Source organism: Lupinus angustifolius, chromosome LG16 (assembly GCF_001865875.1).
Source record: "Lupinus angustifolius cultivar Tanjil chromosome LG16, LupAngTanjil_v1.0, whole genome shotgun sequence".
In the NCBI taxonomy this organism is placed as follows: Eukaryota; Viridiplantae; Streptophyta; class Magnoliopsida; order Fabales; family Fabaceae; genus Lupinus; species Lupinus angustifolius.
In genome coordinates this window covers 5,148,091-5,219,916 of record NC_032024.1, presented here as the reverse complement: position 1 = coordinate 5,219,916, position 71,826 = coordinate 5,148,091, and the positions used below count along the sequence as shown (strand labels likewise).

At 32.9% G+C, this 71,826-nt stretch overlaps 6 protein-coding genes across 10 annotated transcripts; 4 read left to right on the top strand and 2 right to left on the bottom strand.

Annotated features, from left to right (window-relative positions):
- LOC109329872 (CSC1-like protein ERD4) lies at window positions 21,279-26,944 on the top strand. Of its 2 annotated transcripts, none has more exons than XM_019563744.1 (6): window positions 21,279-21,957; window positions 22,765-22,913; window positions 23,949-24,218; window positions 24,478-25,322; window positions 25,692-25,947; window positions 26,349-26,944. In XM_019563744.1, exons 1-6 carry the CDS (start codon window positions 21,687-21,689, stop codon window positions 26,742-26,744), a joined length of 2,187 nt encoding a protein of 728 aa, XP_019419289.1. In that variant the 5' UTR covers window positions 21,279-21,686; the 3' UTR covers window positions 26,745-26,944. The 2 variants fall into 2 exon arrangements, with proteins under 2 accessions (XP_019419289.1, XP_019419288.1); XM_019563743.1 differs by having other exon boundaries at window positions 21,280-21,957; window positions 22,765-22,907; window positions 23,943-24,218.
- LOC109330000 (F-box/kelch-repeat protein At3g23880-like) lies at window positions 28,227-33,484 on the top strand. 3 transcript variants are annotated; one of them, XR_002105608.1, is made up of 4 exons: window positions 28,345-29,444; window positions 29,711-30,545; window positions 32,779-32,829; window positions 33,369-33,484. XR_002105608.1 is itself a non-coding variant. In XM_019563942.1 (3 exons), the coding sequence occupies exons 1-2, from the start codon at window positions 29,387-29,389 to the stop codon at window positions 30,541-30,543; spliced, it is 891 nt and encodes a 296-aa protein (XP_019419487.1). In that variant the 5' UTR covers window positions 28,345-29,386; the 3' UTR covers window positions 30,544-30,545; window positions 33,369-33,484. The 3 variants fall into 3 exon arrangements, 1 of the variants encoding a protein (XP_019419487.1); XR_002105609.1 differs by lacking the exons at window positions 28,345-29,444; window positions 29,711-30,545 and adding an exon at window positions 28,227-28,338; XM_019563942.1 differs by lacking the exon at window positions 32,779-32,829.
- Window positions 35,080-41,350, top strand: LOC109329998 (protein BREAST CANCER SUSCEPTIBILITY 1 homolog). The gene is made up of 13 exons (XM_019563938.1): window positions 35,080-35,234; window positions 35,310-35,363; window positions 35,462-35,532; window positions 36,125-36,238; window positions 36,578-37,041; window positions 37,371-37,478; window positions 37,579-38,547; window positions 38,618-38,718; window positions 39,105-39,291; window positions 39,386-39,592; window positions 39,685-39,850; window positions 40,026-40,144; window positions 40,790-41,350. Exons 1-13 carry the CDS (start codon window positions 35,170-35,172, stop codon window positions 41,138-41,140), a joined length of 2,976 nt encoding a protein of 991 aa, XP_019419483.1. The 5' UTR covers window positions 35,080-35,169; the 3' UTR covers window positions 41,141-41,350.
- On the bottom strand, window positions 41,729-43,832 carry LOC109329999 (chromosome partition protein Smc-like). 2 transcript variants are annotated; one of them, XM_019563941.1, is made up of 3 exons: window positions 43,419-43,832; window positions 42,083-42,907; window positions 41,729-42,029 (listed from the first exon to the last, which is right to left on the bottom strand). In XM_019563941.1, exons 1-2 carry the CDS (start codon window positions 43,504-43,506, stop codon window positions 42,099-42,101), a joined length of 897 nt encoding a protein of 298 aa, XP_019419486.1. In that variant the 5' UTR covers window positions 43,507-43,832; the 3' UTR covers window positions 41,729-42,029; window positions 42,083-42,098. The 2 variants fall into 2 exon arrangements, with proteins under 2 accessions (XP_019419486.1, XP_019419485.1); XM_019563940.1 differs by having other exon boundaries at window positions 41,729-42,907; window positions 43,419-43,831.
- Window positions 48,421-51,818, top strand: LOC109330052 (cytochrome b561, DM13 and DOMON domain-containing protein At5g54830-like). The gene has a single exon (XM_019564039.1). It carries the CDS (start codon window positions 48,648-48,650, stop codon window positions 51,363-51,365), a length of 2,718 nt encoding a protein of 905 aa, XP_019419584.1. The 5' UTR covers window positions 48,421-48,647; the 3' UTR covers window positions 51,366-51,818.
- Window positions 60,364-62,250, bottom strand: LOC109328815 (protein kinase PINOID). The gene is made up of 2 exons (XM_019562412.1): window positions 61,550-62,250; window positions 60,364-61,158 (listed from the first exon to the last, which is right to left on the bottom strand). Exons 1-2 carry the CDS (start codon window positions 62,149-62,151, stop codon window positions 60,372-60,374), a joined length of 1,389 nt encoding a protein of 462 aa, XP_019417957.1. The 5' UTR covers window positions 62,152-62,250; the 3' UTR covers window positions 60,364-60,371.

The following is a 71,826-nucleotide window of genomic DNA, read 5'->3' as shown; positions in this document are numbered from 1 at the left end:
AATGATTAAAATTCAAACTTTTGTAAATTAAGAAGAAGTAGAAATTACATAACCTTTTTCAAAAGAAAATGTTTAGGAGCATGAGCTATCCATCCAAGGATTGGATGCTTTTGAGTTCCAAATGAGAGTACAAATTTGATTTTTGCATCTCATTTGCCTTCTCCTTTTCTCCTCTTGAATTCTAACTAAAAATTACAAAAACTTACTTGAAAATGAAAATTCTAAACTAAGAAATGAAGAAAGAATTCCTAGATGAGAGAATTCTGGCTTTCAAGTGTTTTTAGAGGATTTTATGAAGAAATTGTGTATTAAAAAATCCTTTGCTCGAAGGAATTGGCCTCATATTTATAGGCATCATGCCAGACCGCTGAGCTGCTGAGCTGGACCACTTAGCAGCTGACCAAACCCTTCAACATGGGTTTGGTCCCTTGACCAAGTAGCTTAGTCACCTTTGTGTATGACTCACCAAAGCTAGTTGTGGGCTATGAGACCTAGCTATTGTGAGCTACTTCTGAAAAGCCTATGGTGGGCTACTTGAGGTGAGGTCATGGATGACTTCATGGTTTGCTTGATGGTTAAGTCAAGTCTCGTACGCACCGCCTAACGCACCTGCTTCATCGCTGAGCTGCTTGTTCAACAGCTTCTGATCGTGTTGACTGAGACGTGGCTTGGTGCTTGCTGATCTGTCCAGGAGTCTGGTTCTCCGCTGAGCAACTTGGTTGGACCGCTGAGCAGCTTGTTCAGCAGCTTGGTCTTGTGCCAAGCTCGTGTCTGACCGTGTCAAACATATTTCTAACAATGCTAGGCCTAGTCTGGTGCTAGGCTGAGCGGCTAAGCAGGTCCGTTCAGCTGCCTGGTTGAACAGTTTGGTCCAGGTCATGCAGGTGGTCAGATCAGCTCAGCAGGGCTTGTTCCATGCTCAGCTGCCTGGTTGAGCACCTTGATTTTCTTGACTTTTGTTACTTTTTGACCATGAATCTTTTCTCTTATTTTCTTCATTTTATTTCCTACAAAATACATAAAAAGGCAATACAAACACAAATATACCAAATTGTGATATTTTATACAAAAAGTATTGTTTTAAGTTGGTTTTTCTCAATTATGCTTAAGATAAGTGCCATAAAAATGTATGATTTTTAGGTATGTTTGGCACTTATCAGTCATGTTACTATCCCGTTACCCAGATGCCGAAAATTCAAAACTCAAATTAATCATATCCTTTGTTGTGTCACTTTCTCATTGTATTTATTCAATTTTTTCAAAAACCTAATAATTCCAAATTCATGCAAGAGTCATTCAATTTTTTCGTTATATATATTGGTTTCTCTTTCCTCAGATGATTATTCTAATGTTGTCTTATCTTCAAGTGATGAATTATATCATCATTAACTTATTTTTCATCAATAATTATTATGATGGTTATTATACTAATGGTTTCTCTTTTCACCTATGATCATTCTAGTGGTGCATTTTCTCTCAATGATGAATTATCACTAGTCAATTCTTTTCTCATTAGTGACGATCCTTTTGTGGTGATTATATTTCCTAATTTTGCAGCGATGATCATTCTTTTCACCAACAATCATATAATTAGTTGTTTGTTTTCATTTTGAAGGAATTATTTGTAACATACTTAAAGTTTATTAAGTTTTAGCAGGTTGTCCTAAAAGAAAATGAGGCAAACCCGGATAGTCGCATAATACTTGACAAGTCACTAGGACTGCCTATCTACCCTATAACCCATCCAAAGCGTGTAACCAAAGCCCAAATGAGCCAGGTTCAAAATCAACTAGATTGTCTCATGCAACGGTTCAACGAATTTGAGCAATCAATGAAGACGAAGAAAGCTGAGTGACAACGACTAACTAGTAATGCTGGCACTATTCCTTCAACCATCAATGAGAGTTGCACACCTGCACCTTACAACATTCCTATTCTGATTCCCACTCATGAGGTAATTTAGTTAACTTATTTTAATTTAGTCGTTAACTAATTATATATGTTTTAACTTACGTACAAGGAATCAGTTCTTGTAAACTTTTCCTGGATACCCCAACTAGTCGAGTAGTGGGTGTTGGGAAAGTGCACAAGTCGGCAGATGATATGCTGCATAATGCACGTATCCCATGCCATCATGTGAAGGTCTTGATTGACATTGCAATCGATGATAATGCATTGCTGCCAATTCCTCTCGAAGATGATATCTTCACAGTTGGAGGGGCTATATGCACTTTTGTGGCTAGGCCAGTAGACCTTGTTGAAGTAATTCCTCATATGTATGATTTTTCACCTTATGCTCACTCATATTTTATATATATTGATCTATAATTGATATGTTTTTATTGAATATTTCAGGAAAATTTGTAATGCCCCGAAAATCATTTCATAATTATTATATTTAATCTCTTGGAAAAATAGGTAAAACATATGTCAAGACCTGGCCCCAACCGGGATTCTCATCTACTGACTCATCGCCAAGAGGGACGGAAGGAGCAGGGATGAATACTTCATCGGGGCCTAGGGGATACACCTCGGACCCTTCGATGGATTGGGCAGCATATGATGGAGTGGAGGACGAGGACGATGACTTAGTAGAGTTAATTTGCATAGAGGATTCAGTGGAGGTTATAGAGATCTCTTCAGACTCAAAGATCGAGGAAGGCCCGAGTGAGGTTTCCAGTGCACCACCGGTCTAGGAGCTCCTTTCTTTCTTTTGATAGGGAACTTGTGTAGGATACTTTTGTAATGCCAATGCCCCCGACATTATTTTATTTTTATTTGTATTTTTAGTCTTTGTTATGGGCGAAGAATAAACTCTGCCTTGTATTTTGTAAACCATGATGTATGTATTACAAATTAAAGAATTGATTAATGAGAAGTATTCATAAAAGAATTGTGTTTCGTTCGATTACATTTTAAGTATTAAAAAATTATTTCCGCAAAGGTTTGAATATATGACGACTTGAAAGAGAATAGATAAAATGGAAAAAAAAAATGTTTTGTAAGTTATATGTTACGTAAAAGAAAAAAAATATTTTTACCCATTTTTCCAAGAGATTAAATATAGTAATTATGAAATGATTTTCAGGGTGTTACATTAAGTGGTATCAGAGCAGTTCAATCCTATCCGGACTGGGCATGGCCTTACATGCTTTCTTGTGTGACTTTCTGTGATAGTTTGATTATGATTTTTGTTTGAAGACATGAATTTTGTGTACTTACGATTAGAGGAAAAACATATATAAATATGATGTTGTCAAATTTAAGATGGCTGGATGTGGAACTACAAATCTAGATTTCATGGCTGGGATGACGGCGGCGATTCAGAATGTGAATGCTAACTTGCATCAACTGAATCAGCAGCAGCAACAACAAAAACACCAAGGACCCGCTATGTACAAGGATTTGGATGAGATTTTTCGTCGCAACCCGCTTAAGTTTGAAGGAGGATTTGTACCAGATGCTGCTACCAACTGGATCCAAGAGTTTGAGAGGATTTTTCGGACACTGATGTGCATCGAGGAGCAGAAGGTCACCTATGCGACCTACATAATATCGAAGGAAGCTGAGAACTGGTGGGAGTTCACTCAATGCTAGATGGAACATGAACATCAAGTTGTCAAGTGGACAACTTTCAAGGATATGTTTCTACAGAAGTATTTTCTGGCGGACATGAAGACGAAGAAAGAAATGGAATTACTACGTCTACAGCAGAGGAACATGTTAGTTGGGGAGTATGCTGTAGTGTTTGAAGATTTGGCGAGGTATGCCCCACATTATAATCAAGTGGAAAATGAAAGGTCTAAGTGTGCCAAGTTTGAAGAGGGACTTAGACAAGATTTGAAGATGATGTTTGTTCATCAACAGATACTAGATTTTCCAACTCTAGTCGACAAATGCAGAATCTGTGAGAAGAGTGTGAAGGCAAGGAATGTCGCACTCAAGAGTGTCATGCCTCAAGGAAATTCCTACGGACCTCAGAGGATTTTTGGACCGAATCATGGCAGAAGGAAGCCTTTCCACCACAACAAGAAACCTTATGGATTTCCATCTGGAAAGCAACAAAAGTCACTCCGACCACACAACAATTACAACAACCACGACAACAACAATAACAATCAGGGTTCTCAAGCTGGGAACTCCAACAACAACTCACCACATTGGTGCTCGAAGTGCAAAGGAAAACATTTCGGTGTCAACTACCCTACTTGCTATCACTGCAACCAACCTGGAAACATCAAGTCGGTGTGCCCTAAGCTGAAGAAGGAAGGAGTGAATATTGTTCGGGCGGCCAGACCTCAGGCCAAGGGAATAATGTTCACCATGAATGGAGCTGAGATCAAAGAGGATGAAGATCTCATTCAAGGTACATGTCTTGTTAATGAGATTTCATTATCTGTACTGTTTGATTCGGTTACGACTCATTCATTTATATCCCATGATGTTGTTAACCGATTACAATTGCCTATAGTTTCCTTACCTTATGTTCACAATGTCCCATAGTATTAGATAACAAAACTTTTCTAGTAGACCCGATATATCTACCCTTATCCCAATTAGATATCATCTTAGGAATGGACTGGCTATCCAATAACCATGTTCTCTTGAATTATTTCAACAAAATGGTAATCTTTAGAAACCCTAAAGACCCGATAGAACCTCGTTATGAAACCAAAAGCACAACTGCCAATCAAATGGAGAAGTTCCTGAAGGGTGGAGCCCAAGTGTACATGTTGTTAGCGTTGTTGGAGAAGAAAGAATGAGGAGAAATTCAAAGTATATCAGTGGTTAATTTCTCTGAAGTTTTTCCGAACGATATTCATGGTTTACCCCAGTAAGGGAGATAGATTTCGCCATCCATCTAGTTCTTGGAACTGGACCAATCTCTATAGCTCCCTATAGGATGGCACTGTTAGAGTTAACGGAATTGAAGAAACAAGTGGAGGACCTACTACAGAAAAAATTTGTCAGACCGAGTGTTTCTCTGTGGGGTGCTCCTGTTTTGTTTGTGATGACTTAATGGACCAGCTGAGAGGATCTACAGTGTTTTCAAAGATCGACCTTCGATCTAGGTATCATCAAATACGTGTAAAGTCGAAAGACATTCCGAAGACAACTTTTCGGACGTGTTATGGCCATTACGAATACCTTGTAATGCCATTTGGTGTGACCAACGCTCCTACAGTGTTCATGGATTACATGAACATGATTTTTCATCCATACCTCGACACGTTTGTGGTCATGTTTATCGATGATATCCTGATTTATTCAAAGAATCAAGACGAACATGCTGAACATCTGCAAGTGGTGTTGCAAATTTTGAAGGACAATCAACTCTATGCTAAACTGTCAAAGTGTGAGTTTTGGTTAGAGTCGATGAATTTTCTCGGTCATGTGATATCGACAGGAGGAATCTCCCGTAGATCTTGCGAAAGTGGAGACAATAATGGATTTTCTTGGATTAGCGGGGTATTATCGAAGGATTTTCGAAGTTGGCCTTGCCGCTAATTGCGCTAACAAGGAAAGACAAACCCTTTGTCTGGACGATGAAGTGTGAAACAAACTTTCAAGAATTGAAGAGAAGGTTGACCATAGCGCCTGTGATGGTTTTACCAGACCCAAACGAAAACTTCAACGTGTATTGTGATGCATCAAAGTAAGGTTTAGGTTGCGTGTTGATGCAACAAAGGAAAGTAGTGGCTTATGCATCAAGACAGTTGAAAACACATGAGCAGAACTACCCAACGCACGATTTGGAACTAGCTGTGTTCGTGTTTGCTCTCAAGATATGAAGACATCATATGTATGGCATGATATTCGAAGTTTTCAGTGACCATAAAAGCTTGAAGTATCTATTCGACCAGAAGGAACTGAACATGAGGCAAAGACAATGGATGGAATTCCTCAAGGACTGCGATTTTGATCTTCAATACCACCCTGAAAAAGATAACATGGTGGTTGATGCCTTGAGTAGAAAGTCTCTGCATATGGCAACCATGATGGTCAGAGAAATGGGATTGATAGAGGATTTCAGGGATTTAAGTCTCGCGGTTCAAGTAAGACCTAAAAGTTTGACTTTAGGTATGCTTACCATAACGAATGAGTTTCTGGAACAACTGAAGGGTTTGCAAGGTTCATATCCAGAACTACAAGAGAATAGAGTCTTGTTGGCTGAAGGAAAAGCTCCGGAATTTCAGGAAGGAACTGACGAAGTACTCCAATGCAAGAATCGAGTCTACATGCCAAGAGATCTCGATTTAAGAATGGAAATCTTGGACGGAGCTCATAAAAGATCGCTAGGTATTCATCCTGGAGCTACCAAGATGTATCAGGACCTGAAGAAGATATTTTGGTGGTCCGATATGAAGAAGGATGTAGCAGAGATGTCTCACGCTGCTTGGTGTGCCAAAAAGCGAAAATTGAGCACAAGTGGCCTGGTGGAGAACTTCAACCCTTGAATATCTCAGTTTGGGAATGGGATAGCATTTCAATGGACTTCGTGAGCGATTTTCCACGAACTCAGAAGGGATACGACGTTGTTTGGGTAATAGTGGATCATTTGACGAAGATATCCCACTTTCTACCAATCAACATAAAGTACTCTTTGGAGAAACTGGCAGAGTTATACATCAAGGAGATTTTCTGATTGCATTGTATTCCTACAAATGTCATCTCGGATAGAGACCCGTGCTTCACCTTGAAGTTCTGGAATGGTTTGCAAACAACTTTGGGTACCAAGTTGAGTATGAGTTCAGCCTACCATCCGCAGACTGATGGTCAATCAGAAAGGACCATTCAATCATTGGAAGATCTTCTCAGAGCTTGCGTGTTGGAGCTTCCGGGAAGTTGGGCTGACTACCTGCATTTGATTGAGTTCACCTACAACAATAGTTTTCATTCTAGTATCGGAATGGCGCTATATGAAGCTCGCTATGGCAGAAAGTGTAGAACACTTCTATGTTGGTTTGAGGCTGGAGAGAATCTAGTGTTAGGACCTGATGTGGTTCAACAGACGATAGAGAAAATTAGAATGATAAGGGAAAACATGAAGACTTCACAGAGTAGACAAAAGAGTTATTATGACCGGAGAAGAACCCCTCCGAGCTTTGAAGAAGGAGATCGTGTGTTTATAAGGGTGGTTCCAACAATTGGCATTGGAAGAGTGCTTAAATCTCGTAAGCTTACCCCTAGGTTCATAGGGTTATACCAAATCATTAGAAAAGTCGGATCGGTAGCTTACCAAATAGCATTGCCCCCTTTATTGTCAAACCTACGTAATATCTACCATGTGTCCCAACTTAGAAAATACATTAGTGACCCGTCGCATGTCATTTAACCCAACTCAATTCAGATAAAGGATAATCTCACTTTCGAGACTTTTTCATTGAGAATTGTCGATCGGAGTGTGAAACTCAGCGAGGCAAGGGAATCGCCTTAGTTAAGGTGATTTGGAGTCAGACGAATGAAGAAGATGCTACTTGGGAGGTCAAAAGTGGCATGAAGGAATCATTTCCCCATCTATTTTCTTAGAAGGTATATTTAAATTTTTAGGACGAAAATCTTATAAGTTGGGAGGATTGTAACACCGTGTTTTTCCGAGCACGTTTAATTAAGTAATTAGTTGTTAATGAATTAATTATAGAAATTATCAGTATTGTTTTAGGCTAAACATCAGTTGAGTTTTAGGCTAAACATCAGTTGAGTTTTAGCATTGCATTATAATATTCTTGCTTGCCCTATTTTTTCCAAGATTTTTGGAGAATAAAAGTTTCAGAGACGATTTCGGATCGTGTTATCGAGTTTTCACCCAGTTTTTGAGTTCAATAACTCAGAATCGAATTCCGATTTTTTCGTTGGCTTCAAACTATTATTTCTAGTAAAAATAGACACCAAGTTTGTCCGTAACTCATCTCTAGGTATTTTTCCCCTCGAAATTCAAGTTTCGACGTTTCGGGCAAAAAACCTAAATCGCTAGATCGTATATTTCCGGACAAAGTTACCCGGTAGTACTTGGGAACAACTTCAATTGAGAATTCATGTCGCATCAATCAATTCGGAGTATTAATCACATCATGGGTCAATGGCTTGTCAAACTAGCAAAGTCAAAGCTTTCATAATCCCCTAAATCACTCACTAAATCTCCTCACTCCACCACCATTAGACACATCCCCTAAGCTAGCTTCAAGCTAGATTTCCTCTCATTAATTTTCAGATTTGAGAGAGGGAGAGACTCTCCTATAAATACTTCACTCCATCCTCTCATTTTTACACTAATTCTCCTAAAGAAAGTTAAGGTATTTTTTCTCTTCTCCAATTTTCTCCACATAGACCATGAGAAAATCATGATCTCTTAGTATGTTATTCATGGAGTTTAGTTTATGTTTGTTTTATTTAAATATTTTGGAATTCATGACTAAAGGGGATGATAATGAAATCATATGAACCTTTGTGTAGTTTTTGACTTATGTAAAACTTAAAATTTCTTCCTTGTTCTTAGATGGAAAAACTATATCTTTGGACAAGGTTAGATGAGTTTATTTGCTTTATTGGAAATTATTGTTAGTATTTGAATGTATTTAAAAGTGATGAATTAAATATCAAAGGAACATTTATTGTGTTTAAGAAAAGTTTATGTCTATTCTTGAAAAATGTTTATGAGTTTTTGATGAATTTGTTCCATTTTTAAAAGGTATCATGTGTAAAAGGTTGTTTAGCATATGTCATTCTTTGATTTCCAAGTTAAAGTAATGATTTGGGATAAAATATGATTTATTAAACTCTTGACTTCACAAACTTAAAATGTTTTGAAGTTTTGGATAGTAAAGTAGTAAAAGTGTTAACTTATGATTTATAGTTCATGACTATGAACTCAACACCTATTAACCCTTGAGGTTATCCTAAATTTGGAGGTGTTGAGATGACCATGAAATTAGTTATGTTTATTTAGTAGCATACTTTAAATGAGGAGATTGACCTAAAAAGTCTTGACTTTAGAAACCTAAAGGGTTATGAAGTCTTAGATAGAAAAATGATTTAAAAGTGTTGATTTTGGTTAAATTAGCTTACTTTAAAGTGATAAAATTGACTTAAAAAGTCTTGATTTAAACTTATTGATTTTGTTTAAGTTGGCTTACTTTAAAATGGTAAGTCTAGCTTCAAATCTTACTTAAAAAGGTTAATGTTAATAAAAATGTTTTACTTGTAAAAGGTAAGTTTTATGAATAGTTATCATTACTAGAAAAATGTAATGAAGTGGAAATACATGTCTAAAAAAGTTCTATCTAAGGAAAGACTTTGTATTAAAGTTTGTCTTTCTGACCCACCTCGCTTTCTTGGCGACTAACCTAGTGTATATCCACAGATTATGACATAATTTTGTTATAAGTTTTGTTAAAACTTTACTTTAGAAAGTGTCGTTGTGTTGTAAGACTTTCAATGATAAATGATGATTCAAGAAATAGGTAACCTTGAATCAGATGGATGAAAATGATTAAGTTCATTTTAGATCGGAAGTTTTATTTTCACGTAAAATGTTATTTCGTAAGAATAATAATTATCAAAATGACCTAATTAACGCTATTTTGATTTTGGCATGACAAAAAGTTCGAGAAGAGACCCAACGAATTAAGCTCTCCTGGAATCGATGAAACAATTTGCACGACACACTCAAGTGAGGGAGAAAAATCATGACATAGTGGTGTCCGAATATGCTTCAGGACCTCCAAACTCCTTCACAAGTTTGAAGTTGTCTTAGGTATTAAGAAAACTTGTACTTAATCAATTATATGTTTTGTTTGGATTAAGTACAACAATATTTCTTATGCCGAATTATGTTAGGTTATGTTTATGTATGAAGATGCCATGATTATTCCTGTTTATTTAATATTGCTCGAATAATTGTTCTAAGAATTATATGTATGAGATAATTGTTAAATTCAAGGCTTAAAAACAAGTGTTATAAATGAGAAAACTTTTCATTGAGAAAAGAAATTTAACTAAGTTTTAGGTTTTTCTCGCTTGAACGATACAGCTCTCGCTTGAGCCAAAAGTGTCTAGAGAAAACAAGTTTTCTCGCTCTGGTGGGACAACTCTCGCCTGCGCTGAAATATGTACAAAGAAAAATGGTTGTTTTCTTGCTTAAGCGAGACAGCTCTCGCTTGAGCCACATGTGCCTTATAAAAATGGTGATTCCCCCGCTTGATCAAGACAACTCTCGCTTGAGCGAGAAGGCTCCATATAGACAAGACTTCTTAAGTCGTCTGAATGATAACTATCACATGTGTGAGAGTCTAATGGGATTTTTTCCATCAAGAATTTATTCACTTCCAATCCTATTCAATAAAACCTAAAACACCTTTATTGGAGATAATGTTCTTTCAATAAATAAATGTTGTAAAGATGAATGATTATATGAAACTCTTGAAACGATACAAGGAAGAGTTGCCATATCTAAAGTGATGTATGTAAAGAATTGCATGGTTAAGGACGAGGCCCTCAAGTGTTATATTATGCCCACGCAGCGAGATCGTCTGACCATAAGAGGCTTGTCTTGAGAGCCGTCCAGGGTGATTCGGCGATGGTTCATAGTGGTGCTGAGAATTATTATATGCCCATGCATCGAGATCGTCTGACCGTAAGAGGCTTGGCTTGAGAGTCGTCCAGGGTGATTCAATGATGGTTCGTAGTGGTGTTGAGGATTATTCTCTGTGGTTTAAATGTTAAGATCGGGTCCCACTAGAAGCATTCCCGATGGGAGATGTCTTAGGATGGGATTATAAAAGATGGATTAAAAGATTTAATTTTCTAACTTCGGTTAGTGTGCATATTCATTGTGAATAATGAAGTAGTGGAGAGGAAATTTACGGGAGACGAACGAGCCCCGAGATGTTGAGAGGGACTGCGATGATGGTGATTCGACAACAAAGTCTTAAGGCAGAGTCTAGGTGAGATGAGTCCCGTGTATTCATGGATGAGGTATTCTATTGGATCAGATAGTGCTCACAATACAAACTAGACAACCTCTAACAACCCCTCTTTGTAACCAGGATCGATGAGAGGGATGCTCAGAAAGTGTTTGATACGACACTGTCCTGAAATTGACAATTTCGTTGGAACAGATTGATGATATGTATATCCTTGAGAGAAATAAGTTTTGGTGCGTTCAAATCGGCTTGTTATAGGACCTATACTCTCAATTATTTCTGAATAGTTATTGGGAGGATAATGATGTAAGGATGGTGGACATATGCATAGCATGCATTCATGATATTTATTGATATTGATTCTAAAATCATTAGTTTTATACTTCATTCATCATTAATACATGCATGTATGATCATATGATATATTTGTACTTGTTCTTTGTCTTGGTGTGATATTCTGTGTAATTCCACGATGTTAATGGTAATTTTTCCATATATATTTTACTCTCACTCTTTCTTTATGGTGTACTCGTATACACCCATGTTTAGATGGACAGGTCGATGATGATCAGGGGCTACCACTTTACCATGTCCTAGGAGGGGGCATGGAGCGTTGAAGGAAACAGATACACCTACATTGGACCCTATGACTTGGAATTGGATCTCGTATGATGGCTTTGTGTTGCATCTCCCTGCACATTACGCAGTTCAGGAGGCATCGTTCACCCTACTAGAGCGAAGGTCCGTACTTGTTGGTCCATCCGCACCAGATGAGGCACGAGGCAGATCAGAGGTTGTCAGGACTTGGCCCCAACCGGGATTCTCATCTACTAACTCAACGCCAAGAGGGACAGAAGGAGGAGGCATGACTACTTCATCGGGGCCTAGGGGTACACCCCAGACCCTTCGATGGATTGGGTAGCAGATGAGGGAGTGGAGGACGAGGATGGTGATTGTGTAGAGTTAATTTGCATAGAGGATTCGGTGGAGGTTATAGAGATCTCTTCAGACTCGGAGATCGAGGAAGACCCGAGTGAGGTTTCCAGTGCACCACTGGTCTAGGAGCTCCTTTCTTTCTTTTAATAGGAAACATGTGTAAGGTACTTTTGTAATTTCAATGCCCCCAACATTATTTTATTTTTATTTGTATTTTTAGTCTTTGTTAGGGGCGAAGAATAGACTTCACCTTGTATTTTATAAACCATGACATACATATTACAAATTCAAGAATTGATTAATGAGAAGTATTTAGAAAAGAATTGTGTGTCGTTCAATTACATTTTAAGTATTAAGAAATTATTTCTGCAAATGTTTGAAAATGTGACGTCTTGAAAGAGAATAGATAAAATGGAAAAAAATGATTTGTAAGTTATATGTTACATAAAAGGAAAAAAAATATACATTTTTCCAAGAGATTAAATATAGTAATTATGAAATGATTTTCGAGGCGTTATGACATGTACATTCCACCCTTAGTAGCACCCAAAAGTCTAAGCCATCTTCGAGGGATGTGAGCTCAAAGCCATCTACTAGGGATGTGAGCTCCAAGAAGACTACCAACTACTGTATTCAGTTGTTGGAGCATGTACAGAAATTGGGAGATGATATGATAATCATATCAATTCCCAAGGAAGTCTTCGGGGATGACATTGATGAATTAATAGCCATCAGTGAAGTTCGGGATGTATATAAATGTGATTGTATAGGTGCAACTATTGTATGTATATATATGAGGTAAATTATGTTTTCTTAACTTCTCACTTTTGCATGACGGTGTGTTATAATTAACTAACATTTGTGTTATATGTAATAGGTACTTGTATGAAAATTTTATTAAGGTAAATAAGGAAAATGTAATGTTCATATCCCCGCACCTTACCAATTTGGTGTCGGTTGACAAAAATGAGATTGGGAAAAAACAGAACGAATTACAGATAATCTCCTCCATCATAAAGAAGATGCAGATTTATTTCTTGCACCTTTTAATACATACCGGATGAGTATTTTTTAATTGTCTTTTATATTTCTTTCTTTAGTATATTTGTTGTGTTTAACATTTTCAAACCATGTACATATGTTTTGCTATGCATCATTGAGTTTTGGTTGTCATCAATCGGGTCAATGAAGAAATATAGTACTTTGACTCATTGGCACAAAGTGATATGAACAACTACCCCACTATGAAATAGATGTTTTCTAGGTAAGTGGACTACTCATTTAAACTTTAAGTTACACTTTCACTTTCATTTTTTGTTTAGTAATTAAGTACATTTTCTATTACTTAGTGCGGTGAGAGTTTACAAAAGCTATAATTGTGCTAGAAATAAGATATGAAGTCCCAAAATCAAGTGGACTCGTATAAAGGTATTGACACAAATCATCTCAAACAATTATATGTGTAATGACCAACTAATGTTATACTTATATGTTTACTTCATTTTAATTGTAGACCACTTGCCAAGAAAACGAGGTAGATTGCGACTATTACGTGCTAAAATTCATGAATGAGATCATCCAGTAATGGCCAACTAATGCAATCCAAATTGATGGCAAATCATATACAGATGACGAAGTCAACCAGATTAGAGAACAATGGTCAAACTTTGTACTTATTTCTGTTAACAAATCATAGCTAAATGTATAGTAGATTAGTTTTGCACAAATTGTAGCTTAGGAAATTCAGTGTAATGTATATGATTTGGTCTATGTAATTAATGTAATTCAATTAATGTAGCAAAGATTGTAGCTTGGGGAATTCAATTCAATGTAAACATTACAATATAATTAATGTTCAATATATAAATTTAGTTGTATTCATATATTCATTTTGTTGTCATGTTCTGTTTCTGTATGCATTCAGGTTATTTTATGTTATATGCGTAACTGTGTAGAATTAGGAATAATGGTCTTCGACAATATTTTTATTTATTTATTGGGTTGTCGTTATAACTATACAACAACGTTTTTTTAACAATAGGTTGTTGAATACATTGCATTCAACAGCGCATTAACCAAACAACATTGTTGATAACGTTGAATTTAATAGCGCATTCACCAAAAACGATGTTGAATACATATCCCTCATTTATTCTATTTTAGCTATACAGCATCGCATTCGGTAAGAAGCGCTGTCGATATGATCAACAAAATTATTTTCTCTACTTAACACAGTGCTTATCGATTAATTGTTTGAATGTTATTTATTGTCAATATTAATTGTTCTATATATTTAATTAATTGTCATTAATCGAATGTCATAATGTAATTACTAATTTGAATTTCATTACAAAAAATGAATTAGTAAAAAAATTATTATATCTTCCACATCGTTTCCTTAAGATTGCGTTGTGGAACACTTACCTTCTTTATATTTGAATGAGAAGAATCATTCACTCATTCAACACCGAAAATCATTCACTCATTTTATACGAAAATCATTCAACACCGATTTCGAAAATTCTTCACCCGTTTAACCTCAAAATCATCATTCACGCATTCAACACCGAATTGAAAGTGAGTTTTTCATATAGGTATTTGCCTTTTTAATTATATATATTTAGCTTGTATTGAATTATAAATATTTTCCTTATAAATGAGTGGAAGTGATTTCACTCATTTAGCTTGTATTGAGTTTGGGTTTCCGAGTTCCGACTTATTTAGTTTACATTATGAGTTAGGGTTCCCTAATTTTAATTACATAATAATGCATTTGCTCTACTTGGTGAGCTTAACTCCAAGCTTTAGGGACGTATGCTCGTTATATTTTTTTCTTAATCGAAAATGGATCGAAAATAGATGAGTGACAATCGATTGACAAATGAGTATGAAGAATGAGTGAAATTATTTGTTAGGTTTGCAATTTAGAATGCTGAAAACCCTAATAGAATTGTATGTTCTTGCTTAAGATGTTGTTACTCAAACCGAATTACTCCAAATGAGTTAAAAGGTCATTTAGTGTGTCATGGTATTGATCAAAGTTACACATGTTGGACAAGACATGGTGAGACGAGAGACGTTATGGATTGTATATGAAAGACAACTACACAAATGTATATGAAGACGGTCGTTTTGAGGAAATGACAAACGCTGTCGAAGAGGATCTTCGGGATTGTCCTAAGACGTTTCAGCAGTTGATAAGTGATGCTGAGAAACCATTATATGATGGTTGTAATAAATTTACAAAATTGCCAGCGGTGTCAAGGTTGTATAAGTTGAAATCTATTAATGGATGGACTGATAAGAGTTTCACTGACTTGCTTGCACTTCTGAAGGATATGTTGTCGGAAGATAATGTGCTCCCTTCTCGAACCTATTATGCAAAACAAATGTTACGCTTCATAGGCATGGACTACACTAGAATACATGCTTGTGAAGATGATTGCATCTTATTTTTTAATGAGTATGCTTCATTAAAGTTTTGTCGAAAATGCAATGCATCACGATATAAGAAGGAAGACTTAATTCCCAAAAGGTTGTGGTATTTTCCCATCAAAGCAAGATTCAAACGTATGTTTAGCAATGCCAAAGATGCAAAGAAGTTGACATGAAATGATGAAGAAATGATTAAAGATGACAAGTTTCGGCATCCTGCAAATGGAGAAAAATTGATCACGGTTATCCTAGTTTTGGTCAAGAATTAAGAAATCTACGCCTTGCATTGTCAACGGATAGAATTAACCCAGTGTTCAGTTCCCATAGTACATGGCCAGTGATGTTGGTGATATACAACCTATCTCATTCTCTATGTATGAAGCGCAAATATGTGATGTTATCTATGTTAATTTCTAGACCTAAACAACCAGGAAATAACGTAGACATATATTTGGCTCCATTAATTGAAGACTTGAAACAAATGTGGGAGACAAACATAAATGTATATGATGCGTATAGGGAAGAAAGCTTCAACTTGAGGGCTTTGTTGTTCGGCACAATCAGTGGTTTCCCTGCATATGGTAATTTGTCTGGATATAGTACAAAAGGACATTTTGCATGTCATGTATGTGAAGATAATACTCATTCAGTGAGATTGGAACACTATAATAAGAATGTCTTCATTAGCCATTGTAGATTTTTGCCTTCGGATCATCACTATCTACGATTGAGAAAAGCATTTGATGGAAACAATGAAGAAGATTGTGCTCCTTTGCCGTTGACAGGTGACCAATTATTTCAAAGGCTAAAGGGTTTGAATACTAACTTTGGTAAACCTTTTGCAAAAGAAATTGTCAGAAAGTAAGTAAAAGGAAAAGGGGAGTGAATTATTTAGTTCATTGAGCTCTTTCAATTTTTACTTATCTCTTTCAATTATTTTCCTTCATCATCTGCAGCAATTCCTAAAGATCATTGATTTCTCTCATTCGATTTTCATGGGAAAAGGACCAAGATTTTAAAAGGAAATCAATGAACTGTTCTACAAGATTTGTGTTGAGGAGTCGAAGAAACAATTGTGGACAAGATTATTTCCTCTTCTACAAAATCATTTAGTTCATTATATTCGCATATACCAAATCATTTAGTCATTATAATGTATTTTCCCTCTCTGAATTAATAATAAAACAATTATTTTGGATGTTAATTTCTGTTTTTTATTAATTATTTGGATGGTTATTCTCTTTAAATATTTTTGCACTATTCCTTATTAATAAACACAATAAACAAATTATCAATACTTAATAAATACAAATTAACAAAATGTAATTTTTAATATTTTATCCACTTTTGTATTAATAAACACAATTATATTGTAAAGATAAATTATTTTGACTTTGTGTGAGCTTGAAATGTATTTCCCACCTTTTTTTGACATAATGGTTCATCTAAGCATTCATCTTGTTCGAGGGACACAACTATGTGGTCCTTCCTATATGAGATGGATGTACCTCTTTGAGCGTTATATAAAGACATTAAAAGGGTATGTGAAGAATCGATCAAGAACAGATGATTGTATTATCGAGCGATATGTTGTTGCAGAAGCTCTTGATTTTTGTACTGGATACCTTACTTATTGTGATTTCATGGATATTCCAAAGCCTCGATATGCAAAAAAAAAAACATTTGGTGAAGGTATTACTGGGAATGAAATATTGACTATAACAAGAACCGAATTGGAGCAAGCGCACTTATATGTTTTACATAATGCCGACAAGGTTGAGCCATATGTTGAAACACACAAGGAGATGCTAAGGAAATGTTACTGAAGTAAGAATGAAAATTGGATTTCCAAAGAGCATAATCGGTGTTTCATTAAGTGGCTAAAAAATCACATTGATGAGGAGTTGAATATAAATGCACATTCAGTTTCCGAAAGATTGAAATGGTTAGCCAATGGTCCAAGCCTTCATGTCTTATCCTACACTGGTTACCTAATTAATGGGTTCACATTTTATATGAAAAACAAGATGATCAAAGTAAAATACAAAATAGTGGTGTGACTCTTGTTGCTCGAACTTTACACATGTCAAGTGCAAAAGATACAAACCCAATATATGCAAATAACGCATATGGGAATTGGATTACACAATGTTTGGGATGTCAGTTTTTTATTGTATGTGGGTTGATAACAACAATGGCTTCCGAGTTGATGAGTTAGGGTTCATGCAAGTGGATCTTAATATGGCAGAATATAAAGATGAGTCATTTATTCTAGCATCACAAGTTCAACAAGTATTCTATGTTAGTGACCCACCTGATACGAAATGGTCTATTGTTCTTTTAACTAACAAAATAATTGTCAATAATATAGATGACCAAGAATATGATGATATTGATGAAAATGATCCTTTTTTGGGACATATCAGTCACGTGAGAGCGAACCAACTACGGATGATGATTTATATACAAGAAATGATCACGATGAAGGGCATTGGGTAAATCAATATGCTCCTCCAAACAAGGATGGCTCTACAAGACAAAAACAATCAAAGAAAAAGAAAAAGTAGATACAAGTACTCTTTGTATAATTATAGCTTAATTTTGATTGTTTGTAATTTGTATAATATTGCTTAATTTCTTTGTAATTTGTGTAATTTTTTTATTTGTAATTATGTACTATGTGAAAACATAAATGACATGATATTCATTGTTTGTATTTTGTATTGTATTAATGTTTAATAAAACAAACTTCTGACCTATATTAATGTGTTTGTGTTATTCAGAATGTATAAATGTCTGTGATGTTGAGAATGTCTGTTCTGCTAATAAATGTATATGCATGTATTAATTTATATAAATCAACAACGAATTCTAGAGGAAGCCCTGGTATACGTTGTTGTAAATGATAACTACAACATCGCTTTTTATAGAAAGCGATGTTGTACATTATTAATACAATTGCGCTATGTGTGTGATGCGCTGTTGTATTAAGGTGTTGTTTGAGAAAAATTATGAATAATACAACAACGTTTTTTTGTTATTGCGCTGTTAAATATATAAAATTCAACAACACAACAGTAAACGTTGTTAATAAGACCTATCAAATGTGTTCTTTATGTAAGAATATATGATAGCGCTTTGTGGATTACGTGTTGTTGTATTGATCAATATATGACAACGCTTTTTGTGTGTTGCGTTGTGGTATATAATCAATACAACAGCGTTTGTGATGTGCTGTTAATGAAGATCATATACTACTGCGATAAAAAAGAAAGCGTTGTTATACATCTAAAATAAGCATTGTTGAACGACAACTCTGACATAATACTGATTTATAATGATATGACACCACCAACAGTCGAGTCACAAATTAAATGCAAAGCAAGAATGTAGGGTGACTAACAATTTAATAATGAAAGGTAACCTATGTTTGGAGAGGCATTCATGAAGCATCACTGGCTATAACGTATGAATATTAAAGTTTAGGGACCAATTTAATGAGCATGTGGAGAAGACACCATATATTGCTCATTTGAAAATGTTTCTTTTGTAGATTAATGGATTGATATATATTAATCATTTTTGTAGCCGAAAAGAGCCTCTCCATACAGTGGCCTCTAAAGATAATTTAAATGTTGTAGGTCTAAATGTTGTGAGAATTGGAAGAATCAAAATGAATTGGTTTCAAACAATAGATGATACGAGGCATTGGTGTAATGATGTAAGTTCTTATTGGATCCTTAAGGTCGAATGTTTAATTTTTAGGAGCAACACTGGTTAGGAGGGACAATCACAAACCCTAAAAGTGATTATTTCTTTAGCTAAAAAGATGAGATAATACTATTAGTAATATAAAAAAAACAATAGAAGATAGTGGCCTGATTTCTAAAAAACACTAGTCTAGTTGGTCAATTTTTCTCCATCTCTTACACTAGTGTATCCAATCCTTATATATATATTCGCTGTATTTTTAGGACTTTAGCTAAGGGTGGGAATAGTTTTGTCCTATATAATATTTAATAATTTGGACCTGGTCTATTTAATTGTTTAAAATAAAAATAATTTGGACTTTAGACGATTTAAATTCTCTTGTATTAGACTAATTATATTTTTGACACCCCTCATTTATTAAAAAATAACATGTCCTAAGTCAACTAATGCCTAACCATTTAATCAACATGTTGTTATATTTAATTATAAAATTAATATATATGAATGATGAAAAAATATATGTACTAACGATATATGAATTTTAAATGGTATTACTATATCATTTATTATTCATATTGATTTGTCTATTTACTAAATAAATGATATAGTAATATATAAATATTTTATAATGAATGAAACCTTCACTATTGTGTTGTAGTGGGAATAATGTATATATCTACCATGTGAATGAAATAGTTGGATACCATGTTATGTTCAAAACTATATGCTGGCATAAGTTCTGCCGTCTGCAATTTATTTATTTATAAATTGGTATGATGATTCAGTGTAACAATTGGGTGATTAATCTAAGAACATTGAATGATGATTACAACATGTCAATTAAAATTTCAACATCACAATAAAACTAATCTTCCAATCCCTAACTTAATATTCAATTTAAATGATGCTTATTCTTTTTTTATTGACAGCGAATAGTTAAGCTTTTAATGGGGAAAAGGGTTGCTGGTCCTTAATTGAATATCTATTGACTTCCTTGAAAATCCCATGGATAACACGTGACTATGTTTCTTTTTAATGTATTATTATAGCACACTGATTATGATTTAATCTATAAAATGCAAAGTTAAAACGACAAAACTATCCAATATAATATAATAATAACCAATAACTACCATCAAAATTAACCCATTACGCGTTAGAGAAAAAAATTTGGTAATTTTGTATCAATTATATGAGGTTCCACTACACAATCCAACCGGTCCCAACATTAACAGTTTGCAAACATCTTTCATCCTTGGGGTTGAATCACTTTTAATCATGAAAACTAGTAGAATAATATGAGAAACAAACCCAACAATTTGCTTGAAATTAAAATTAAGTAGAGACACTAATTCTATGTTGTACTTCATTCTAACCCAAAATAAGTTACTCTAAACTTTATATTTATACATATGTATCTATATAATTATAGATGATGAATCTGTATACATCCAAATTAAATTACACTAGTTATACTAAATTTTAGTCATTTGTTTTCTTAAATTTAATGGACCATAGTCGTGAAGCTTAAAAGTCATATAACATTCATCTTTCTCTCTCATCATATATTTTATAGTTCATTAGATTTAAGAAAATAAATAACTGAGATTGAATATAACTTAATTTGAATATAGATAATACCATCATCATAATTATATATGATGTTGTTGAATAAGACGAAATAGTTCAACCAAACTTTATATGAGATATTTTCTAATTTTTATCTCCAATTCATCCACCATATATTGTTTTGTAGACATTTAGAGTATCTCCAACAATAAATAAAATATTCATTTTTATTTGGGTATTACACATTATTTTATAATTTATTACATTTTTTATGAAATAAGAATAACATATTATTTTTATTACAATAGCAAACATCATTCTTATTCTTATTTGAGTTCCACAACATATACTTTTCTCACAACATCTATATCCCTCCTTACTTTCTCTTGACTAAGAAAAACAAAAAATTGTTCTCATCTAAAAACAAAAAACAAAAAAATAAAACTAACACAATAAAAAATATTATAAAAATATTTTTATTCTATTAAGAACCACCTATCTATTTTTAACCCGGCTTGATTAACTAGTGTAGTGGAAGATAATTATCAATGCCCAATAATTGAGGACATTATCCAAAAATCACATCGACATAGAAGGGGCATATACGTCATATCACATATTCAAGCATACTAACGTGGAAACTTTTTGTCCTTTCCAACTCCAACATCTCTTTCTCTCTCTTTCTCCTCTGTTTCTGTCTTCATCACCGTTTCCCTTTAATTCCGCACTCTCTCACACACTTTCCACTCTCTTCTTACACGAATCTTCAAACTTATATTAAAAATCAAAACTTTCATTCATTTCATTAATTAATTTCATTAAACAAAATCCAAAACCAAAGTACCCCACATCAAAGTTTTATCATTAAAAGTTCTTTCCTTTTTCTTCACTCTTATTATTATCTAATTGCTTCATACACACATTTACTAAATACCCTTTTTGTTAACATAACTGTTTCCTTCACCATTTAATTCCCCTTCACTACCAACGTTTCTGTTACGATTCATTTTCATCCCAATGAATGCAGTAATGGCTATTTCTTAACACACACACCTTCATGTTGTTTATATTGTTGTAAAGTTAAGAACTTTTGAGTTTTAGAGAGAAACCCAGATGGATTTTTCTTCTTTCTTAACGTCCTTAGGAACATCCTTTGTAATATTTGTGATTTTGATGATTTTGTTTGCTTTGTTGTCAAGTAAGCCTGGGAACAATGTAGTTTACTACCCCAATAGGATCCTTAAGGGGTTAGATCCATTTGAAGGTGGTTCTAAGACCAGAAACCCTTTCTCTTGGATTAAGGAGGCTTTGTCTTCTTCGGAGAAAGATGTTATTGCTATGTCTGGTGTGGACACTGCTGTGTATTCTGTCTTTCTCAGCACTGGTTTGTTCCTTTTTATCAATATTTTATGTTCTTCTTTGCAAAAGCTTTTTCATTTGTTTATTATTTCTTTTCATGTTAATGTTATTCATGGTTGTTGCTTGGGCTATAAAGGGTTTTAAGCAATTTTTCTTTTCTACTTCCTCACTTTTTAAATCACATCATCAACAATCCTATGTAGAAAGCTTATATAGCAGTTTAAAACTTTAAATCATGAGTGCATATAAGATTAGCATTCAAAGACTAAGGTAGAGCAGAACATGACAAAACATCTGTTTTGCTTTGTGTTTGGTAACTTTGGTCTATATAGAATACTTTATAGAACAAGGGAAAAGTAGAACATTTTGGTTTCAGAGGGAGTGGAAATGAGGCCAGATAAAACATATATTACTGGAAAACTATCTTCATTATTCTGGCTCCAAAGTCCCTGAAGTTATAGCATTGGAGCACCTTTCTTTGTTTACTTAAATGAAACCTTATCTGCATACTTTTTTTGGAATTATTAGTAATTCCTATGGAAAATGAGCATCTATACTTTGATAGGAGGAACAATCACAAGTTTAGTTTTTTGATGTGATATTCCAAACTTGCATGTGTTTTCAATCTCAAAATGTGTTTACACATGACTCAAAGAAAAGAGATAACTTTCTCTTTTGTTTTTCAAAAAACATTGTTTCTCTATTCTTTTATCTTTGTCTGGTTGTAAACTACTAAACTCTCATATTTCCACTTGTTTGCTTACATATTTACTGGACTGTTGGTGAAAGTATTCAGTTGTGATTATTTTTCTTCTTCTTGTTGATGTGTCAGTGTTGAGCATCCTCGTTTTATCGGGCATCATTCTGCTCCCAGTTCTTCTGCCTGTTTCTGCTACTGATGATGGTAGGAAGAAACAGACAACTAGTAAAGGCACATTCAATGAACTTGACCAGTTATCAATGGGAAACATCACAGTAAGATCAATTTGCATCTTAATTTTTTACAATAGTATCATAGTTAATTTTCCTTTTAGTCAACTAATTAGCTGTGTGCGTATGATAGTAAACGTCCCATAATTTTTCTTCAAAGGAAACAACTTTAGAAGCTAGGAAGAATTGAGCGGGGAATTAAGTAGAAAGCTAGAAATATGGAGATAAACTTTAGAGGCACATGACAAACGATATGGAGTGTAAGTTTAGCAAGAGACACACAAACTCAACTATAGAGGCAAATATTGAATATTTTACCATAGCACATGTTACAAGATTTAAGTATATTGGGTCAATCATACAACACGATGGTGAAATTAAGAGAGATGTAAACCATAGATTCAAGCAAGTGGATGAAATGACAGCGTGCTTGAGGTGTCATATTTGGTATCACTCAAGCTTAAGGAATTTTTTTACCACACACCTATAAGATCCACAATATTATATGGGACTGAATGTTGGGTGGTAAAATGTCAACTAAAGAATAAAGTAAATGTAGCAGAGATGAGAATGTTGCGTTGGATTAGTGAACACACTAGACAAGATAACATTAGGAATAAACACATAGGGAGAAAGTGGGGTAACTCCTAATGTAGAAAAGAAGGTAGAATCACACCGTAGATGGTTTGGGTATGTGTGGAGGAGATCATTAGAAGTTCCATTAAGGACAGTAGATCGTTAGAAGTTCCATTAAGGAGAGTAGATCAAATGGAGGTTTGTCCAATTTCTAGAGACTGGGGGAGGCGAGTAGATCAAATGGAGGTTTGTCCAATTTCTAGAGACTGGGGGAGGCCAAGAAAATCATAGGTGAAACGATTAGGAAAGATTTAGTAATTAATTCTTTGTCGGGCATGATTAATAATAGAGTAGTACGACATTGTTCACTCTATATAGTTGACCCCACCTAATGGGACTAAGGTTTGGTTGTTATTTTTGTTGTAAACAGCTAACAATCTTGTTTTGTATCTTCATATGATAATAATATCAGAGGCTGGATAACTTCTTGTATGTATTATGCAGGCGAAGAGTTCAAGGTTGTGGGCATTTTTAATTGCCTGCTATTGGGTTTCACTTGTTACATTTTACCTCTTATGGAAGGCTTACAAACATGTAACGTTGATGAGATCCGAGGTACTTAAATCTCCTGATCCGAAGTCTGAACAGTTTGCGATAGTTGTGAGAGACATACCAGCTGTTCCTGAAGGTCAGACTAGAAAGGAACAGGTTGACTCATATTTTAAAGCAATCTATCCTGAGACATTTTACAGATCCATGATTGTAACAGACAACAAAAAGGTACATTGTTCGTTTCATTTCCGTTTTATCATATCTTCTTGACTACCTTATCTATTTCTGTTTTCATGCCTTGCATTGGAACCTGCCCTTCAAGTTTCCGATTCTTTCGACATTTAGAAACCTAATAAAGAATGCGGTAGATCTAACAATTTTGTCCCTGTAATATAAATATATAATTTGTCTAAGGTGTTTCTTTCCAAACATCTGCCTGTGAATGTTGTAGTATATAATTTAATTCTTGCAAGTTTAATATCAACAGGTGAACAAGGTTTGGGAGGAGTTAGAAGGGTACAAGAAGAAGCTTATCCGTGCTGAAGCAGTATACGCAGGGTCGAAAACCACTGCCAAACCAGAAGGAATAAGGCCTACTAACAAGACTGGCTTCCTAGGAATTCTTGGTAAAACCGTGGACAGCATAGAGTATTACAACGAGAAGGTTAATGAATTAGTTGTCAAATTGGAATCTGAACAAAAGGTCACTCTTAGAGAAAAGCAGCAAAATGCGGCTATAGTCTTCTTCTCGAATAGGGTGGTTGCAGCATCTGCAGCTCAGAGTTTACATGCACAAGTGGTTGACCATTGGTCAGTCCTTGATTCTCCTGAACCACGCCAACTAATTTGGCCTAATTTGAAAATCAACTATTTTGGAAGAGAACTGCGGCAGTACATCGTGTATGTCATTGTCGCGTTTACTATATTCTTCTACATGATTCCAATTACGTTCATATCCGCGGTTACAACTTTGAATAACTTGGTGAAACTTATCCCGTTCATAAAGCCAATTGTGCGTATAAAAGTTTTGAGAACAGTGTTGGAAGCTTACCTCCCCCAACTTGCGCTGATTATTTTCTTGGCTTTGTTGCCCAAGTTGCTTCTGGCTTTGTCTAAATTGGAGGGCATCCCAAGTGAAAGTCATGCAGTCCGGGCTGCATCCGGAAAATACTATTATTTTACTGTGCTTAATGTTTTCATTGGAGTTACAATAGGTGGAACCTTGTTCAGCACATTCAAGGAAATTGAGAAGGACCCTAACAAACTTGTGCCGATGCTAGCTGAAAGTCTCCCAGGCAATGCTACTTTTTTCTTGACTTATGTGGCTCTGAAGTAAGCTAACATCTTAAGCTAAATTTTATTCAATTATTATCAATGCTTATTTATTTTGTTTACTATAAATGCTAAAGTTTGGATAGCCACTTCCTAGTGATGGCAGAAATGTAGACGTCACACTATATCTGCAAATGGTGTTTCACTCTACGTTTTGTTACTATTATCTTTTTCCTACATTCATTTGAAGCAGGAGTTGATGTTTTTAAAAGCAAATATGTAGCAAGTATTTTGTGCATGAACTTTGCATGTAAATTTCAAATTTTGCATTATTCGAACTATACATAGGGACAAAGAATTCACCTTTTATTATTATTTACATTTGACGCAACACAAAGTAACTGGTATTTCTCATTCTGCTTGTCTCAGATTCTTAGTTGGCTATGGCCTCGAACTGTCCCGAATAGTTCCTCTCATTATATACCATTTGAAGAGAAAGTATCTTTGTAAGACTGAAGCTGAGTTGAGAGATGCTTGGTCTCCTGGAGATCTTGGATATGGGACTAGAGTTCCTAATGACATGCTTATTGTCACAATTGTCTTATGTTATTCTGTTATTGCTCCTCTTATAATCCCATTTGGTGCTCTCTATTTTGGCCTAGGATGGCTTGTACTGCGAAATCAGGTAAAGATCTTCGAATTTTGATTCATGAAATCCAAGTTTTATGCTAATTTTGTGTGAACATTTTTTTCTTCCAATTACATATAGAATAACAATTATAAACTGGAAATTTATAAGCTTCTTCTAAACTTCTATATATATATATATCATAGTTTTTGCCAGAGTATATGGATTTTAATGATATATTTCTTAGCCATAAATATGCACCATGTTAGTTTTAGAAATTGTAATCTTATCTTTTAGGGCACAATGGTAAGGTTTTTCCTAATGACCATGAGGTCACAGGTTCAAATCCTGGGAACAGTTTCTCCACTTGCAGGGGAAGATTGCATGCGAGCTTGGTGTGACATTAATTTCGTTTAGTAATTTTGTTTTTTTATGTTTGTCTTATCTTGTTTGAACAGGCACTCAAAGTCTATGTTCCATCATATGAAAGTTATGGAAGAATGTGGCCCCACATGCACAACCGAATACTAGCATCTTTGATATTATACCAAGTTACCATGTTTGGATACTTTGGGGTGCAGAAATTTGTCTATGCACCATTGTTGCTTCCTCTACCAATATTTTCATTAATCTTCGGATTTGTCACTGCAAAGAAATTCTACCCTGCTTTTCAACATCCATCACTCGAGGTTGCAGCTCATAGTCTAAAAGAAGTTCCCAACATGGAATTGGTTTTCAGATCATTTGTTCCACCAAGCTTGAGTTCTGAGAAGATTGAAGAAGATCAGTTTGAAGATGCATTGTCTCAAGTTTCAAGATCAACTCAAGTTTCAAGATCAACATCATTTGTTTGATATAGTTATATGAATTTCTACTTGTCTTTACATGTTAGTTTGTAGTATTGCAGTGATACATTTAGATATTTTTATTGAATGTTGATAACATGTTTTAGGAACTGAAGGGTGTGTGGAGTGTTGGTGATTTGAATATGTAAGAAATATTGGATGGTTTGGTAAATGTTATTTATATCCAATGTTTGGTTAGACTTATCATAGTTGTTGTTTTAAGTGCACTCATGTTCTTTATTAATTCAAGGTTGTCTATGATAAAGAATATTTGGGGTCTATAGTGTATAAGACAACATATTTTTGTTTGGTCAACTATCTAAGACCTAGACTCAACTTGCAAAAAGTAAATCACATTTTGTTATACATTTTTGTGTTACCACATTTTTCTTGGATAAATAAATGATTAATATATAGTGAGATAAAATTAAAAGTTTATTATTTTCTTGAGTAATCTTCATATTTCATATCTTTTGATATTTTAGGTTATAGACATAACTTAAAAAATAACGCTGATACAATTTGATTAAAACAATATTATCTTGTGAACATTAGATACTAAATTAAAAGGAAATGGAGCAATCTGTGGAAAAAATGAGTAATAACTATATAATTAGAAAATAAAATATAAATATATATTGAGTTTCTAAATCATCAAATTATTCGAAATAACATGAAAAATTAAAAAGAAGAAAAGTTCCGAGTAAGAAAAAGTGAAAAACTAAGATATTAAATAAGGGACAAAATTGTAAACTTGTAATGATGTACTATTAATTTTAAAATCTATAAAAGTAATTAACAAATTTGGGGCTAATTTAGTAACTTATTAATATGGATGACAATAAAACTGAACCTGTGGGTACCCTACTGAACCAAACCCAAATTTAACAGGGAAAACTCGATGTGGTTGGGTTCGGGTTTTACTTAAGTTTAGATTTCAGGTTCAAGTTTGGTATATCAAAGATCCTAACCCAAACCCGCACAAAGTAATGTAATTCAATTTAAAATTGAAATTTGTATTATGTGCTCATTTTTTAATTTCTAATTTTCCTTTATATACTATTAGATCTTCAAACATAAAAGAAATAAAATAATACAAGAGAAAATAGAAATATTAAAAAAAAGTTACACGAAAATAATATCATATTTTTCATAATACTTTATAATTTTCGGATTTTTTTCCGGGTTCGAGGATGCTATCTTTATTTTCAACTCCATTGAGTTCGGGTTTGAATTTGAGTATATGTAAACCCGACCAGACCAACCCTGTTGCCCATTCCTATTTACTAACAATTTGGAATTATTGTCCTAATTTGCAATTTTCACAAATCATAAGTACACATAGTCTTTGAATTCTAAAAAAACACATTTTAAAAATAAATATACATTTGTATCATTATATAATTTAAATTTAAGAAAACTTCAACTTAATTTGGATACTCCATCTTCATCCTTTTTCTCAACTAACACCAATATATTTCCACGCCTCTTCCTCGCCGCTCGATTCCTCCGCCGATTATCGCCGCCGGAATAAGGTTTCTCCGAGCTTCGCCATTTTCATTGCAGCGTTGTGTTCTTCAAACGCTTCGTCATTATCACCCAGGTTCCTTTTCTCTCTCTCTCTCTCTCTATGTTTAATGCTTACCACTGTTCTTCATTTATTCATAGAAATAAATCTACATGTTTCTATAGCAACACACTTACCTTTATATTCTTATGATAATTTAATGGCACCATTAGGAAATGTTTATTTTGTAACATATTTCTAGGCAATTGAAACCACGATTCATTTATGTGGTTAAATATGATTATACTGTAGCATAGGTTTAAAATCCATTTTCATGAGGAATGGTGCAAGGAACTACTGGTTGAAGTGAATTTATGTGATATATCATATAGGTAAGTTCATCCTTGAACTAACCATTAGTGAGTTTATATATAAAGGCTCCGACTTAGTAAGGTCGGGGGAAAGTATACCTATGCAGCCTTACCTCGAAGAAGCGAATAAGTTGTTTCCAGTATTTGAATTTATGACCTCCAGATAAGGCAAGCATCCTTGCCATTGCCTGAAGCTCACGATTGAGTGTATGTATATCTGTGTGAAACTGTCGGATGAAATTTTTTCACTTTTGGATCCTGATTCACTATATTTGGATTTGCACGCGTTAACCACATTAGATAACGTGGCACAACATTAGCCAATAGATTGATCTAAAACCATCCATCCGGATAAAAAATCATCTATATAAATCAACGACTAAATTGCACGCTAAAGTGAATCCAGATCCATAATCTCTCTTACGTCATTTTGGTTGGGGACAAAATTGACCACTTATCAAGCAGAAGTAGTCGGCCCAAAGACAAAGAAACCATCTTTAACTTCACAAAAAAAATTCAGTTTCATTTTTTCAAGCATTTTGCTGTTGGGCCTGTAATTCTCCAACTTGTCAACCACTTAAAAGACCTCAACAACAAGAAAAACGCATTAGTTCATTATTTAAAGTTGAGAACGCATATCATCCATTTTGTCACAGAGGGTTTGGTTGCTCCCTCATCCCCTTGCCTTGCCTTGCGTTGACGATTCAACCCTCTGCCAGCTGTCATGGAAACTGTTGATCATTCTCAGCCGCCGCTCTCACCTATCCTCCTTGATGAACTCGTCATCGAAATCCTCTCATGGCTTCCGGTTAAGTCCCTTCTTCAATTCAGGTGTGTTTCCAAATCCTGGAAATCCCTAATATCTGATCCCAAATTTGTGAAGTTACATCTTCACAGGGCACCCAAAAATTCAAACCTAATATTAACCTCAGACATCTCTCCCATTGAGTACTATGGTGAAACTGACTTCTGCTTCTGTGCTATACCTTGCTCAAAACAATCCTTACTTGAGAACGGATCATCCTGACTTGAGAACGGATCATCCATTGATGTTCGTGATGCATGCTTCCGACTAAAGGACACTTACTGGTGCTTAGGTTCTTGCAACGGATTGGTCTGTTTCCGTAAAAGACATTTTGTTGATGATGAAGTCATAGGATTCCAGGTCCGTTTTTGGAACCCTGCTCTGAGATTAAGATCCAAAAAATCGCCATCTTTACATTTGAATTGGTCCGATTATGAATATGGTCCTGCTAGATATGGGTTTGGCTATGATAATTCAAGTGACACTTACAAGGTGGCGGTAATTAGTTTGGGTTCAGAAAACACGGTTGTGGAAGTTCTTAGCATGGGCGATAATCGTTGGAGAAAGATTCTAAGTTTCCCTGCATTTCCTTTTCTATGCCAACTTTATGGAAAATTTCTGAGTGGAACCCTTAATTGGTTAGCACTTAACAAATCTGGTTATCGTTATGATTGGGGCACTGTCACTGTTAATCAATTAGTGATTTTTTCGCTTGATTTGGAGAAGGAGACATACAAACAAATGTCGCTACCTACTGGTCTTGATGAAGTCCCCTCCGTTGAACCAAAACTTGGGTATCTGTGGGATTGCCTTTGCCTTTTCCTTTATTACAGGGGAAGTCATTTTGTCATATGGCAAATGAAGGAGTTTGGAGTTGAAAATTCTTGGACTCAACTCATCAGCATTAGTTATCAACATCTTCAAATCGTTAATGATGAATATCATGCCCTTCTACCTTTGTTCACAACTGAGAATGGCGACGCTCTAGTGCTAGTAAACAATGCAGATTTTGAAGCAATTATCTATTATTGGAAAGATAAGAGAGTTGAACGTATTGAAATTCCAAACCTCCAACTTTGGATAGATGCCAAGGAACATATTCCAAGCATGGTTTTGCCTTGTTGAAAGTAAGCTCCTATAATTAGTATCATTCCTTCTTTTTTATTTGTTTTTTTTATACATATCATATGTTGACGTCTGAAAATATGATATCCAATTTTTTGGAAGTTCAATACTTAGTAATAAACATCAGGACCCTTGTTTTTTTACATGGAATTGTTACCTTAATTGTGTTGTAAACTGTTGTTTGTTAGTCTAGCAGCAATTTACCAAAGACACAATCGTCGTTTGATTGATGTATTTTCCCTCATACTTTGTATTGTGGCAAACCACTTGCTAAGTTGTTATTTAATATAGTGAAATGTGGAGAGTATAAGCATGTTATTTACCAAATTAGAGTTCATTCTAGATACAACCACACATTTATAGTTCATTAATCATTCATAATTAACTAATGGACATCCAAATTTTGTTTACCACCAATAAGAAAATATGAAAGAAATGGAGAGAGTCGCACTACTGTGCTTTGAAATTATATTGTCCCTAGTCATAAGAGGGAACATAATACTGAGAATTTGGAATATATTACAGTTGTCATAATTTATATTATGTCCTAAGGACATTAAAACTCACTTCAAATTTTGTGGTTTTGAGCTCGCTTCTGATAACCAGATAACAAAAGTGAAGCTCTTTAGCATTATAACTCATTAACTCATAAATCTAAAGGTCAGCAGGGGTAAGATCCACAATGAGAGTTTGATATCGGTAATGCAGATTTCATCTAATATTTGCTTTTCGTAATTTTTCCTCTAGATGAATTGATATCAATTCAAATTCACATAGAAAGTGAGACATAAGTTAAGGCTAAAAGACTAGAACTTTAACAAGCACTAACTGGATTATATTATATGTCTAGGAAGCAATAGTTTTTTTGCCCCGACACTGCTGATGAAATGTAGAATCGTTTGGCTTTTTGAGTCTGTCTTGTTTTTCTAGAAATGCTTGACTGATTAGAAGGATAGGTGATTGATGGTTGTAGCACTTCTCTCCTTTTTCATGTAGAGCCAAGTTGTGCACACATTGTACCATTAAAATTTCTCAGAGGTAATTAAATTTATTTGCTGTAGTTTTTTTGAGAATAAAACTTGGAGACACATACATTGCATGCTTGCTGATAGATTTAGCCAGTGGTTGCAGCAGAAATGGAAGCAGACTCCTTTTTATCCCTGTTTCCTTTTAATATCATCATGTAAATAACTAATAAATTCAAGTTATCCTGCAGTATTAACAAATATGTCACATAACCTTATCATGTTTCATTAATTTGTTCCCTCTTTGGTACAATCTACTCCCTTATACACTCCATAAATTTGATTTAAACTATGATCCCAATTTTATCGCACTTTCTTTCAAGTCCTTCATTGTCATTTCCATTTGTTTCTCTTCATGCCTGATCCATATATTGATGTCTACACGGAGGCCATTGTTTCTCAGTGAGATTTTTTTATGTCTGACTTGAATCCTTTAGCCTCCCTTTTATATTTTTGAATAAAGAATCAAACCAAAGCGAGAGAAAACAATTGTAACATCATATTGTTTTATTTTGGGAATTCGATTCTTCTTCTGCTCCTCCTCGCTTGTAGTTTCAAATTTTCCCATCCAGAAGAAAAAAGTTGTTGATAAATTAGTTGTAAAAGCAAATAAAGCATTGATCTTAGTTACATCAGCAGTTAGTTATGATCTAATTGAGTGCTTCATTTATTTATTTTCCATATAAATAGAAATGACTGATGATTTTGTTTGTACAAGGGTATCTCTCATCCTATGGATAAGGAATTAATCTCTTTCGGGGTGCGTGTCTATCCCTCTAAACTAGTGTCGCTCCCATGTATCGAACCCTTAACCGTTTAGTCGTCCTGGGATCTAGCAGAGCCTTACACCACTACACTAACGTCTTTTTAGTGATTATGTTGCTTCCCTTTTGACTCAATGCTCTGGCTGCATCATCCCAATGGTCAAAAGACAAATTTGAGAACCGATTATCTCCTTTAGGCAAATCACCAAAAAGGTGTTGGTCCAGTGGTGTAAGGCCCTGCTAGATCCCCAGGATGATCAAAAGGTCAAGTGTTCCATTCCTGTGAGTGACATTTGTTGGAAGGAACAACCATGCACCTAAAAAATATTAGTTCCTTATCCAAAAAGGTGAGGAGATACCCTCGGTAGTACAAAAAAAACCTTCTATGATCATCATGAATTCATTATTATATTTTGTTCTAAGGTCTCTTTTCTTTGTTACAACAGGAAATGCATTAAGAGGTATCTCTGGTGGACAAATGGAATTTGTTACAACAGGTAAAAGTAAAGGAAACTTGATCTTACTCTTGAAGTCTTGCATGTTTAATATTACATTAATATTTTCCATATTGAGAATCCATCTTTCCATGCTTTTTTTTTTTTTGTGATAATTGATATTTTAATACTTGCTCTCAGTTTATTCAAATTAAAACATGAATTTGAGTTAAAAGGCATTTAAACTGTTGCAAGAGTTGCAGTGTGATAACATGGCATAATTGAATAAATTGACCTTTTATATACACACTAAAAATGGATAATGTTGGTCATATGCTTTGTGGGAGCACATGTACCACTTCATGTACCAGTTGTTTTTTCATTAGTCAGAAAATGTAAAGTTAATATATATATATATTTAATTCATGTTTCATTTTTCTGACCAATGAAAATAAAGGGTACATGGAGTGCTACAAAGTTTGAGACAAAAGATGAAGTGTCATGTCATGTGGAATCTTGCCTATTTCAATGTCACATTTGAATCACCTAACTTTGTTTTCTATAATTCTTATATGTGTTCTTTTATGTGTTGCAGGTTGCAGGTATTGAAGAATATTATCTGTGTTATGATTTGTGGCTGTATTGAATTTGGTTGAAACTCTGAAGCATTTTTAGGATTTTTATTATAATTCTGTACTATTGTTTTCTTTTTGGTGAATTTCTGAACTATGTTTTACTGTGGAGCTATTTTATTGCAGTCATTGAGAATTACAAAGCCAAATATCATTACAAAACTTTTACTATTTTTATATCTTACGCTGGTACAAAATAGGTATGGAAGTTTTGCACAATCAATAAAAGATGAATAAGCAAATAAATGAAACTTAAAATAAGAAGAGGTGGTTACTTAAGGGTTAGCTTTGCCTGATAATTAGACTATGCTTTGTTGGTAATATGTTACTATTTTCTAATAAAGGTGAAATTGCAAAAATAATAATAATCTCAAACCCTTTATTTTCTCCTCTCACAATATATATAACCCTAAATAAGATGAGGGGTAAATAAGTTCCTTAGGGTCACAAACACACCTTAAAGTACCAAATGACTGCTCTCCCTAAAAATATACTGCTTTCTACTTGGTAGGTATGACTAAAGTGGATTGAGTTTTTGCTTATCCAATCTTGAACTCTCAAGCTCATACTCGATCATGGATGTAGTTAGGTTGAATAAAAATTATCATTTTCATTTGTTAGATTTTGGGTTTTTACGAACATGTATTACCTGAATTGAGACTGGCCCAACCCTAGTCACTCTAAAATCCTTTTTCAAACCTGCTCCTATTTCGAGTCATGAGATAAATAAATAGGCACATCTCATTGCACTAGTCTGGGAAGTACATAGTAACCGAGGGAGTCAAAAACTAAAAAGAGAATTATTTATCAACCAAATATTATATTCTTCTTATGGTTAGATCTAATCTCCTAGTCCCACAGAAAGGAAAAAGAATTTCACATTTTTCCTTCCCATAATGGAGGATTAGGAAAATCCTTTTCTCCCGAGCCGAGAAAAGCATGAAAAAAGGCTAATGATTTCTTTGTAAATTGAAGGAACTCAAGTGCAACAATTTTCTAATGATACCTTTTTTCATTCCATAATCCATATATTATTAATTATAAAATTGCATTGCCACTAAAAAATACTATTATATATATATATATATATATATCATGAATTAATAATTTAACAACATGATATATTATACTAAACAAATTTCTAAAATAAAATGTTAGACACTTAAATACAATCACGCTGCTAAGATTAAAAAAAGGATAAGGAATGCACACACAGTAATGTTTCTACCTTTAATTGTTTTTTAATGAAAGTAAAATAGATGCATAATAAGTCAATAGGAATGAAATAGGAGATATTAGAATATTGGTATAAGACGAATAATTTCAATCACATTTTCACTATTAGCTTAAGAGAAAAAATTATATATAGTGCAAGACTTTTTTACATTATCATTTTCCTTCTTTATTGACCATTAGATAAAATTAATTTCAATACATGATAAATAATGTACTAATTATGTCTTTATAATATAAGTGTGTAAATATTACGGTTTTAGTTTAAGATAAACTAATTTAACTTTCCATAAATAAAAAAAAACTAATTTAACTACATAATTAATACATTATTAAGGATCTAATCATCTAATGAAAACAGTCATCATAAGTTCATAACCCTGTAATATAATTAAGCATGGAAGACGAAATTTAGGCGCCAAAGAGCGGGATCTTCAAAAAATTCAAAATAGAAATATAAACCCAGCTTCCGAGTCACGACTCATAACTTATTCTTCATCTTCTCTGAATCGCATCGCAGCGCGTGTTTATTACGAAGATGAACGATGGCGTTTGCACTTTCCATCTCGAGAGAATGGGCAGAGAACTCAAATGTCCCATTTGGTTCGATCTCTCTCTCTCTCTCTCAATTCAATTCAATTCATTTTTCATATTTGATTTATCATTTTCATTTTGCAGTTGGAGTTTGCTTAATTCTTCAGTTTCACTTACCTGTAACCATGTATTCTGCAAGTACGTTCATCTTTCATTTTTTTCCTTTTCAATTTTCTATTATTTATTTTCGCTTTTTCAATCTCATTATTAATCTATTTTTTATTTGTTTATTTCAGTTCATGTATTCTCAAATCGATGAAGTTAGCTTCAGATTGTCCTGTTTGCAAAGTACCTTACACTCGTAGAGGTATTTTACTCTTCCATCTGGTTTACAATACCTCTGATTTCAAATCTAAATATTACTTTAATGAGTTTTTATTAAAAATTGAAATGGATTGCATGTTAATTGTCAAACTCAACTTAACCTAAATTAAAAATGAATTGTGGTTGCAGAGTGTAATTTAAAACACCAATTCTCACAGTTGCTTTGCATAGATGATTATATGTTTCGTGAGCAAATTGTTTTTATTGAACACCATGCATTTTCTTTATGTTCCAAATTTCTTACTTTGCGTTGTGTAAATTTAAATGGAAATGGACTTATGATTTTTTTATAATCATGTTCAAGCCTATCATTACCAATGCCTGATTTTTAGCTATTAGTCATAAGTCTTGGTGAGGTTGAGCCTTAGAGCAATGATAAGGTTGCTTCATTAGTAACCTTGAGTTCATGGGTTCAAATCTCGGGGATTTTTGTGCATTGTGTCACCCTTTTAGCCATAAGTCTTGGTGTTTGGCTTTGAAGTGAAATGAGGGTTCAATTTTTTATGCATTATATGTTGTTGGTCTTACTCTTTTATTAATTTTGCAATTGATGATATTTATTTTCTTTCTGGTAGAGGTTCGCCCTGCTCCTCAAATGGACAACATGGTCAGCATTTACAAGAGCATGGAAAATGCTTCTGGAATTAGTATGTTTGTCACTCAGAATGTACCTGTTACTAAATTATCAGGTGATGACACCTTTTAGCTTAATAAGTATCCATATTGCAAGTGGTCTCTTTTACCAAGACTATTTCTCATTGTATTGTACCCGTGCAGTGTATTTTCAACTAGCCAGTTTAAGGTTTAGTTCTATGCTATTATAAGTAGTATTTAATACATGCAAACATGGTTTTGTTTGTTATCTGTTAATTACATGCTGCTTTTTCTTTACTTTATTTTGATCATGTAGCTTTAGAATTTTATATTCCTTTCCCGCCTTGCTTACACTCAGGGAACTTATTATAATGTGTGATGTATATATTTTTATTCACCCTTTTATACCTTACCAACACCCAATTATCTTACAGATAAAGAAAAGCAACATGAAGATGATGATTGTGAAATGAAGGATCTTGGTGAAACTCATAAGAATCATGCACAAAAGAAAAATTCCTTCAGAAAAGAGGAGTCGAAGAAGAAGATTATGACAAGCACAAAAGGTGTTGACATTGCAAAACCATCTTTTCCAGCAAAGAAAAGGATCCAGGTGTCTCAGGATCCTCTTTCAGAAACTCCATTAAAGAATTATAAATTTGGAGGCCCTCTAAGTGAAATGGATAAATTGGGAACAGAAGAGGGTTTGATCTTGGCAAATGAAAAGGACAATCATGCTCTTTCACCTTTCTTTTGGTTAAGAGACGAGGAAGATGGTGAAAAGATAAGTCAGCACTCTAATGGGGATCAACTTATTGATTGTGCAACACCAACTCCTCCTTCATTCAGTGACCTGAAGGACTCTGATGATGAAAGCCCTCCTAAAAAAGCTCCATCAGTAAGTACATGCATTACATCAACCTTATAGGTTGTCAATTGTCAGAAACAATGGAATTGTCAACTACATTTGAGTAGTTATTCATTTTAGGTCTGAAGAAAATCTCACTTTTTTTACTTGATTGATTAGTTGGATGTTTAGAAAAACACCATCGAAGTCTCTCAACTTGAAAATTTGGTTTAACTGCTAACTACACATATTTTTGGAACTTCAAATTTGGTTGGTTATGAATTAAAGTAGTTTTAATTGTTCAAGCTGCATGATAATGATAACATCAGTATAGATTTCTATTGACTTATTAACATTTTTTGCTCGCTATTTCCATGCAGGATGTGGTGCAAAAAAAAGCCTCTGTTAATTTACCTGATAGTGAAATTTTTGAATGGACACAAAGGCCTTTGTCTCCTGAATTATTTTCAAGTCCTGTCAAAATGCAGGTAAACAGAGAATTAAAGTGGCAGTTTATTTGTACATAATTCAGGATCTTATATCTTACCTAATCATTGATGTTTTAATACAACTGTATGCTATTTGCAGGTTGAGGATACTGGTGAGATTGATAAAAATCAAGAGGATTTTGTTGCATCGGCACAGGAGCTGGAAAAAAATTGTACAATTGCTGATGCTGACAACATAAAATTTAAGAATTCCAAACAAATAAATGGATTAGATGATAAGTTACCACGAATCGTGGCTTCTCAAATTATAACTTCGGATGGTCAAAATGGGATAAAAAAGTCTACAAAGAGAGGTAGGAAAGCTGGGGGAAAAGCAAGGCAAAGCAAGACTGGAGGGCAAAGAGATCCAATTGATGGAATGGATGTTTATACATATATATCATTAGAAGACAATCAGGAGAAAACATTGGACCATAAGCACAATTCTTCCAATATGGGGAAGACTAATAGAAGAGCCAAGGGGGTTTCATTCAGAACTCGTAGAAATCAAATACCTCAAATGGCTTGCACAGCCTCCAATACGTTAGTTCCGAGTAATGGTGAAGTGGCTATGGCAAATAATTCATCACATAAAGAAGAAATTGAGAAGCATACTCCTCAGGAGGTTTCTGGGAAAAGCATGAGGAAAAGATCTGAAAGACCAAAGCTGGATTATGTGCAGGACCTAGCTGAAGAATTATCTCCAGTGCAGAACAAAACCAATGATTTTGCTGTTTCTCTATCATCAATTTTGACTCCTGCGATGGAAGATATTGGAAAGGCCTCTAGGCAAAGCATAAGAAACTCTTCTAGAAAGTCCATGTCTTGCAATAGAGAACTGGGGAGTACTAAAAAGTTGAAACTTTCCTCTGATGGTATCATTAAGACTAAAAATGATGTAGAAATCCAACCTAATGCAAGTCTTCAACAAATTCCTGTTGTTAAAACTTTGAATGATACATCAAAAGAGACACAATGTCCTTTGACGAATCGACCGCTTTTACAGAAATGTGAGAGCCATATGAAAAAGTATCAATGTGTTTTCTGTCTCTCATCAGAAGAATCAGAGGTAAACTTTATTGCTTCCTGATCTTGTCATCATTATAAATGGACTGGAACTTATGTCATCATTAATACAGGTTTCTGGACCGATAGTACATTATTATGATGGGAAGCCTGTAACCACAGATTATGAAGGAGGATACAAAGTCACACATTCTCACAAGAATTGCACAGAATGGTAAATAATTGTTACTTAATTGATATTCTTATTTTTGCATAGTTTCTTTTGTCAATATAAGGTTGCCTGCCTTGTTACCTGGAGGTCATAGGTTCAAATCTTAGAAACAACCTCTTCACTTACGAGGGTAGGATATCGTGCCACTATCTTTCTTAGATCCCATTAGGTGGAAGTCTTTTGCATTGGACCATTTTTGTTATCTTTTGTCAATGTAAGTATTAGTTTAGATGTATTAGTATTTTGGGTCTTCTCTTATTCTGAAAGCATGATATCTTCCCAAAACTTGATGTTATTAAGGTGATTTCAGTCAGTAACTAGCTTCAGTTGGAATTGAGCTCGAGAATTTGATATGTTTATTACGGTTAATGTGTTTTAAATACGTGCAGGGCCCCAAATGTATATTTTGTAGATGATAATGCAATAAATCTTGAAGCTGAAATAAGCAGAAGTAAGAGAATTAAATGTTGTTTGTGTGGACTTAAGGGTGCTGCACTAGGTTGTTACGAGAAGAGTTGTCGCAAGAGCTTTCATGTTCCTTGTGCCAAGTTAACTTCTCAATGTCGATGGGACATGGTAGGTGATAAAAGATTGAACAGCATTTAAAATTCCATGCTGTTTTTTAGATAAAAAAAGCATCTAATCAGATTCTTTTATTTTACTATTTCAGGAAAACTTTGTCATGTTGTGCCCTTTGCATGCTTCTTCCAAGTTGCCCTGCGAAAGTTCAGGATCCCAAGAAAGGAGTAACAAAACCACAACTAGAGAGAGTAAAAGCCCTGCTCACAAACATGACACAATAGTCGAAAGTTGGACTACTCGTGGAACATCCAACAAATTAGTACTCTGTTGTTCAGCCCTATCCGTGCAGGAGAGGGTAAAAACTAAATGATTGCATAGGATGTCTACACAGAAACTTTCGTGCTAAATAAACCTTATTTATTACTTTTTTGGTGGTTGAAATTGTAGGGTGTTGTTTCTGAATTTGAAAAAGTGTCCAAGGTTACAGTTTTGAAAAAATGGGATTCAAGTGTCACTCATGTTATAGCATCAACAGATGAAAATGGGGCATGCAGAAGGACCCTCAAAGTATTGTTGGGTATCCTGGAGGGAAAGTGGATTCTCAACATTGATTGTAAGTTCAATTTTTGTATTAGAATTCTTTCTGTTTATACTTTTTAGTTTCTTACAACGTCCTCTAAAAATATTATAATAAATGTCCATTTACCCAAAAAAATGTCTTCAGCTATTTCCCTCCTATTTCTGTTGTAAGATTTTGTTCTGAGGGTGGTTGATTTTTGGCTAAGCAGGGATCAAAGCTTGCATGAAGGAGATGGGACCTGTTGATGAGGGGCGTTATGAAATTAATGTTGACATCCATGGAATCAAGGATGGTCCTCGTCTTGGACGACTGAGAGTACTGAATAAGGTTAGATTTTTCATTGTTGGTCGTGATACTTCAATCTTATTTTAATACAAGGGTAGGTTGATGATGAAAAACATGCAATGGAGTAATGTACTAATGTATATTTCCTGCTCTGTAGCATATCTTTTTTCATATAAACTTGAGTAAGACGAAGTATATGGATGGTAAAGTTTAGCAAGAACGAGACAAATTCTACTCTAGGAGTAAAAATCAGATATCATTACATTTAAGTATCTTTGGTTAATCATGTAACACAATGGGAAAATTGAGGGAGACGTAAATCACACTATTCAAGCAGGGTGGATGGAATGGTAAGATGTTTCAGATGTCATATGTAATATAAAAGTGTTATTGAAGCTTAAGAGAAAATTTTACAAGCTTAAGAGAGAATTTTACAACACCATTATAAGACTTGCAATGTTATATTGGACTAAATTTTAGGTTGTAAAATGTTAATAAGAGAATAAACTCAATGTAGCATATATAAGAATGTTGTTATTGATGATTGGATAAGATAAAATTATGAATTAATGCATTAGGGAAAATATTAACTCTATCCATCCTATCTTGCAAGTGAAGATTTCGTCTATTTCACTAAAATGTTTGTGTGCAAACAAGTTGCTTATGTTAACCAAATTTCTTATGCAGCAACCAAAACTTTTTAATGGCTACACGTTTTATTTTATGGGACATTTTGAACCGTCATACAAGGGCTATCTGCAAGACCTTGTGATTGCTGCTGGAGGGAATATTCTGCATAGAAAACCAGTCTCTGCTGACCAAGAAACAATGTTTCCTGATATGCATCTATACCAGACCCTCATCATTTACAGCCTGGAGCTTCCTGGTAAGTGCAGTCCTTCAAAAAAGGATAAAATTTTAAACCAAAGGCTATGCGATTCAGAGGCTGTAGCAAGTTCTACAGGTTCCAAGGTAGCAAGTAATACATGGATTCTGAATTCTATTGCAGCCTGCAAGCTCCAAAGCCCTGCTCCATAACATGTGCACATTTTGATTTGAGGTCATTTTCCTGTACATGATCTGAACTAGGATTTTCCCTTATTATTCATGTTTATCATTTTTGGTTAATGTTTATCTTTGTTTATCAGACATGTTAAAGTATAACCATGACAGTATGTAGAAAATATTCAAGTTGTTTACTGCAATAAATATATTTAACTATGTAAAAGAATCCAAATCATTTTAGTGTATACAGTGAATCAAGTATGTTACTGCATGAGTGAGAATAGTGCTTGAACAGTGGTATATAATTAACAAAATATCAATCAATTTAAAATTTTCAATAGCAACGATAACTTATGGGAGCATGCGCTTTTTCTTATAGACAAAGCCATGAGAATGAATTGATCTGTAATGTCTAAGAATTGATGCAATGGATATCATCTGTTATCCTATAATTTGTTTTTTTCAATGCCCAAGATCTCATTTGAATTTAGGACAAAACTCCGGTGCTGTTTTTAAAGTACTTGTGGAACTATTTTTGTAACAACTCATCAGAAATACTAAAAGGTTAGTAACTGTTTGTCTGTTACATATAATATATTACACTTAGATTTAGAACAAAACTTAGATTTGAATGTTTGCAGAATTAATCCTGTTGTGCAAATTGAACACCATGATACATGCCGAAATTTTTTACAAGGAGTAGATTGTTGTTTTGGGAATAGAAGGATTTACAAAGAATTTATGTTTCTGAAAGCTCATTATGCTAAGATCTAAATTGTGGCCTTCGTGGCAGCTTTGAGGTTGAAAAGAAACAGTTTAATACATAATTGCATGAACATGTACCATAGAAGCTTTCATTTTGTAGACGAATTGAGTAAGAGCATGCTGTACATAGATGATGTGTTGGTACAATGGCCATTTTCTTCCCCTGTAACTCATGTTTTTCATATTTGCCTTTAGCAGTTAAAGATTGATCTTTAGGATCACCACATTATGTTTTCTTCTGTGTATATTTTGAGATTTTCTTGTTAAGAGATTCAAGCATATGCTCTAAAGCCGAAATCTCCTCCTGGATGTTGTTTGTTTGTTCATTCCCTGAAACCATTTCTTCCTTGAAGCCATGTATCCTGTCAATTCCTTCCCGAACTTCCACCTCCATTTGCTCCATTGTAGCATGCATTTCCTTGTTTTCCTCTTGTATGTCTCTGAGCTTTCTCTTCAAAGATCTATAACCATCAATTGACTTCTGTAGTTGCTCCGTGAGTGCTTTGTTACGTGCTTGAAGGGTTATGTTTCCGTCCATGTCGATTCCACTATTCTTCTTTTCCTTGAGTTCTGAGCTTGCAGCATGCAACCTCTCCAACAATGTGTCATTCCGTGCTTTTAAATCACCGATGAACTCCTCCATTTCAGCCAATTCTTGAGCCTTTCTTGCAAGTTCTGAAGCCATAATTTGTTTTTCTTTTCCCAAACTTGAACACATTGCTTGAAGGCTTTGTTGCTCCACCAAGCTTGCATTAAGCTCTTTCCTTAGCTTCTCTTTCTCATCTACAGACAAATCAGGGTGTATCCTTTTGTCCTTAGGAGCTGGAATTTTAGGCCTAAGGTCTGTGTTACATCGCCGAAGCTCGGCTTTTCTCTTGGTAGAGGATTGAACTTTTTGAACCCTGGACCTAGCCTCATCTAAGATAAACATCATTCCATTCACCCTGTTACACTTGCGCTCATAATTATCTTTTGCACTACACCCATTATGTTCTTGAATCAGCTTCAACAATAGCTTAATATTCGTAGCTAGGCCTATAAAAAATAAGAAACGTTGAATAAAAATGATAACTCACTTATGGCTAATATAATACCCAGATGTTAGTTTAGTAATATAAGATCCAATTGGATCCCCTGATAGACCAAAAAGTTAAAGGTTCAATTCCTAAGAATGACATTTACGAAAAGGATTAGTTCTTTAACTATACGGCTTTGGTTATACCAAACTTTTTTATGGCTAATATAATATCCAAGATTAAATTTGTAACCATTCTAAGATGATGGAATATAACATGTCATAGATTTTTGGTAATACTAACAATATCCCTTCACCCTTTTAGTAAAGAACTAATCCCTTTCGGGGTTCGTGACTGTCTCTCTTAACAAGTGTCGCTCCTAAGAAACGAACATTTGACCTTTTGGTCATCGTGAGATCTAGCGAGACCTCACGCCACTAGGCCAACACCTTATTGTTCATAACATGTAATAGATTACCCATGTATTGTTGGCACAAACATTGTCAATCTAAAATTAACAAAGAAATTACCTTCCACACCACAATCATCTTGTGGCTGTCCAGTGTCACTTGAAGTAGTTAACAAGGGAGATGAAAATGCTCTGATATGGTGTTCCATGCTATACCCAGAATTGTAAATATAATGAAATTTCAACAAGAACAAACAATTGTAGTAGAATGTATGATGAACCACTTCTAATTAATAGAAGAATAGAGGAACAATAGAAGAAAATGGTTGAATTTTTGTTTGTGAATTATGAAGAAAATATGTAAGAGAGATTCAAGAAAGACTAGTTTTGCAGTTTTTGTTCTTATTCTCTTTGAAAAAGGTGATGCTTTTGTTTCTACATTTCCAATATAGTATATTCTGGTATTATTAGCTTAATGGGAGATTGGTTGGTTCATAGTTGATGCACAATTATTGCTTAGAGTTTGACTTTTTCATTGGCTTTGTCTTTCATCAAGGCCCCAAAGCATATTGGAATATATGCTCCTTATTCTTAAGATATATTATACTAGAATTATTGTGTAAAGTGTTTTCATAGATTTAATAATTGACTCAATTTGTATATAGATAATATAATAGTAAAACATGAGTAATGATACACAAAGCTTGAGCGTTTCAACCTTCACCTTTTAAGTTTAACCTCAGACGAGTAACAATTACTTAGATAGGGTTAATTAAACAAAAATAAATCAGCCAACAAAGTTGCAGTTGGTAAAGATTATTTTTTTTTGACAACTTATCATTGCCCTGTGACTTTTAGATCATTTTTTAGAGATGTATGCATAGATAAAAGATGAAAAATAAGTGAAATAATTTAATTTATTGAATGAGAAGATATCAAAGATTAATTGAATTGTGGTATAACATTATTATTGGTGTAAGGCTCAAGTGAATATTCAAGTAGTATAAAATGTCAAAGCTTAATACTTATTTTGTGAAAGCAACACTTATTAATAGAAACTAATATCCTTTATTGACAATATAAGACTGTGGATACAAATCACGTTGCAAACATGAGGATTGGATAATATACAAATCATGATATAGTACAGTTTAGTTTAGTTGTCTAGTCTCTTGTTTAAGGCTTTATGAGTGCTTACAAATTAACTACCAATGAGATACTCATATCAACAATAAAGTGTGAACTCGCACCCTTATAAAATATAAGTCTAATTCTTACATGAAATTTCCTCAGTTAACAATAATATATAACTTCCTCATCAAGTTACAAATTCATATAACCAATATCATATACATTGAACATTACTAATATATAACAACAAAACAATAAGATGGGACCCATCTCACTTCTTTGTAGTATTTGCCAGCCTATCAGACATGTCAATATGTGTATCTTAATGAAGTCATTCATAAGATATCAATGGAAACAGTGCATTTCAACAATGTTTCCTATTCGGAAAATTACAATCAAAGACTAAGATATGTAATCATGTTCGTAAGGGAAAAAAATCACACAATTCAAACTTTGAACAAGGGAATAACTACACCATTCATTATATATTTAAACATTCTTAGATGATAATTATAAGTTTATAATTATTCTGAATTCTCGGGTGCTAGTGAATTTTGTTATAGTGTTATATATGCTATGTTTAGGATGATGGGAGGAATTTTTTTTCACGATAATGTAAAAATTTATACATAATCAATGCATTATCTATCATTCATTTGTATTATTTTCATTTAAAAGCCAATATGATTAAAAATGAATGATGAATAATACAACGACAATATAAAAAACTCTTACATTGTCAACATATACATTTTTTCTCATAAAGAAATACAATCTTTATTTTAATTTGCCCTTATATGCTCATTGGCCTCAGCCTAGTGCATGTCATTCCATAAACTCTTATGGAGAAACTGACAATTGAAATCATCAACCAGTGTGGATAACATAGTACTAATGGCCTTGCTCTGCCTCTAATCCCAACTCAAATCTTCTATACAATGGCCGTTCCAAAAATTTGAATTAATAATGGTTGTAGAGGTAACCATAGCCACAACAACATTGTGACCATATCGATTCATGCGGTCCACAATTTGGTACAATTGGAACAATTGATAATCTTTTATATGATTCAGGTTATGTTTGGTTTATGAAGCTATTCATAGTTAAGAAAACTCTTTTAAATCTTTCAATTATTATAGTTGTTATATATATTTTAACTTCTAAGCATCTTGTCTATAATTATTATTTTGGAAGTCTAAATTCAACGATCCTCATTTTCAACTTTTTAGCACATTTTATTTATATACTTATTAATAATGCATATTATACAATATTAATTATTTGTAAAACTTTGTGAGTGTTCCATCCTGGTCAATCGGACACCTCGTCCGCCTAGGATGGGCCCTTCCGACCAACCAAGGGTCAAGTAAACACAACTTTGGTACTTACGTCATTCTCCCATAACCCTCATAATTATTTGTGACACTTCATTTAATGCATTCCCAATTGAATTTTGCTTGCTACCTGCGAAGTCAGTCTGTCCCCTTGAGCCAAGCAAGTCTAACTTAGAGGCTTGTGTCACCTCACATCAAGCACCACTATCCTTGATATCTCATTCAATGCGTCCCCAATTGGGTTATGTCATAACCTACTGTACAGTTGGGACATGCCTGTTGTACACCTATGATACCTACTGTCAGTCACCATCAGCCAGTGGACAAATGACACGTCACTATTGCATTTACTATAAATAGGGTGTGTCCCTTATTGAAAGTATCTCATATTCTCATTCCTCTCACCCATTAAATACTCTCTCACACTCTCATAGTCAATTAGTTCTCTCATTCATTTGTAGCATTTACTCACTTATTCTCCAATAATATTTTCAAGACTCATATTAACTTAGGTGTCGAAGAACCTTTTTAAGCACCTCCCCAACAGGTCCAAGCTCTACAATTGTCAGATCAGAAGGTCACATCATCCAAATATCCAGATTCGACCAACCGAGTAATTAGTAAAGAACAGTGAGGAGGCATATTCCTCAGTATTCATTTAATAGATCTATCACTTTACACAAATATGTATTACTCTATTTGCTGCTAATGAAAACATATATCTTGTTAAAAGGAATATTCAACTTCAATTGAAAACAAGTCACTAAATAAGATGACTATTTTTTTATTAGTAGTAAGAAGTATAATAGGTGGGTATAGAAAATTTTCATCATATACGTTATGCCAATGTGTTACATATGTATAGTGTTTATGACGATTAAACGTTAGAGCCCAATAAAGCATATCCAAATCATCCTATAGTATGATAGTAATATGCGGTTGGGGGCAGCAACTAGGTAGAGATCATCTCCCTTATTAGAGAGAAAAATGATACTTTTATTTCTAATTTTAAAAATAAAAATATTATTACAAGTATAAATAGAAATTTATGCTTATTACTGTATTTTGGTTTTATGCTTTCTTTTCACACAACTTCTCATTAAAGACAGATTTGACTCAAGTGGATATCTTTCCTAATTGTATTCTCAAAATCTAATATTTGTGGAAGTGAGTTAAAGAAGACTTACCAACCAATCAATTCATACCCTTCAATAGTGAGATTTCTTTTAAAAAGGCCTTTAAGAGTGGGATATGACTAGGAATGGCAACAAGCACGGACGGGTACGGGTAGTAACTACCTGCTACCTGTTTTAAAATAGGAGAACATTATCCATATGGGTACCCGTGTGTGGTACTTGTGGATACCCGTTGGTACAATGGATACTTGCAGGTTTCCTATATTATAAATAAATTTTTAATTTTGTACTTCTATTATATTTCAAATGAGATGAAACTTAATTATTTTTGTACCTTTTGATTGAATATTTGACAAAATGCTAAATTTATTGGTGTTTTCTATTTGTGTTATTTTTTGTTCTCATTTCCTTAACAAAAAGTATATATTTTCTTTGTAAAATATTGCATTTCTACACATGTAATAATATTTGTAGTGTGTTTTACCACCAAACTCAATAAAATATGTAAACAAAGTAAAAGAAAAAATATACATAGTGTAATGAATGTTAGACTAACACGTACTTTTTATTTTAATTAAATATAACATATTAATCACGTAAATAACAGGTACCCGTTGGCACAAGTACCATAATACCCGTACTCACCCATATGTACTACGGGTATTTTTAAAAACTCGTCTATAATATCTACAAGTACCCATTTGTGACCTATACCTATATCGTATGGGTTTTACCCGCGGGTACCAACAGGTACGAGTTTTTTGCCATCCCTAAATATGACATTAAACTTTCCAATCCACTACCAAAGAAAGATGGTTGAATTTTTAGATATGATGATGGATGTTTAGTTTTTTTTAATTTTGATTTTAGTTTGGTGTATAAAAAAGAATTTATTGAAAGACACTATGAAGTCTTATTTTTACCTAAAAAATTATCTTATTATTTTTAGTAATGTTACCTTTTGATATAAAGATTTTTTTTAAATGACTTAACATTGACAAAAATAGTTTAGGAAACTTACAAGTTTATATTGAAATACAAAAAATGAGTTTCAATGGCAAAATTTGTTTGTTTTCTAAACAAGAGGTTTATATTTTAAATCTAGCATTATAGTATTTGCTTATAAGATTGGGCATATCTAATATTTCTAGTTCCACTAAGTTGAAGTATTTACATTTGACCACCTTTTTTACCCAAAGATTAAAAAGATTGTATTGAATATATATTTCTAGTCACCTTTGACTTCAAAAAATTCTTTGTTATTTGACTTTCAATATAATATTTAGTTTTTACTATATAAAATATTATCATCCCAACTTATTTCAACCTATCATTAAATTAATTGCTTATAAAAAATCAACTATAATTAATCATTAGATTACAAAAACCTTAACTAATTTGGATTTTATTAGAGTAAAACTAAAACATCAAAGATCAAATTAATTAACTTTCTTTCAATGAAAAAAATGAAGATACATGACACCATCATGGAATCATTCATGAAGTGTGGACACTACAAAGAAACACTCCACAACCAACACTTTAATTTTCTCTATTTTCAATTTTAAATAAAAAATAAAAATAAAAAACTGAAATATTCCAACACCGCCGTGGAAGAAGCCGCGTTTTCTGATTTCCGCCGGCATCGACGACGGCGTTCTCGGCGTTTCTCCGATCACCACCAGGTACGTGTACCGTTCCTGGATCCCTATTCCGAAACAATATTCGGATCTGAGTTATCTAACCCTGATGATTCTTAAATCCCTAATCTTGTTCTTCATCGTTTTCTACTCGTTCCTCTTTTTCTGCGATGCCGATTCTTCTACGAATTGCAATCGGACAAATCCGTTGGTGGATTTGGAATTTGAATTCAAAATGTTTCAACATCAGCTTCGAGGCTACATCAAAATAATCGATGATTGTTCTTTTAGGATTTCTCAATTTGACATGCTTTCTGGCTCCGATGTGCACTGGTGGGGTGCGGTTTCTTCCGATTTCGGTAACCTCACTAACGGTTTTGTTGTCTCTGATCACAAATTGAACGACACTTACGCCAATTCCAGTTTTGTTGTTCGTCTCTTTGATAATGTCACTTGGAGCATGATCAATGTTCTTTCCGTATGGGATCTCCCTACTGCTTCTGATTTCGGCCACGTCGAGTTCGCCAATGTCACGGCGTTGGCGAATTCTTCTGCACCATCGCCTTCAAGCGATGGCGAGAAAGAGAATCATGTTGTTCGTGTTCAGACTGAGCCAACCATGTTTGAGAATTGTAAGGTTTTGTCGAAAAAATTCAGGGTTCGTTGGAGTTTGAATTTGGAAGAGGATTCAATTGAGATTGGGTTGGAAGCTGCAACTGGGATCATGAATTACATGGCTTTTGGATGGGCAGACCCTAAATCAACCGGTTCCGAGCTTATGCTTGGTGCTGATGTGGCTGTTACCGGGTTTAAGGAAGATTGGGTGCCATTTGTGGAGGATTTCTTCATTAGTAAGTATAGTGAGTGTATGAAAAACAGTGATGGATCTGTGCAAGGGGTTTGTCCTGATTCGGCCTATCAAGGGTCTGATAGAGTTGGTTTGGTGAATGATACTCAGTTGATTTACGGGCATAGGATAGATGGTGTCTCTTTTGTTAGATATAAGAGGCCATTGAGTAAGGTTCATGGGAAGTTCGATCACCCTATTGATCACTTAGCAAACATGACAGTTATCTGGGCTTTGGGAAAGATTAGACCTCCTGATACAATTCAATCTTATTATCTTCCTCAGAATCATGGGAGTCTTCCATTTGAGACTTTCGGGCATTTGGCTATTAATGTTTCGGATCATGTGAATGACTGTGTAGGTCCCCTGGATGCTGAAGATAAAGAGGATCAAGATTTGATCATTGCAGATGGTAAAGTTCCATTGGTTGTTACTTCAGGTCCGGCGTTGCATTACCCAAACCCTCCCAATCCGACAAAGGTTCTTTACATCAACAAAAAGGTAGCTCCTGTGTTGAGAGTTGAAAGAGGGGTGCCAGTCACATTTTCAATACAAGCCGGGCATGATGTTGCATTTTATGTTACTTCGGATCCGATTGGTGGAAATGCTACGCTGAGGAACCTGACTGAGATTATTTATGCTGGAGGTCCTCAGGCTGAAGGAGTTAAAGCCAGTCCTACTGATCTTGTTTGGGCTCCTGACAGAAACACTCCTGATCGCATCTACTATCATTCATTGTATGAGAAGAAAATGGGTTGGAGAGTTGAGGTTGTTGATGGGGGTCTATCTGACATGTATAACAACAGTGTCGTTCTGGATGATCAACAGGTTACATTGTTTTGGACATTGTCAAAGGATTCCATATCCATTGCTGCCCGTGGTGAGAAAAAGAGTGGCTATCTTGCAATAGGATTCGGAAGTGGAATGGTAAACAGTTATGCTTATGTCGGCTGGATTGATGATAAAGGTGCAGGTCATGTAAACACTTACTGGATTGATGGGAAGGATGCTTCAAGTATACATCTTACACACGAGAATTTGACGTACGTCAGATGCAAAACAGAAAGTGGTATCATGACTTTGGAGTTTACACGTCCCTTGAACCCATCTTGTAGTTGGGAAGATAGGCCAGAGTGTAAAAATATCATCGATCCTACAACTCCACTTAAAGTTGTTTGGGCAATGGGTTCTAGGTGGACTAATGACCATCTCAATGAAAAGAATATGCATTCTTTTACGAGTAGTAGGCCTATACTCGTACTGCTCTTGCGTGGTTCTGCAGAAGCAGAGCAGGATTTACTCCCTGTTTTGGTTGTGCATGGCTTTATGATGTTTTTTGCATGGGGTGTCTTGCTTCCTGGAGGTATATTGGCAGCCAGATACTTAAAACATCTCAAGAGTGATGGTTGGTACAAAATTCATGTTTACTTGCAATACTCAGGGTTATCAATTGTTCTACTTGCACTTCTCTTTGCAGTTGCTGAGCTTCAGGGATTTTATGTCAACTCAGCACATGTTAAATTTGGATTTGCTGCGATATTGTTGGCTTGTATTCAGCCAATGAATGCATGCTTAAGGCCTCAAAAACCAGCAAATGGGGAGCAGGCATCATTAAAAAGGGTTGTTTGGGAATACTTCCACATAATTGTTGGCAGATCTGCCATTGTTGTAGGTATAGTAGCACTTTTTACTGGGATGAAACATTTGGGAGAGAGATACGGTGCGGAAGATGTCCATGGACTCAATTGGGCACTAATAATTTGGTTCTTACTTGGTGCATTGGCTGTTATTTATTTGGAATACTGCGAAAGGGCAAGGCAACGAATAAGTCGACGGGTACTTGAAAGAAGCAATTGGGTGCTTGGCAATCTAGAAGAAGATGATTCAGTCGACCTCTTGAGGTCAACCAGGATGCCTGCAGATAAAGATCCACAAACCTCTGCAGTAATGGAGGTCCAATTAGAACCTTTGAACAGATAGATGCATATTTTTTATTTCGATAGAAACTCACCATTCCGCAACAATCTTTTTTTGCAAACTTCACATTAGTTTATTAAGCAATTTTGAGGTGTGAAGGGTAGTACTTGTCTTTGTTGGACTCATGTTGTGCTATTTTGTGAAGAGTAGCTTTCCTATAGTCATATACATGTTCATCAGAATAGGTTATATCATTTCTTCACTCTACCTGCTACTGTTGTACTATTTTTTTTCTTTCCCCACTACAAAAAATCTAAATAAGAAAAGACAGAAGATATCAAATACTGCAAAGTAAAAGCTTTCTTTTGGATTACTGTAACCTCTTTTCGACTGTATCCTAGATATACTTCAGAATTGGAAAGCTATGCAGCTAAAAGCATTGTTGTAAAGTATGAGAGGCAGAAACTAGAAAATGATCCTGTATTGTTATTTTCAATGTGATTTGTCTTTAGTTTAGGCCCTTTGTCGTGGTAAAAGCTAGATTGATTTCCATTTTCAAGATAAGATAATCACCCTTCATCACCATGTGCTATAGTATCATGATCATTATTCTGTGAAATATGTTCGAATTTTTATTTAGAAAAAATGTATATGCCTCATTCAAGCCAACTCCACTTAGTAGGATAAAGACTTGGTTGTTGTTGTATATGCCTCTTTCGTGTGGCATGTTCATGGGTAATACAATTCACAGAATTTCTTGGGCTTAGCCTGTAGATTCTAGCACATTTGATTTCAACAAAGTGCTGGTTTTGGCTTGCATCATAAATTGATCACTCATGATTGGAAGTAGCATTCTACTGATATTGGTTGATGAAAGTATAGTTCAAAACCACTTTTTAACACTCCTTTCCAAAATTTCATGAGTTGGATTGAGCTAAATGACATATTTATGTATTTTTTCAGTAAAATAAAAATAAGCTTTTAATATGTTCAAGAACATAAACTACGAATTATATCATCCACCCACACAAGAATTTTACAAAGCCCATTGAAACAATTTTGGTTCAAAGCCCACTGAAACAAAATATATGCTTTATGAGTAGAAGTTGACAAATCCCATTGCCTTTAGGACATGAAGGTTTTTAAAACCCACCAAATATATGTTAATGTGGAAGTTACATAAATACTAGACCAGAAGGAAGTTTGCACTTTGCACATTTGTTTCTCTTATAAAAAGATGTGAGCAAAGGTGATAGTAGTTATAGAAAAATAATTTCTTTTATTGATGAAGAATTGAAGCATAGTTGTGAAAAATAAATGGGCTATTTAAGAGAGCAGAAGTTCCATTGAGTCAGATATTACGGGTCCCAATGCCACAATCTTGAATTTAATAGAAAACACATGCAATAATGAGGGACAACCTTAATGTTTCAAAACAAAAATTGATCTACATTTGAGCCAAATTCTTTTATAATAAAAAAACACAAGGAAGAAAATATTTTGGGGGTAAATAACTCGCCTCTACATTAACACAAGATAAACTATCTATATGTTAGATTATTATATTATTATATGGATTTTATGGCAAAAACAGATATATTTGGATATATAGTTTTCATGGACAAAATATGGCCAGTACATAATATTTCAAAACATCTTACTATGATATATAGTTTTTAAAAAATTGACCTTGTTTAAATTCATCCGTATATTTGAATTTATTCCATGTGAGCAGGGTAACAATTATGCATGTAAGAACATGAATGGAATGTTCACTAGTGAGTCCAGTAATGAATGAAGATTATGACATGTGTCCAAAAAAATATTAATGATCCAGATTTAAATTAATTTTAAATAAAATAATATTTAAAATCGTAATTGTGTCATATTTAGTATTCAATTCTTTAATAAAGAAAAAATTTCATTCATAATAACCTATATTTCACATTTGCAAGCTCTTTTTGGTCAATCCTACCTAGGAGTAGGTTTGTACGTATCTTTTCCATACACAAGAGAGGTAAGGTCAACAATCTTCTCTTGTAGAATTTCATTAACCTAAACAATTTAAACTTATATTATAATATTTATGTACTATTAATATAATATTTTATACATAATTAATATATCATATATTATTTATATGTATTACTTTTACTTTAAAACTACTAATGATTAAACATAAATAATGATTGATACTTTGACAATATAAAAACTCTTATACTTTTGTTTATATATTTTTTCTTCTTACTTTTATGTAGTTAATTGCCAACTCCACCGTCCCATCCCATAAAAATTTATTAGCTCTTCAAGACTTACTCATAGCTGTGTAAATCATGTGATGCATAAACAAGGGTGTATTTTAATTCAACCTTGGGCAACACACCTCAATATTTTGAACAAGCTAAGGATAATGGTAACTCAGAGAAGAGTTAGTGTTGGATGCCAATTCCAATGTTTAATTGTAAATAGTCAACTAAACTTAGTTTTGCTCCTTAAGCTAACAAGGTTTGTGTCATATAATAATACTACTAGGTATGAGCATGTTGTTGACAAGCTTGGTTTTTGTCGGTTGAAATTGAAGTCAATTAAGTTATTTAATGGCAACATGGGATCAACCTAGCTGTGTCCTCAATGAAAATATAATAGTATCTACTTAAATAGTGTCTTCCTCAAGGTCTTTTTATAAATTTCTTTTCAGATTTTAGTTTTGGATATTGTAGGATTTTTTCAAAGTTTTATATATATATTTATTTGTTTTGTTATAAAAATGTGTTTGTATTAATTGATTAGAAACAGGAAGTTGGTAGTTAATTGAGTTTAAATAAATTTCTTATATGTTATTGGTGAAGGATAATTTAACAATAAATTATACCTAATTACGAACATGTTTAATCATATAACCAAATAAACGTGATAATACTGAAATTGTTGTTATAAAAATAAGAGAATGGAATAATATTTTTAAGTGATGAAGATTTAAAGCAGTAGGAAGCTCTGGGAAAGAAATCTCTCAAATACTTTACATCTAAATATAAAAATGTTATATCGTATTTATAAAGGCAAGCATAACTCGTATCTACCTATCTTATGTCACTCACTTGTCATAGTTATATGTGTCTCTATTTAATTGTTTATGGAATAATGAACTCTTTTTGGTCCAAAGTATATCGATTATTTATTTTTTTCTTCATATATGTATGATTAACAATATTTATATATATATATATATATCATTTTACATGTCAAATTATATATTCATAATAATTAAATATTGAGAAAAATTTAGCTAAAATAGATATACATTATATTTAATCGAATATAAGATTGAATTCTTGTTGTCTTAGTCGATATTTGGGGTCGAGTTTCAGGTCTAGGACTTAAAATATGACTATACCAACATTTAGAGTCGAGTAAAGGATAAGCATTACTTACCCAATCAAACTCATACTCACCCCACTTCATGTTGTTTTTTTTTTTTATAGAGAAGATTCACCCAACCTTTTGCTCATATCCATCAACTTTTAGCTATTCCAACTTAGTTTTATTAATACCGTTAATTATAAATCTCGATTTGAAATCACATAAATTATAATGATGTGAATGAGACTAAATATTATTTTATATATCATATATGAATTAATATATATTTATCACAACTTATTATTAAATCACCTCAAATTAGTCTTTGAAAAAAAGAGTATAAAAATAAAAAGTGAAGAGAGAGGGGGTATGGAGGAAAATCACACGTACATTATGATAAGTGAACATCTGTTGTTTCATCACTCCATATTTTTTTTGGTTTTCCACAGGTATCCTCGTACTGGAGGCAATCCTGTCTGAGTCGGGCACATCCACAGGTAAGTGGGGCTAACTCTCCCAACGGACATTTTTCCATCCACAAGACTCAAATCCGGGTTCTTACTTAAGGAGAATCAAGCATGTACCACTTGAACCAACGCCCGTTGGTAGTATCACTCCATATGTCATGACCTTGTGATTGATAAGAAAATTCTTGAAAAATTAATTTAATTTAATTTTTTCACTCAATGACAAGGTCATGACACATTAAGTAACACTAACCGTAAGTGTGGAATAAACTAATTATGATGTCTTGTCAATTCCAACTTTGATATTCATTTCGTAATTTCCCTTTCACTCACTTATCTGGGGATTGGGACACAGGTCACATTCTCCTTCGTAACCAGACAAAACATCTCGCGTGTTTCTCACCTCATCACCATCTCTCACGTTCTACATTTGTTGAGTGAACCCCACGCTTCCTTTGACGCGTCAAAATTATTAGCATTAAGCTTTTATATACAACAAAAATGAGTTCAAAATTTTACTGTTAAACATAGACATTTTACTCTTGGAAAATAAAAGTAAACAACATTATAAAGATAGTTTATATATATATATATATACACATTAGCTTATAAAGATCCTTTATATTGTTAGTGCATTCAACCAATGATATATTGAAATAATATTATTTTTTAGGAACACTGTATCACAATTTTTGAATAATATATTTTGTTTAAGGTATATATATTATTGGAGACTATTAGATATGAATGATTGAAGTCATTATTATACTCGACCAATATATTATTATCATAGTTTTAAATAGATTCATACACAAACACTGTATTAATATAATAGTATAATAAGGTTTTACTGAATTTTGATTTTCAGATTGAGTAAAAAGTTAAAATTTTGATTTTTAAGAGCAATACTTTATGGGAGCAGTCACACACCCGAAACAGGATTAGTTCATTAATCATTAAGTGAGTGGATATTCTTCATTATACCAAAAATGACGTATTAACTCTCTAAAAGGATTTTTTTGTGGAACAAAGATCTGTTGTCTCAAACGATGTCCAAAATTTGTCCCGCACTAATGATAATGAAATATAAAAAATGAATATTTAAAATTTTTAATTGGCATGCCATGTTTCAATTGGTGTGAAACATGATTTAGGATACAATTTGTAACAACATATTTTTGTTATTGTGAATTGATTTTTCTAGAGAATGTATAAACAAAAATATTCCAAAATGATCTATAAATGTATATCATATATTCCAAACATTTCCATTTCCTTCATTAATGTCCAAAAATCACACTCACAAATAAATCATAAAATACATGTTGCATATTAGAGGCCAGGAGGTTGAGCTGAAAGTATACAAAATGTATACTATGAATGAACAATTTTTTTAAAAATGAAAATTACAACTAACAATTATGAGTTTTTTTTATTTAAATTTGCAACCAACAATTATGAAAAAAGAAACAAATTTAGAATGGATTCTTGCCGCCGAATACTTTATAGAAATATGAGTGAGAGAACAAATCTGTTTGCTACAAAAGCAGGTAAAACAGTTGGTAATTGAATAAAATGAATTAAAGCTGTATAGATCAGACGAGATATGATATAGTTGATGAGTATAGTCAGATATATGTAAAGCCAGAAAGTGGTATTTGAAAGCAGACACATATAATAATAATAATAATATATACTCTTATAAAATTAACATACAAATCTTCCAACAATACAAGAAAATGATTTGGTATAGAAAGATTTGTATGCTAATTATATTGGACAATATATCATCTTTTTATATAATTTCACTTCCTTACATTAAAATATTTGACATTGTTCTTTAGCGGTGAACGGATATGGTTGAAATTAGGAAATTGGTTGAGTAGTTTGCTTCTGAAAACTGGTAAGAACGAAGTTTGAACTCGTCAGGAGAGGTACCTAAAAAGGTTCTCCGACGATTAAGTCAGTATGAGACTCAATGGGAATGATTGAGAGTAAATATGAGAGAGATAAGAGTAATGAATGCAAGTAATAAATGAGAGAATGATATATTAATTATACTTCTTGTATGAGAGCCTTCTATTTGTAATGTTTGGGTGGCGACGTGGTGTCTGACTATTGGTTGGTTGTGGCATAACATGTATGGTAGGGTATGGTAGGTGTATACTAGGCATACATTAGACATATAATAAGTTGTAGGTAGAATTTATAGGTAACGTGACAGAGTTTGGCAAGAACACATTAATGGCGATTGCAGTAGAGTTGCTTTTTCTCTAAGTAGTTCCTGCCTGGATCTAGATTTGTCGTGAGAGGAAATATTTTGGGTGAATATCAACCCGGTTTAACCGGGATAGAACAATAGTATTTGATATTATACATATTATTTATATCTCTCACTTATTTATAGCTTTTTTACATTTTTTCTAAAACACCACATATCATATATATTTTTTATCGGCAAATAATAGTATGTTAGTATTTTTGTGGGTTTTTTTAAAAATTTGTTATGAGTAAGACTCGAATCCACACTTTCCTTCACTACATCAAGAACATTTATAAAAGTGGCATATTTACTTATATCTATAGAATGCATGCTTTGACATGTCAAAACATACCCCGGTCAAAATCTTGCCATTTTTTCTTATGCGAATCACACATTATGGCTTTCATCACTCATGCAATTCTTTGTTGCTCTAATTTTTATATCTATAGAAATACAGACGTATACTATGACTCTCTCTATGGCATATATGTGGTGTTGGAAAAACATTGTTGAAAATATAAGGGTTATCTCGGTTGGTAGAATTATACTTTATTAACTAAACCATAACTTTTTTAGGATTTATGGTATATCCTAATTTTGTAATGAGACAATCTTCAACAAATGATTCAAAAGGTTTATAAAATTGCTAAACATATTTGGTATCCATATTAGTTTTGATTGACCTCTTGTATTTTGTGTACATGGAAGTAGCAACCGCGATATAAAAAACAATTTATTAGGTGTGAACATGGTTTTACATAAAGTATTTATGTTTGTTGAAAACATTACAATAGAAGTGACATGTAATTTTATGTACCTTTCAAAATATGTAAACATAAATTACTTTAGCCTTTAGTGAAGGCTAATACTCATAAAGTAGGATTGAAAATAGCCAGGCACAATACACCAATTACCCTAGCCTTTCTATTTATGAGAATCACAAGAATATGGAATATTTCATAAAAACTAATTCCAACCATAATTAGATTGTTACTTAGTATGTGTAGCTTCCTCTCTAGTCTACTTGACAGACCTAGAAGCCTAAAAGAAGCAGAGCTCATGTTGTAATAACTTCTTTATTTTGTTTTTGCTTTTGAGATTTTAGTTTTCTGATGTGGAAGCTCAAGAAAGTAAAAAAGCTACACTTTATTTTAACAATCTATTTAATATAATTAGTTTAATGATGAATCCTAAGTCATATATCTACTCCTATGCAATATCTATCGCCTGGCAAAACAAGGTCAAGTGTAAAAAATTAGAGTTAATTACTCTAACACTTTTTGAATTTTAGTGAAATTATACAAATTACCACTCATTTTTTTACACTTACATAAACATCCCATAGTTTTTATATTTTCATTACACTGATCACCCTTGCATGAGAAATAAGTGTAATCTTTTAAACAAAAAATGTGATAAATGCAACTGAGTTAAACAAAACATGGTATATTATGAAAAAAATTCAAGTAATATACAAATCAATGTATCTTTATTATTTTTTGGTCTACAAAATGCATCAACAATTCTAAAGAGATATTGGTTAAATCGCTCTTATACTATATCTTAACAAACCAAAAAAGTAAAGAAGTATCAACTCATATATTATTTGGACTTGTCTCCACACTTATTTCTCATGCATGGTCAGTGTAATGAAAGTATAAAAATTAGGGGGTTTGTGTAGATGTAGAAAAGTGAGTGGTAGTTTGTGTAATTTCTCTAAAACTCAAGGAGTTTCAGTATAATTTACTCTAAAATATTAATCATTGTTACTATAAACATTTTTTCTCTTTAAAAAATGAATTTAATATATACAGACAAATTAGTTTAATATCTATTTAGTGTTACAATACATTTTTACATGCTTATTTCATTATCTAGCATCTATCTATCTTAAAAAACTAGAAAATTTGAATTAATTTCATCTTATTAAATGTCTCATTCTTAAAATACCATCGATTTACTTCAAAATTCATAAACCAATGTACGGAACATTTGGCTTTTAAAGTTCTACTACATTAAATATAACATACTATGTTTGATTTCTAGAAAAGATATATGTATTGAACTATTGATAATTGTAATATTTTTTATTCTCTAATTATATTATTTATTATTCATTTTTAATCACTAACAACTCTTAAATAAAAGTAATACAAATGAATGATGTATTAAATATAAATTTTTTTTATATTGACAGTGCATAAATATTATATTCTCATTTATTTTATGAATGTTTGAGTTTGGAAAGAGTGATAGTAGTAAAAGAGGTATTGGCTAACCATTCAATACTTCGGAAACAAATGGGTATTAAGCAAGGGATCTTATGTATATAGTATTACCTCACCATTTTTCTACACAATCTTTTACCCAAAGCATTCCATTATAGGAAAGACAATCCAAAATTCCGCTTTTAAAGGCACCCATTCCTACGATCAAGGCACATCCTATGTGGTCACAAAAACAAGAGGCAATGTTCATTATATATGATCCCAATGCCCATATTAACTTGTTACTTCACCTTCAAAAGGATCAAAAACTATTTGGTTAAGGGAAGGAATAACATGTTTTCTTATTTCGTTCTCCTTGTATACCCACGTCTTTCATTTACCTTATCACATGTTCATAGCCGTATCATACATAAAAAATAATTAAAATAAATTTAAAAGAAAAAAAATTAGTATTACTAAGTCAATCCCCTTGTCTTATGAGTCCCTCAATTGTTTTCAGAAATCGAACCATTAACCTTTTAGTTTATTTTTGAGATCTAGCAAAATCTTATACAACTAGCCAATTTAAAAGTAAATAAAAATGTGAGAACATATACCATTACTAAACTATATATATTATTATAATTAAAAAAGGATACAAAAAGAAAGTACAGGTCGAATATACAGCTACGTTACCCTCCAGTTATAAAATCTAAGATGCACCGACCCAATACGTGGCGCGAAAATAACCGAACGACACCGTCTCAGATCTTCAAAAGTAATCAAACGACGCCGTTGGCACTAACCTACTACTACTTCCATTACTCTTCCCCGTAACAGGAATCAACGGCGTCGTTTTATTCCTTCTCAGGCACGGTACCTCCGGCGGAGCAAGCATTCTGATAAGCGCAAGGTTAAGCCCTTGAAAGAACCGATGCTTCTTGACGTCAGCAGCGCCACGCTTCGACCCGAGCCTGCGGTTCGGGTCTTTATTAAGCAAACCTGAAATTAGGTCCCGCGCGTGGAGCTCAAGCGAGGTTGAGGGCGTAGAAGTAGGGAAAGTGAGAGGTTTCTTTATGATGTTACGCAGTGTAACTTCATTTGATGGTCCTGCAAATGGAGTACGACCGTATATAAGCTCATACATGAAGATTCCAAAGGACCACCAGTCAACGGCGTTGCCGTGTGAGTTACCAGAAGCTACTTCCGGCGACACGTATTCATGAGTTCCGACGAAAGAACATGACCGTGCACCAACCGGTTCAGCAACGAATAACCGGTTTGGTTGAACCGTTTGAACCTTTCTGGACCGGAAGAGTCGCTTGGAGAGGCATGAGAATAATGGAGTGGAATTGGAGCGGGTGTAAGGTGTGAATGGAGGAAGATCGTGAGGTGATTCAACGGCTGGGATTGCATCTGAACAGAGTGAGAGATCAAAATCTGAGAGCATGATGTGACCGTCTGATCTGACCAACACGTTTTCAGGCTTCAGATCTCTGTAAATGATTCCCAACATGTGAAGGTACTCTAATGCCACCAGTACCTCAGCTGCGTAAAACCTGTCCAAGAATATTCCTCTCTTAGTTATATCATATAATACTTTTATCGTTTCCGGGTCAATTATTCCAATAAGTATCATTCACATAAATTGAATCAAAACTTTAATGTACATTAGATCATTCATATACTCAGAGAAACAAAGCCCGATTAGTATATTCTAATAAAGGAAAAACATTTCGTTAATAGAAATTTGCGGCTAAGTTTCAGAAAAGTTCAGTTGCTCAGTAAATATAAAAAAGGTAATAAAATTATGACATGGTTTAAATTGTTGTGAACACAAAAAACAGAGATTTCAGAACAGTGTACGTTTGACAGGTGAGAAAATAACTAGTCATAACGACGATATTGTAGTTCCCGAAACGTTGTCGTTTGGTGTTGAAGTGTTATTACCTTGCAGAGTTAAGAGGGAAGCGTTTATGAGGGTGCTTATGACGGAGCGAGTGTAAATCACCGCCAGAACAAAACTCCATAACAATGCAAGAAAAATGCGAAGCTTCAAACTCAGCGTAAAGCGTAGGAAGAAAAGGATGATCCAGCATCTTCAAAATCTTTCTCTCCATTTCAGCTCTCTGCGCTTTTTTCTTCAAAGCAACAGCTTCTTTATCCACCACCTTCATCGCATAGAAGCACCCGGAGTCACCGTCGATGGTGTTATCGAACTCATCATCATCGGCGTTGGCGGTGCGGAGTCGGCAGAGGTAGACTGTGCCGATGTCACCTGCGCCGATGCGGCGGAGGAGGTGGAAGTCACGGAAGGTGAGGCCTGATTTACGGCGGAAGGTGGCGGAGCGGATGGCGGAGTAGGCGAAATCGGAGGAACGGTGAGGTTTGATGGAAAGGTTGGAGTCAGGGGAAGTAGGAATGAAGTCAAAAGAGAGACGACTGAAGCTGGTGCTGCAAATGCTTTCGCTGCTCATTGAAGTTCGTTGGGTTGAGGAATTGAGGGTTTCTAAGCTGAGACAAGAATCACGGTCACCACTGGTTTCTAACATGGTAGTGAAAGAAGAAGTTATGGAAAAGAAAAAGGCATATATAGATGAAGGTGTTGAATCTGAGGGAGCAGTGGTTTGAATGTAAAGAGAGAGAATAGTAAGGTATTGTTTTGGTGGAGAGGGTGGTTGTGTGGTATTTATGGTTTTATGCTCAACACGTACGGCAGAGTAAAAGAGAAAAAAACATGTTGGTAAAAAATAAAACAATAATTCAAAAACTCGATATCAAACTATGTCTCAAATTGTCTCACACCAATAAATTTAAATATTCCTTATATATTATTATAATTTAAATATTCCTTATATATTATTACAATTTGGAAAATGAAGGTCCGATTTTACATTCCTCAATCCCAAATTTCTTTTGGTTGACAAAATGAACATCATTCTCAATCCTGTCAAATTTTGGGTTTCCTCACTCTAATAGAAGAACCCGCTTCAACCATTAGTCCCAACACATTATATGGGTACTTTCATAAACTTCATATATTACAATATAAATATAGATAGACTAGAAATTCATTTACATCTAAATTAAGTTACATTAGTCCATTTATTTATTTAAATCCAACCGACCAAATAGTGACTGAAATAAATAATGAGAGAAAAAAAAAAGAGAAATCTTAAATAACTTTTAAGTTTTACTCATTTGGTTCATTGGATTTAAGAAAATAAACAGTTAAAATTGAGTGTAACTTAACTCAAATGTAAACGAATCTCTACTCATATAAATATATAAGTGTTATATATACAAAGTGTCTTGCTCTAATTTCTCAACACACCTTGTAGGTGAAGAACAATGTTTCCATCCTATTCCAAATGATGGAGTGGTCATGACAATTTTTGGATAAAACACATCAAACTCTATTTTAATCAAATTTAAGTGAGCGTTGCTTTGTGAACTATATTTTTGAAGTTTGACAGTTGATTACGAAACAGTGAAATTATTAGTAGTCGTCCACCAATACTCAAACAATACCTTTGTTAGTTACATGAACACATACCAGAAGCTTGATTTTTATTTGTTTAATTATTATTCATTTAGAAAGGACATAAAATACTTTTCTTTTTTGTATATTTTTGCTTGACATAGTTCATCTTTTTTGTATCTACCCAGAACGCAATGGAGAAATTAAGATTAATAGTTCTTTTGGTAAAACATATATTGTTGGTTGAATTTGTTTTAATTAGAAAGGTTAGGAGAAAAGAAGCAGTACACATTATAGATTGCCCTTATTGTCTCATTCTTCTTTTTTCCATTTTCCAACTATTTATTCTTGTATTAAAATAAGCCAAACAAAATTAGTTGTTCATGTATAAATTGAAATATAATAAATTTTAATTAATAAATAATTGGTCTAGTGGTTGAGTAAAATTAGATTTCAAATATTGTATAATCGAAAGGACTATGGTTTGATCATAATAATTTCTGAAGAAGAATTAAAAATAATATTTTTAATTAATAAATAATATATTTTTAATCATCTAAATATCCATATATCTAATTTTCTCATGATTTCATTAAAATTCTTAATGCGTATATACAGATACACATTCCAAAAACTATTGTAACTTACAGGAGGAATTTTTTCTCACAATCATATGATATTTAACATTACAGTATACTACACTAACTACAGTCATAAAATATTTACATTATACTATATTTAAATTAAATTGGATAATGTGTTTTTAAGATAATGTACTATATATGAACCAACTTTTAAATTAAGAAATAATTGAAAAAGTGTGAGAGAAATATAGGAATGGGATATATATATTATGGGGTCACTATTTAAGACATTTTTTTACAAATTGCCTAAATGTAATAACATATTAGTTGAATTACTCTATACTACGAGATCTAATTAAGCAACAAGTGTAGATTGCATAAACATGATATTCAAATCCTCTCCAGACCATCTAAAACTAGATCGCGAGGGGAAAATGGAATTTGATAAATTTTTATTTTATTAAAAAATAATTAAAATATAAATGGTTAAAAAAAAATTATTTGCCACTTGTAATCATCCACTTCCAATGCAAATATAGGACTGGGAGTTAAAAATAATAAGAATATTTGAAAAATTATATCTACTATCTCTTAATATTTATACTTATTTATCATTAGTAAGCGGTAACATGCTTATTTGAGGCTCTAGTTAAAAAAAAAAATCAAATTTTTATATTAAAAGGATATATTTAATATTTTTGGTATAACCAAAGATATATCCTAACCATATGAGTGAATAACTAATTTATTTGGAGTGTGGTCGTCTTTCTAATGAGTGTTATTAATAAGAATCGAATATTTACCTTTTAACCTAGTATGATACATGTAAATCTAGTATAGTTTTATATTTACTATACCAAAGTTTTGTTGGTATAATATACTAATATGTTATAAAGTAACATATTTGAATACTTTTGCTATAAAAAATACTACCAATTAACCATCATTTAATTAAGGCCATGCATAGCTAAAAAAATAAGAATTGTTTGACATTTAAATTAATTGAATTAAGTGACCACTCGATATAAAGTATTTTGGTAGGAACATTTCTAAATAATTTAAACTCATTCTCCTAATAATTCATTTAATATTTAATGAAGAAAATTTTAGAAGAAAAATCAAAATGTTCCACTATATTGAGATATAAAAAACATTAAAATTACCTTCTTTAATAGTTACAAAGATAGTTATGGGCACGTGATTTCAGGGAAGACTTGTTAGTATAGTTACTGTTATTACTTAGTCCATGGGTACTTAGTTTCTCAGTTATTTTCCTTGGGTTTTGAGGAATGAGAATGCACGTGAAGAGGTTGCTTTGAGAAGTTGAATAAGCACCAAGATAGAATACAACATCTTCTTTCCCAAAAAAATATATCATTTCATATATTATTTAGTATGATTAGTTGAAAATTTATATCTGAGTTAAAATACTAATAACTAAGTAATTTTTTAACCAATTATAACAAATAATATATAGAGTGGTATAAACATAGATTCTCATAAAGTAGTGGTTTTGGGGTGAGGTTGAGGCCTGAGCGTGTGGGTTCAGAAGCTGTTTTGCTTTTGAAGCTTTATGGCAGTTGTTTCGTTTTACTGATTGGAATGACAGAAAGAAAAGTATAAGAGTTCAGCAAAACCTTCACTGGTCAACCCTGTTCTGCATGTCTCCACCATGTTCAAACTAGGGTTAATGAAGTTTTTAAAAAAAAATTAAAGAAATTATTTTTATGAATAAGAAAATGAACGTCTATGGAGTTCTTATACTTCTTTTATTTATTTACTTTTGAATTGAGCATATAAAAAGGATTAAAGAATGAGAAAAAAATAAAATGTATGTAATGAAAATCTATGAAATGTATGTAAGAAATTATTTATGTTTATTACATTGACTCTTAAAAATATAAAACGATGAATAATAAATAAGGTAGTGTCTGTGTATAAATTTTACACTGATTGTATACAAAAAATAAATACCAATGTATATCATATGTGTATGTCAAAAACAGTGTTATAATAGCCATAAAAAAGTCATCAAAGTGTTTATAATTTGATGATCAAATAATAAGATTCTGAGAAACTAAAACTATAAATCTAAAAAATAAAAGCAAATAATGATAGCCCGATTTAGTGTTGATTACTTTTAAAGTTTTTTTTTTATCAGATGTTGATTTTTAAAGTTTTAAACTATTATCTGAAAGAGTTGTCGTATTACCATCAATTAGTAGTTTAATGATAATTAACCATAAAAATTCAAATATAAGTAGTAAGAATCAAATAAACTTTCAACATTTCATGCAATCAAACACTGAATGCAGTAATTTATATATAAAAGTTAATAATAAGCTGTCACAATAATTAAGTAGTTATTTCTACCTGGTAAGACTCTTTTCTGACATTGACAATTTGACATAGTTCTCTAGAAAAAGTAGATGATAACATTATTTTTTGGTCACGTGGGAGGAAAACGGTGATATGGTAAAAGCTTCCTCTAAGGCATAGATCATGTTGTTAAAAAAACTGTTAAAATAGGTTATTCTAAATTATATATCAAATTAATGAATATTAAAATAAAATAGAAAAAGAATAAATATTTAATTTTTTAATTGATATAATATACTTTTATTGGTCTATGTGATATGGATAGAGCATAGGACAACACATAGTGAAAACTAGATTCACATCCATTAAAAATAAGTGTTTCGTTAATTAATAAATTAGCTGGAAGGTATTTATTACGGATTTTAAATGGAAATCTATCTTTTAATGAAAACTTTATTTGTCATGAAAAACATTTCATTGCAGTTTTTCAAACAAATAAAACCATAAAAAGTAGTTTCCAGAAGGGAAAAATTGACTAAATTTTAACCTTTAGTTAACTGCACACCAAGAAGTGGTGCATATGATCCAATTCCCTAAAGAATTAGATGTATTGATTCAGAATAATGATTAAGGTGTATTGATTGTTAACAATAATATATAACTTGATGATCACAATTTACAAGTGTTTATGATCATGAAAGATGGCAATTCAAAATATCTCTAATACGATTTAAAAAAAGTTTTGATTTTACATAATAACCAGCAATTGAAAAGCATATTTACTAAACTATTATATTGTTTGATGCTAGGGATATCATCTTAATGTATCGAATAAATATTCAAAATGTATCAAATAATTAATATTTAAATAAGTAAATGAATATAGATATACTTCTTGAATTTGTATCATACAAGTATCAATATCAAATATAAGCTCAACATCTATACTTTTCCATTTTTGGATCGAGTATATTCATTGCTCACAATATAAATATTTTGATGCATTATTTTTTATGCAGGCTCATAAGGAGAGAAAAGAAAGTGAAAAAGTTGAAAGCACATTCAAGATTCGAAAAATGATATTTCATGTCACACAATTATAGTAATTAAACTTTCTTTATGGTGAGAGTATTCTGATACATTTTAACTAATTCAGAGTGTATAGTTATTTTTTTACACTCAAACTCATTCCTCACTATAATGTTAGTCTAATAATGTAAGACCTTTCTAAATTCTTAGGATGATCAAAATATTAAGATTTCAATTTTTGTGAACGACATTTGTTGAGAGAGATAACTACACATCACGAAAAATATTAGTTCCTTACTCTAAAAAAGGTAAATGGATACTCTTGATAGTACAAAAAAAAAACTCATTTCCCACTTAGTTATCTCACGTGCATAGAGCAAAGCATTTCACCATTTTTTGTTATCAGCAAATATTAGTATGATAGTATTTGTTCTAAGTGAGACTCTAACTTTCAACATCATTCACTTTACTTCTTCTCCCTAACCATCGAACCAACTTATGACTCTCAAGCATTTCACCATTTGATTTTAATTTCCTCATGAACATTAACAACAACACAAAAAATGAAGAAAAAAAGCAAAGTCGACAGAAACAAAACATGAACAGATAATATAATAATTTGAGAAACAAGAACCATAATTGAGAGGTGATATGACTTTGCAATGCCTGTAGATGCATAGACAATGAATGATATTGTTCAACCAAATATGAATATCTATAGATTCCAATGCTTGAACAAAGTTAAAGAGGTAGAGTTCACGGTTAAGAATTTTTTGGGGCATGTTTTGGACACATGTTTCTGACACAGAAGATGTAAGTTTGACGCAAAAGTAAGATTGTTACTCAGTGATAATAAGATCATAGATTCAAATTCTAAAAACAATATCTATATTTATGGATAAGACTATGTAATCTACCATTCTCAAACTCACTAAATGAAAATCTCGTGCACTGAATTATATTTTTTTGGGGACACAAGTCCTAACAATAAAAAACATTGTCAACAGTGGTAGGACATATAGGCCCCAATTTAATGTACGTGGTAGTGACTTGAGATAAAGCTAGTACTAGTAATGAAGCTATTGAGTCTGCATGGGAATCTTTTTGTTCCACAATTTTTTTTCTTTTTTCTGTTTCTGCCACTCACGTTCTAGGCCAACCCAAGTTCTTGCTTCCACACATTCAAAAATCTACAAAGGAACTTGTCTTTGTTGTTTTTCATTGATCATTGATAATGGATATGATACCAGACATGACAAGTTATAAACCTTGAACCTATGTTTATTTTCTTTCTTATGGTATCCTTTATTTTTCATTCCTTTTTCCTTTATTATACTAAATAAACAAGGTCTTATAGAAAGTAATAATGTATAAATAATAAGAGTTTTTGTTAACTTGTTTAGTAGATATACTCATTAATGAAAGAGAGTAAAACTTCATATTAGTAATTAAAAAATAGTATCACTTAAATTGAATAAGTGAAAGTTTAAAATGACTATCAAGCAAGATGAACTTTAATTTGGTCCCTCACATATTACTATATGACCACTAAATAACTCGTGTAAGAATTAATGTGATGACTATTTTAAACTTTTTGACTGATTTAATAGTCATTTTCTTTAGAGGATTAACTTGATGACTATCATATTTTTGGAGTACCAAATTGACATTAAAAACTAAAAAAGATTAAATTTTAAGTATAAACATTTATTATATATAAACATTTAAATATAATTAGTATTTATACCCATATTTCATGAGCTATTAGTTATGAATAAAGTAAATGATATTTTATGAAATGAAATGTATGTGATATAGAATTTTAAATTTTGAAATATTAACTTAGAGCCATTAATATGTCACTTAATATAATAAGAAGGGTTGGATTGTTGGAGACTATTTAGATATTCTTAAAACTGTTCAAGCTGCATAGACAAGTCATATTAATGAATAGAAATGTTTTACAGTAGATCTGTTCCGTTTATATTAGGAACCGTCTTTAACCATGTCTTAAATATTATTAATATTAATGAAAATATAAAAAAGTAATTATTCTCTCTTCACCAAGCCTAGCTCTTACACTTCTTCCTAACTTACCTATTTTGTAGGCTAAATTGAAAACGAGGTTTGTTGTGTTCTATTGGAAAACATCATGAAGAAGAAATGTGAATTTTGTATATCATTGATTGATTAAAGAAGTTACAATAGTCAACTGGATTTATACTATGAGAAGCAAGGAATAACAACGTTGCTTGGAAAATAAGAAAGCCAACTAACTATAACAACCAAGTGAAAACTATATGACTATGTAACTAGTTTAATACTTCTTTCCCTTATATGAAAGTGTTGAGCAAAGAAGTGGTATTACTTTTTGTTTTTTTGTTGCTAAAGTTAAATTATAATTTGATGTAGCGAATGACTTGAGATTTTTGCAAATTTTTGGTCCTGCTTAATTTCTATGTTTGATCATTTGATGGATGAAGGTGTTTCATGAAAAATTAGATAAATGCTGAAAAGAAAAAGTTGTGCAATAATTTCATGGTCCTATTTCCTTTTTCCTTTATTCTTTTTTGGGATGAAGATAAGTGATAAGTAACAAATAATTCTTATAGGGAGTACTCCAAAGTTATCTTAGGTTACATAGCTATTAGCCCTTGTACCCATTAATGATTTTGTGGTTATCAATATGTTCTCAATTAGTGGTCTACTTTATTAGCAAGAAACAAAATTTCCTAAAAATTGACTATTATGATTAGGATAAAGAGGTATACTATATATATGTTAGAGGATAAAGAGATAGTATATTATATTTATATAAAGTTATAAGCATGTGTAGGACTATGAGCAAACTAATTATTTTGACTTCTTTATTTTATAAAAAATAAGGCAAATTTATTATGTGATGTGAGTTCTTACTTTAATGCTATAGTTAGTCGTTATCTATCAATATATATTTTATTTTGAAAATAATACACTATTGAAATCTAGAAAGTGACCACAAAGTCATGGAACATTAAAGAGTAAGCCTATTTGCTTTGTGTGAGATTGTGTTTGAGAAAAATGTAGATTTGCAAACTCATAAATTTCTCATTATTACGTTAACATTATAAACTCTTACACCAATGTAACACTTCTTTATTTTTATAATGGTTGGAATTATAAAACTGCATTTTGCAAAATTAATTCAAAATTCAAACTATACATTTACATGGACAAGTTTGCTATATAGCTGAATGGGTTTGCATAGATTAATATAAGTTGACAATGGAAACTAAAAAAAATAATTGATTTTTGAAGCCAAAAAGAAGGTTCCATAAATTAAAAAAATTCATAAGGCAAACCATATGTGGCAACAACCAAAGTGCCAAACAGCATGAGTAGGAGGAACCAATAATTGAATTGGGTGATGATCCTAACAATTCACTGCAAAGGGTAGACAAAATAATGAGCTAAAAGACAAGATGGTATCTGCTAGTAGATCTCACTTAGCAAAATAAATTATATTACAAATTAATTACTTTGTGCTCAAACTTCGAAACTATAGGTTTAGATCACGAAAAGAAGATCGTCTCGAATCCTGTCTCACACCAATGAAAACATAACATGTTAATTAAAAAATTTAAACTTTCATTATAATCAAATTTTTTGCTTCATTATTATCGAGCAGATACATAATTTAGGACAAGAGATTGATGTCATATAGTACTTAGGTACTAATAACAACTGTATTGAGTGGCTGATTCTAATTTTATTTAGAAGAGATTTGTGGTCCAATTTTTAACTTGTTGTCTTTTACTTGTTTCAGAATTTGTCATATTTAAAGCAACTATTTAAGGTTTCTACAACATAATTGGGACATCAAAATATAAACCTTAGAAGAGTGTCTGGCATTCAATGTGTAACATGTGCATGCCACTTATTTTGATTTTATTAAACACCTAATCACAACTTTAACTCATTAATGTTTGTACTATAAATCACTGTTTATGTCTCTATTAATAATAGTATAATCCACTCAAATCTTAACCTCACAACAAACTGCCTTTGATAAAATGGGTTAATTGAGTGTTCACAAAATTAAAATGATTTTGGTATATGTTTCCACAAGCTTTTAACTAAATTATGGAGTGAAAATAATATATAAAGCGTTGAAATGGTAGTGAGAGCCTTGCTTTAATTTCATCTAAAAATGCTTATTTTTTAATTGGTTGTTACAATTTCTGTGGATTTGAAAGTGCAAACTTACCTTTTGCTTGTGAATAAAACATGGAATTTGTATTTTTTTTAGTACCATAGATATCACCTCAACCTATGATAAATAACTAATTCTTTTCGGAGAGAATGATTGTCTCTCACAATGAATATCGCTCACAGAAATCGAACCATTAACCTTTTAGTTATCTTGGAATCTAACATAACTTTATATCATTAGATCAATGACTGTTTTACATGTAATTTATCTTTGTATGAGTATATTTGTTGACAATGCCTTTTATGATTGCTCTAATGTTGATTTTCTTTTTAATTTTTTTTACCACAACTAAAATCAATATAAGATTAACCATACCATCTAAAGAGCAAGATAGAAAGATAGTGTAAGAAATTTGTAATAATACAAAGATACTCCCAGACTTCTAATGAACAAAGATATATTGTCCTAAAACATGTCCAAGTTCTATTACATGCTAATAAAAATATGTCATTTATTGTTATTGGTGTGAGATTAGATTTATGACATGATTTGAGATAGCAGATGTTCACTTCTAAGCAACATAGATATAACTAGGTGTTAAGGATGAGAGCACGTCTGATGT

Bases quoted from the DNA above. Each gene is read 5' to 3' on its own strand.
- LOC109329872 (XM_019563744.1), top strand. From the start codon at position 21,687: ATGGATTTTTCTTCTTTCTTAACGTCCTTAGGAACATCCTTTGTAATA. The intron at 21,958-22,764 runs GTTTGTTCCTTT...TTGATGTGTCAG, and splicing joins TTCTGTCTTTCTCAGCACTG to TGTTGAGCATCCTCGTTTTA. The intron at 25,948-26,348 runs GTAAAGATCTTC...TTGTTTGAACAG, and splicing joins GGCTTGTACTGCGAAATCAG to GCACTCAAAGTCTATGTTCC.
- LOC109330052 (XM_019564039.1), top strand. From the start codon at position 48,648: ATGATTCTTAAATCCCTAATCTTGTTCTTCATCGTTTTCTACTCGTTC.
- LOC109329999 (XM_019563941.1), bottom strand. From the start codon at position 43,506: ATGGAACACCATATCAGAGCATTTTCATCTCCCTTGTTAACTACTTCA. The intron at 42,908-43,418 runs GTAATTTCTTTG...TATTTTTTATAG, and splicing joins AGATGATTGTGGTGTGGAAG to GCCTAGCTACGAATATTAAG.
- LOC109328815 (XM_019562412.1), bottom strand. From the start codon at position 62,151: ATGTTAGAAACCAGTGGTGACCGTGATTCTTGTCTCAGCTTAGAAACC. The intron at 61,159-61,549 runs GTAATAACACTT...ATTCTTGGACAG, and splicing joins TTCCCTCTTAACTCTGCAAG to GTTTTACGCAGCTGAGGTAC.
- LOC109330000 (XM_019563942.1), top strand. From the start codon at position 29,387: ATGAACTCGTCATCGAAATCCTCTCATGGCTTCCGGTTAAGTCCCTTC. The intron at 29,445-29,710 runs GTGTGTTTCCAA...ACTGGTGCTTAG, and splicing joins AAGTCCCTTCTTCAATTCAG to GTTCTTGCAACGGATTGGTC.
- LOC109329998 (XM_019563938.1), top strand. From the start codon at position 35,170: ATGAACGATGGCGTTTGCACTTTCCATCTCGAGAGAATGGGCAGAGAA. The intron at 39,292-39,385 runs GTAGGTGATAAA...TTACTATTTCAG, and splicing joins CTCAATGTCGATGGGACATG to GAAAACTTTGTCATGTTGTG. The intron at 39,593-39,684 runs GTAAAAACTAAA...TTGAAATTGTAG, and splicing joins CCCTATCCGTGCAGGAGAGG to GGTGTTGTTTCTGAATTTGA.